The sequence below is a fragment of the Thamnophis elegans genome, chromosome Z (assembly GCF_009769535.1).
Source record: "Thamnophis elegans isolate rThaEle1 chromosome Z, rThaEle1.pri, whole genome shotgun sequence".
Taxonomy (NCBI): domain Eukaryota; kingdom Metazoa; phylum Chordata; class Lepidosauria; order Squamata; family Colubridae; genus Thamnophis; species Thamnophis elegans.
Window position 1 is genome coordinate 113,686,109 of NC_045558.1, and position 72,089 is coordinate 113,758,197.

At 37.7% G+C, this 72,089-nt stretch overlaps 2 protein-coding genes across 2 annotated transcripts; both read left to right on the forward strand.

The window, feature by feature from the left end:
* Positions 1-7,901: 7,901 nt before the first annotated feature.
* LOC116521531 (vomeronasal type-2 receptor 26-like) lies at positions 7,902-20,383 on the forward strand. The gene is made up of 6 exons (XM_032236192.1): positions 7,902-8,143; positions 10,478-10,769; positions 12,444-13,268; positions 13,750-13,977; positions 18,116-18,242; positions 19,482-20,383. The coding sequence occupies exons 1-6, from the start codon at positions 7,902-7,904 to the stop codon at positions 20,381-20,383; spliced, it is 2,616 nt and encodes an 871-aa protein (XP_032092083.1).
* A 7,785-nt stretch (positions 20,384-28,168) lies between these two features.
* LOC116521532 (vomeronasal type-2 receptor 26-like) lies at positions 28,169-36,526 on the forward strand. Its single transcript, XM_032236193.1, has 5 exons — positions 28,169-28,405; positions 29,867-30,694; positions 31,828-31,872; positions 34,200-34,326; positions 35,628-36,526. Exons 1-5 carry the CDS (start codon positions 28,169-28,171, stop codon positions 36,524-36,526), a joined length of 2,136 nt encoding a protein of 711 aa, XP_032092084.1.
* The last annotated feature ends 35,563 nt before the right edge of the window (positions 36,527-72,089 follow it).

Here is a 72,089-nt window from a genome sequence, read left to right on the forward strand (position 1 = left end):
TATGGGACTTGCATGTGATTGAGTGAATGATCCCACTTTTTATTATCCCATTATTACTGTATTTTATATGTTTTTAATTACTACGTGGGGACTGCTTGGGCGAACAAATGAGTGTGTTTGATTCGGAGGGCCTGTCGAGGAATGCAGAAGCCATAGGGGTGGTTGAGGGAACCACGGACACAGGAGTGGGCCGAAGCATTACGGTCGTAACAGGGAGGGGCAGATATGGTGGGGGTTTTAGGGCTAGCCATTACCGGGGAAGGAGGGCTCGCTACGTCACAGAGATCCCTCCTTCCGGCCCTATGAGTCCCACTCCAAGGCCAGATGGCGCGAGTAATCAGGACCCTGGTTGTCGCTAAATGCCAGGTCTGTAGTTCATAAAGCTCCTCTCGTCCGGGACTTAATTTTAGATGAGAGGGCAGACCTGGCATGTATTACTGAAACCTGGCTGGGCCCGGAGGGAGGAGTCCCCCTCGTAGAGATGTGCCCAGAAGGCTTTCAGGTGCTCCATCAGCCGATAGCTCAGGGAAGGGGTGGAGGTGTGGCTATTGTTATCCGAGAGTCTCTAGTACCTCATAGGATCCCTGCTCCGGAGCTTGTCGGGTGTGAGTCCCTGCTGGTGAAGTTGGACCTCAAGGGTCAAGTGGGCTTGCTGTTAACATACCTGCCTCCCAACAGCGTTGCAGCAGCCCTCCCCTCGCTCCTCGAGTCGGTAGCCGAGCTGGCAATTGAGTTCCCCAGGCTTATCGTTCTGGGGGATTTCAATTTGCCTTCACTTGGTGAACACTCTGATGGAGCGCAGGAGTTCATGGCTTCCATGACAGCCATGGGCTTGACCCAAGTAATTCAGGGCCCAACCCACTCAGCGGGTCACATGCTCGACCTCGTATTTCTCTTGGAGCAGTGGACTTGTGATCTTGGTCTGAGGGGCAGTAAGATCATACCCCTGCCCACTGAGGCTTGACTTTCGGAGACCAAACCCCCACTGTAGGGAGGAGGAACTGACCAGGTGGTTCCGCCCCAGGCGACTTATGGATCCCTTGAGGTTCCAGACAGAGCTTGGGGTTATTCCTGATACTCTCGCCCACAGTCCGGTGGAGACTCTGGTTGCTGCCTGGAACTCAGCAGCGACAGAGTCTCTTAACCGGATTGCGCCACTACGGCCGCTCCGAGGCAGTGGATCCAGGAGGCCTCCTTGGTTCACCGAGGAACTCCGGGAGAGGAAGCGCCGGAAGAGACGCCTAGAGCACTTATGGAGATCCAACAAATCCGAATCGAGCCGAGCACTTTTAACATCTTGCATCAAGGAATACATCAGGGCAATTAGGACGGCGAAAAGAACTTATATTGCCACCTTGATTGCCTCCGCTGAGTCGCGCCCAGCCGCCCTGTTTAGGATAACCCGTTCCCTCCTAAATAGGAGGGATACGGGGGACCCCCTGCAGGGTAGGGCTGAGGATTACGTCCAGTTTTTAGCGGACAAAGTTGCGGTCGGACTTGGACTCCGATTATGCAGATCCAGCCGAGGCACAAGGGGATAATCTGGTAGACCATCGCTGGGTTGAGTTTCAGGATGTTGCCCCTGAGGATGTGGACAAGGCCATGAGAGCTGTGAGTGCCTCCACATGTGTACTGGACCCGTGCCCCTCCTGGCTGGTTGCTAACAGCAGGGAGGTGACACGGGGCTGGATCCAGGTGGTTGTTACCGCCTCCCTTCGGGAGGGGGTCTTCCCCCCCGCACTTAAAGCGGCGGTGGTGAGACCCCTCCTGAAGAAACCATCCTTGGATCCAGCCGTTCTTAACAATTATCGTCCAGTCTCCAACCTCCCCTTTGTGGGGAAGGTTGTTGAGAAGGTGGTGGCCTTTCAGCTCCAGCGGTCCTTGGAGGAAGCTAGTTATCTTGACCCATTCCAGTCCGGCTTCAGGCCTGGCTACAGCACAGAAACCGCTTTGGTCGCATTGACCGATGACCTCTGGAGAGCCAGGGACAGAGGCTACGCCTCCATCCTGGTTCTCCTTGACCTCTTAGCGGCTTTCGATACCATCGACCATGGTATCCTTCTGCGACGACTGCGGGAGGTGGGGGTGGGAGGCACTGTTTTGCGGTGGTTTTCCTCTTACCTCTCGGACAGGTCGCAGTCAGTGTTAGAGAGAGGGCAGAGATCGACCCCTAGGCCCCTAACATATGGGGTGCCGCAGGGTTCGGTCTCATCCCCCCTACTTTTCAACATCTACATGAAACTGCTGGGCGAGATCATTCGGCGGCACGGGATAAAATACCACCAGTATGCGGACGATACTCAGTTGTATCTGTCCGCCCCGTGCCAACTCAATGAAGCGGTGGACGTGATGAACCAGGGCCTTGAAGCTGTAAGGGACTGGATGAGGGCTAACAAACTCGTGCTCAACCCAGAGAAGACCGAGTGGCTGTTGTGTTTCCCTCCCACTAATTCGGCAAGTATTCCATCTCTCAGGCTGGGGGGTCAAACACTATGCCCCTCAGACAGGGTCCGCAACTTGGGAGTCCTCCTGGACCCACAGCTGACTTTTGAACACCATTTGTCAGCTGTGACCAGGGGGGCATTTGCCCAGGTTCGCCTGGTGCACCAGTTGCGCCCCTACCTGAACCGGGAGGCTCTCACAACAGTCACTCGTGCCCTTGTGACCTCTAGGCTGGAGTACTGCAATGTGCTCTACATGGGGCTGCCCTTGAAGAGTATTCGGCGACTTTAGCTAGTGCAGAATGCGGCCGCGCGAGCGATTGTGGGTGCACCTCATTTCACCCTCATAACACCTATCCTCCGCGAGCTGCACTGGCTACCTGTCGATCTCCGGGTACGCTTCAAGGTGCTACTTGTCACCCATAAAGCCCTTCATGGTAGTGGATCTGGGTACTTGAGAGACTGCCTACTGCCAATCACCTCCACTCGACCAATTAGATCCCATCGATTAGGCCTCCTCCGAGTCCATCTGCCGGTTGAATGTCGACTGGCAACCACACGGAGGAGAGCCTTCTCGTGGCATCTCCGACCCTATGGAACGATCTCCCCATGGAGATTCGTACCCTCACCACCCTCCAGACCTTCCTCACAGCCCTCAAAATCTGCTATCCCGTCAGGCCTGGGGCTAAAGACTGTAACCCGCCCGAATGTATGAATTGCTGTGTTTAATGATGTATTGTCTTATGTATTGTCTTACATGTTAAAAGTTTGTCTTCCCCCCCCTCTTGAGTTGTAAGCCGCCCTGAGTCCCCCCCAGGGAAAAGGGCGGCATATAAATAAACTTCTACAATCTACAATCTACAATCTAAACCTAACCCTGAACCTAACCCTGAATCTAACCCTGAACCTAACCCTAAACCTAATCCTTACCTTAAATTAAATCAGCTTTCTGTCGACGCGCTGTTGTAAAGCGCCCTTCTGTCTCTGCGCTGTTGTCACCACGCTGTTGTCGCCTTGTTGATGATGTCACGGTTTTAGCGACGTGGTTTAGTAGGGCGTGGTTTTGTCGTTCGCCCTTTTGTCAGGTCACGTAGCATTGTTACATGCTTTATATATTGCCAACCCAACCGTTAGATTATATTCCTAACAGAAATGTGTTCTGATTTTCAGTTGTAAAGTTATTTAATTAAAAATATTCTTTAAAAGAACTATAGAAAGTTTTGTTTGTTATGGAATTACCTATGTGTGCTAGTTTGCTAATTTTAATTCTGGAAATTCCTTTTATTTTTATCATCCATCTTGAAGATGTAGTAAAGAATGTTGTTTTAATTGATTGTTAGTGCAAAGATGGCAACTTTTTAAATTATGTGTGCATATGTTTACTAGGTAGTTATATTTGGCTTATCTAATCTTATAGAACACCAGAAGCAGAATGTAAGAATCATTACAACTATCTGGTAGTTTTCTAGCAAGGTTAGCTACAAAAAGCTCTCCAAAGCTAGGAAACTCATATAGGACACAAGAAAAGATGCTCAAAGTTTTCTCAGTACACTCCAGCTTAACTTCTTCATCTGAGTACATGTAAACACCTGAGCACTGGAGATACTATGTATATGGTGAGCCAACTCTCAGCCATACTCAGATTAATCAAAAACTCAGGGAGGCTTTCAAACCTCTTTCAAACCTCCCAATTAATCCTGGTATTTGGAAACAATCAATTAAATAAATGCTGTTAGAATATTTGGGCAAAGCAATCTTAATTTAATCAGATGAATCTTTAAGTTAAAAAAAAGAAACATTTATGTTGATAGAGAATAAGTGTTAAAGCACCTTGGAAGATTTCAGTGTCCAAATCCATATGAAAGGCCAATCTTGCCAAATCTAATGGTGCTGCCATAATCTATTATTGGAAGTTAAAACCCACCCCTCTCCTAGAGAAATGAAACATTTTAGGAAATATTAAAAAGGCAGACTATTTCTCCAAAAAAGAGAAATAGATACTCAAGAGAGGCAGAAACTCCACCACCCCCACCTTTGTGGATGAGCTATTAAGGACTGAGTCAGTCTATTCTACATAACAAAGATCTACCCCCTTCAGACAGCCTACAGATTTGCCCCTGCACTGCCCCTTGGAAGTCTGATCACCAATCAGAATGCATTTCCTACACAGGAATGGAAAGCTCTGGGGTGGGGCCCAGAGATGGCATAAAACCATCTTTGTCTTTTTTTTCTCTTCTTCATCCAAGGCATGTGATCGTCTTTTTCCCCAGGACCTCAAACCATGTAGTCCTGTCCACCATTAAAACCTTCTTTCCAAGCAATTTCCATGAATCCAGTGTCTTTTTCCACACTTGGAGCTGAACCCAGATGGACATTTCCTCCAAACATTTGGCACCCCAGATGGGACTTCAAGCTAACCTAACCAATGGATATGGCCCAGGTAAGCCTCCCTTGCTGGCACAGACTCCATTGAGTCTGTGGGTGGATTTTTCCTGGACCTTCGCCGTTTGGAATTAGGTTTAAAAGGGGTTTAGTGTTTTGAGCTCAAAGGCTGCTTGGAATGAAGTTGAGTACCTCTAAATTTTAATTCTCTAAATTTTAAAACATGGAAACCATGGGAAATATTTGTATGCACATATGTGTCTGTGTGAGGGAGGGGGGGAGGTTTCACCCTTGGGCAATAGCTGAATCACATTTCTCTGTTTGGCCTCTAGCCGCACCCCTGCCTGTTGCTAGCTCCTCCGAGCTGTTACCAACAGAACAGGGAAAGCAAGGGAGGGCCATCAGAGTTTGGGACTCCTGTATATAAGAGAAAAAGCCAAGTGCTTGTGATTGAAGGGTGGGATGAAAATATTTCCCACCCTACCAGATGTTTCTGCAAATGCACAGAAGTAAAAAGATAGTAAAAAGAAAAAAGAAACTCACCACTGGTACATTCATGCATAAGTCTATATAAATAAAAATGTAATGGTTATTTGTTCAAAATCGCAAATCCCCAAAAGTTCTTCACCGATTGCTTTGAAATTTTGAGACAACATTGTATTCGAATACGTGAATGTTTTTATATATGTATATTATATACATGTCACACCTGTGACAGGTAAAAACATCATTTTTTGTAAAAATCATGCTTTTTTGATAACCAGCGCCAACTTGTGGACATAAAAGCAACACACTAAATATTTTACGATTCCATTTCAATGTTTCCCATTGCATTTTTGTATTGATTTTTCATAGATTTCCCTTAATTTAATTATTTCATGTGACATTGTGTTGGAATTCAACTGTGTCATTTACCATATTTTTCCTTCGTTTTTCAGTTCTGGTTTTTGCTTTTTTAATGTTTTACAATTTTATATTTTTTTTTGTTATAACTTTCTTTCTTTTTCAGTGCAATTGTTCTGCTATACTTCATCCAAATAATGCCTCGCAGAAAATCAAACTTAGGTTGTCGTACTCGCGGAGCGGAACCAGTGCGATGAGTAATTGCAAATCAAACTGAGGAAGAACGGGCATCAGTGAACAAAAGAAACAGACAAAGAATGGCTCAAACATGTGCCGAGGAATCAGCCGTATAATGAAACATTTTGAACCAATTGGTGTTTCGCATTCCCAAATACATGCCAAAAACAGTTGAAGTAAAAAAAAAAAACCTGAAAATATGTACTAAGACATAACAGTACCATGCAATAAAATTGTGAAAGGGTTACCCGCTTAGTTAAATATCTGAAGAATAAAATCCTGGAATGCAGTTATAAGATTTCATTTGCTAGATGAATAACTAATCCATATTTAATGGTTTTTAAAATAATTTTATTTTCGCAAATAATTTAATGCTTCATTTTGGAAAATGCAAGTTGTCTTTATTATGCTATAGGATGTTATTGATCAGGATAGGTATCCTTAGATCTAAATAATTTACTATGATTAAATACAAAGCCAGGAGATGTCAGCAGATGGACTAGATGAGGACTAGAGCTTCACAAACATATTCTAAGTTTGTATTGTTGCTGGTCTGATCTTTTCCCTTTGAACTCAGCTATCTGGAACATTCGGTTACTCTAGAACTTTTGTTTCTTCTCTATCCAATCAAAATCTGAGATTCTAGGGAAGATTTTGTACAACTAAGTCTTCTTTATTAGAAATAACCCATGATATTCCAGCTGGGGTCTGACCTTACACAGGTCTATTGTCAGACCTGGAAACCATCTTTTACATTTGGGCCTTCAGGCCTGCCACATTTTCTACTGTGGGAAAATGGGAAGAGGGATTATACAGAGTATGGGTGATATATAGTCAAAATAACATTCTTTTGTCAGAGAGTCAAGGACACCTTGCCCTGCAGCTGCGATGAGGTGACTGGGAGGCATCTACAGTTTGGGATGGTACCTGATTGGATCATGTGATGGACTTGTGGGTGCTGGGCAGGAACTTTCTTTTGGATAGGAAAAATCTGAAAACTTTCAGATTCGGGTTTTCCCAGATGTGCCAATATGACATCTCTAATAAAATGGAACTTTGAGGAAACTCAAGCCCCAGAGTCTTCTTTTGCTGCAGGTTACTGGGAACCCTGACACCTTTTTCATCCATAATATCATGTTTTGAACATTTCAAACCATCGAGTAGTTCATTTGAAAGTTTAACTACTAGAATCCTTACAAAGTATGACTGGAATCGACATGGTCCAGAGAAGAAATGTTCTGGAATTTTCAAAAGCTTCCATTACTAAGTAGGAAAAAAAGTACATCATTCTGTTGTTGGAAATGCATTAAACATTATGCTTCATTAAGATACATCTTTTTGCAATGTCCAAAGGCTGTTGTTTCTGGCCAGAAGTAATTGCATATATTAATTTCATTGTGATGCTACCAATATAAATCACTATGTGAAAGTAGCCTATAACTATGAAGCTATAATTGACTATATAGTATAAAAGTGTGGGATGTTTTGCAAATTATGGCTAGCAGGAAGAGCTGAACTTAACCAACACTCTTAATATGACAATTTGACTGTTTAAATTAATTATCAATTGAAATATTGGATGTTCGTGTATTATATAACTATATCTTTCCAAATGCAGATTCTCATTTCACTGTTGAATCTGCCTTACTTCAACGTAACAAACATCTATTCAAATTCCAATGTTCAAAAACTTTGGAGCCAAATGTAATAAACCTGTTGCTGAGTAGAAGTTTTGTAGAAACCTCATTAACTGATTAGCAGTTATTTCCTCCTGTATTTATCACAGGGAATGATTATGATTAATTCAGTTCTTGCCAAATCCCTGTAGAGCTCTAACATTTAGACTACTGAAAAAATTTCTATATATAACCCTTGCATTATTCTGAGTTATAAATATTATTATATACCTGTCAAGTAGAGCTCTACCTTAACAAAATACTTTCTCTTAGAAGTAATTTGCTCTTTCAGGCAATTAACTATATTCAGGAATTATCAGTAATGCCTATCCATGCAAATGTTGGAATATTTGCAAAAAAGATGATGATTTTAGTGCTTCTGCCTCATACAATATGCAAAGCACATGCAGAGAGCTGCACTGTAGTTGAACCAATTCCTATTCTACACAAATATTATCAGTCAGGTAATTTCATCATTGGTGGCATTATTCCTCAAATCCTTAGGCCATATAATCCAATAGACTTCAGTGACCATCCCCATCATGCAATGATTGATGAGCTAATGTAAGTAAATATATCCTATTTAAGGTCACAGTCTAATCTAGACCTAATAGAATTATTATAAATCTTATATTTACTTATAGTGAAACATTCGGCATCCTTTCCTCTTCATTCCATAGGTGCTTGGCATAAAATTAAAAGGTTATTATAACAATCCTGAACTATGGTTCAAATTTAGTGTAAAAACATAATATCAGATTACTATCAGTAATCAACTTTAAAAATTTAAACGAGGAATACTAGAATCTTTTCATGTCCTGGAATTGAAAATTTAACACAATAATAATTACTCCGGTATAATATATTGATATGACTTTATGAAGTCATTATCTCTTCTATGTGTAAACATTTTGTTAACTTTCTTATTTTGTTCGTGTTGCACACTTGTCTCTGTTGTATAGAAGGACATTGTCTTCTTCCTTTACAGCTAACTTATATAAGACTAAATTCATTGTATAAAAAGCAAAAGTTTTATAATTATTTATGTGTGTTGTAAATTGGATCCATACTTTTTGGCAGGGTCCTTCTTCAAGGTTTCCAGTAATTCTCTGTAATTATAATTGTTTGTTGTGAAATATGGATTTGATTTTTTTTTACTTTTAAACTACCACTGTCCATTTATTTTATTTTTACTTGTTAGTTGCAAGGAGGATTTTTAGAATTGAACTCTTGATTGGTATTAAGTGTATTGATTTACAACCAATTAAAAGTTGGGCAGAAATGGACATTCTTATTGTCTAGAGATGATTTTAGTATTCACACTTATATGTACAATATTTGATTAAATTGCTTTACTTATTAAATTTTTTACCAATGAAAAGCTGCTCTTTTCGGATTATAAAATGTAGTTAATGCAATAGAAAATGTTATGTGATATTCTTTGAATACTGCTAAGAATGTCATATAAAGTCTAGTTATCATTGCCTTTGTTTTTGAGTCAGCAGGCAAAGTTTAGTTTGAATTCTTAGCTGTGTCAAATTAACTCTATCAATGACTTCTTGTCAAAGAGGCATATATTATCCTTGAAGTTATTTTCAATATTTAGAATTAATCAAGAACTGTCCATACTTCACACGTCAGATAACCAATATCATTCTTATACAATGCAATGCAATGAATTCATATTTAATTTGAAATAGTGGTTTACTGTTCTATGCTACTTGCTCAAAAATTCTCTTTATTACCTGTCTGTCAAAAGTGTTAAAATTTCTCTTGCATTTTTTGACAATAATATATATATATATATATATATATATATATATATATATATATATATATATATATATATATATATATATATATATATATATATAATATTTATCAGCACAAATAAATTATATATTTATCAGCACAAATAAAAAAATATATATTTGGAGGCATTTTTCTTGTACATTATTTATGGTATGTATACTTCTATTGTTAATTAACTTTGTTAATATTTGTACAACACTAAATTCTGAATATGTATATTTTTGAGGTTGCCATTACTGTTTTAGCCTTATTAAAATTATGTTTATTCATTTGATTCATACTAATAATTGTATAAAAAGTTAAGTTTTAAGGATTCTGCTATATAATACAAAAATGTTAAAATCATTTTTAATATATTAGAATTTCTAAATGCCGACTTTCTTTTTCTTTCTTTTTTTTAGCTTTCTTTTTGCCATTCTATTAACTACTCGGGGATAAATTTGTTTAGATTAAAATAGTTGTATCTTGCAGTGGAAAGCCAGCATTCATCTTTCTCCCCCCCCTCCCGAATTTTCTATTTGTAAATTAATCTATTTATTTTAAAATGTTTTTAGAGCAATCATCCTTAGGGTGCTCTCAATAGGAGAAGGTAAACGTTTCCAAGTAAGTAAGTAATTTATCATGTTGGTTATAAACATTGCTATATCACATCTTGCCTGCATATCTTATTAGGAAAAAACCCCAATAATTGATTTAGTGTAAGAAAAGATTCACCCTTCATCATAACAGTTATTACTATTTTGCTTTATTTTCTGGGAACTGTAGAAGACAGCAGTTTGAACAAAGAGAATTTGTTTCTAAGTTGAATTACTCCTTACCATTTATTCTCTTCTCTGATAATCACTGTCTTTGCCTTTTTTTCTAGTATTTTAAGAATAGCTTATTCTTGTGGGGCTTTGGTTTTTGCCAATGTCCTTTCTCTATATCCTTTGTTCATCCATTCACAGATACAACACTTATGCTAAGTCTGCATTTTATTGAAGGGTGCACTCTGAAAACCATAACTCCTGACCAGAGCAAACCCAACCCAATCCAATCCATTATGTAGAATTTCCATGTGATTTGATATATCTCTGTTATTTGCAGTGTACTGACTAAAAATTATCAACATACTCTGGCTTTAATATTTGCTGTAAAGGAGATAAATGAACACCCACAGATCTTGCCTAATTTTACATTAGGTTTCAACATTTATGATAGCTATTATGAAGCAAAATGGACCTATCACAGTGCAATGGAACTTCTCTCCACACAGAAACGATTTATTCCCAACTACAGGTGTGACAACCAGAATAATCTGATAGTTATCATTGAAGGGCTTGATATTGATGTATCACTTCCTATAGCAAATATTCTGAGTATCTACAAGGTTCCACAGGTTGGTTGAATGCTTGTTATGATTTCTTTAATTTTTCCAGCTTCTATCATTTGAATTTAAAAAGTGTGTACTTGAGATAAATAGGGAATTTAATTACTTTTTAAAATAATATAAAAATAATTGAATCAGTTCCTTCTCCAGACCGTAGAGGAGACACATTCTTAGCTGTATGAATACCTTTCTAGGAGTCAGGCAGTCCGATGAGGTTCTGATAAATTGAGTTCTTGTTTATAATATTTTATTTACCTGCCATAATTCAAATGTAAGATGCTTTTGCTTCAATTGTTTAACAGGGTTTCTCCAAGAGAAATTATATAATGTTATGGTCTTTTATTCAACTCTTCTAGCAGTGCCACTTTTCTTCAGTGAGCTTAAAAAGGAGATTTATTTTCAGATCAAATTTTCAGTTTTTCAATGTCTATAACATGTATATGCCACATATACAAATATATTTTTAAAAACCACTTTACTTTTTAAATGTGACCAGGCTTTTTTTTTTTTTTGAACTGGAGAAATATTGTTTGGAAAAATATAAATAAAATAAAATATATGTTTAATATATCTTATTTTCAATGTAAATATTACAGCGTCATCTCTGACAGTGACGACAGTGTAATATTTACACTGATTGTAAATATTCTCCTTCTGATTGTTTAAACTTTCCAAATGACCAACTTTTTCCCTCCTTCATTTGAGTTCTTTGATTAGGACTATATATGAAAGTATATTTTTCAGAAGGATAATAGCTACTTCCTTGGAAATCAAACTATACAAGTTTTGTCACAAATACTACAGGTTGGCTTTAGATTTATGAATTTTTAGTAAAATACAGTTTGCATAATATAATGATCATGAAAGCTACATTATGAATAAGTAGGCTACTAATCTGAATCCACCTATTTTCCAGTATATATTTCCTCAGATATCAGAGTATTAAATTATCTCAGCAGTTAATCAAAAATAAAACAAACTCAAATTCCTATGTGAATAAATACCTTACTCTTCAAATACATTTATGTTATTCATGATGGATAATAAACTATTTAAATATCTTAATACATAGGGAAACTTTTTCATAATCCAAATATAGGCAGCAAGAGGTTTCTTCATCCCAACTAATTTGCTTTCACTTGAAGAAACATTAAATCAATGTTTTTCAACTTTAACAAGTGTGTGGGCTTAAACCCCCAGAATTCCTCAGCATTCTTGTTCTATGTAATATTTATTATTTCCATTGTTCATAATGTGCAAACATTACTCCTCTTCAGATTTTCTGGTTGAATACAAATTCAAAGAAATCAATTATTGTTACTGTTGAATATATGTTTTTTTCTTTTTTGTATTTCTGTTTTGTATTTTATTTCTATTGATAAAACATTATATATACAATGTTTTATACATACATACATATACATACATGCATGCATGCATACATATACATACATATAATACACCCCCACACACCCAAGAAATTACAGAAGAATACTACCCTATACCAGTATTAACACCCATTGGGAGATTGCCTGAAGAGAGCTAGCTTGCAATTTAAATTAAATCTGTTACTAAAATCCTAAAATTAGCAAATATATATTCTAACCCATCTCTGTCCCTCCATCTTTCTCTCTCTCTTTCTCTTTATTTTATCCCTGCTCATCTTCATGTAAAATTTTATAGTTCACATATGGGTCCACTGCAGTGATGAATAATCAAAAAGAATCACTCCCTTTCTTTCGGATGATTCCAAATGAAATTTTGCAGTATAAGGGTATTCTTCAGTTACTTCTGCATTTCAAATGGATATGGGTTGGAATCTTGGCAATAAATGATGACAATGGAGATAGGTTTGTACAGAGAATTCTTGCAGGATTTCCCATGAATGGTATCTGTTTTGCCTTCATAAAGAGAATCAACATTCCTTTCCTTGATGATTATATTAGTTCAATTAGTGAAATGATTGAAATTATTGATAAAATTAAGAGGAGTGAAGCCAATGTGTTGGTTCTCTATGGAGAAACTCGAACAATGATATATTGGAGATGGATGTTTCGACTATTTGAGGTAAAAGGTAAGGTATGGATTATGTCAGCCCAGACTGATCTCTTCTCTTTATCTTATCAAAGAGAATGGGACATTGATGTCATAAATGGAGCACTATCTTTCACTGTTAAATCATGCAATCTTCCAGATTTCCAATATTTTTTTCAAAGCAGAAAACCTTCCAACTCAAAAGGAGACAATTTTCTCCTAGCATTTTGGGAACAAGCATTTTCCTGTAAATTTTCAAATTCCCATGCAACGGGGGGCATCTGCATGGGAGAAGAGAAGCTTGAGGATCTTCCTGATGCAGTTTCTGAAATGTTCATGATGGGACCTAGTTACGGCATCTACAATGCTGTCTATGCTATGGCTCATGCACTTCACGTGCTACAGAAATCCAAATCCAGATATGGATCCATGGCAGTTGTACAAAGATGGAACCTTCAAAATCAGCCATGGCAGGTGACTGCTAATAAATGAAATTAAATGTGATATACCTATAAATGCAATAGTAGAATTCTAGCAATGCAGAAGCCACATGTGGTCTCTATGTTAGATTGCAGGCCTGCAAACATTTACCTGGGACTTGTAGACCTATTGGAAAAAATCATGAATTGATATACCATTTTTAATGCCATTTATTTTTCTACTGAAATATGTACCATTTAATAGATTGCCAGCTTTTATTTTTATGTATATAAATATATGCATATTCAAATAATGTCATCCCCATATTTTAGCATTCTGAAAAGGATACATTTTATGAAATAATTTTTAGTTGTAAATTTACACATAATATCACATTCATCTCAATGACTAAAACGGAGTATTTATCTGTGTGGACCTATGCATGCACCACACTGGAGATTGAGTTTGATAATCAAAAAGCGTATTTTATTCTATGATTCAATAAATAATACAGCTGATCTTCCTTTTCTTTAAGTTTCATCAATTGCTCAGGGGTTTTTCATTCAACAACAGCGGTGGAAACAAAATTTCATTTGATCATAATGGAGAATTAATAGTTGGATTCGACATTATGAATTGGGTCACATTTTCAAATCAAACTTTTCTTAAAGTGAAGGTTGGAAAAATGAATCCTATCTCCACATCAGAACAAGAGTTCAGCATTAATAATTCTGCAATCACTTGGCATGACATTTTCAACCAGGTAAGTAATGATAATATCCAATTTAACATTGAAATGAGGTGCGGGAATTACTGCTTTGTATCCTGTTATAATATTAGAATATAAACTTAAAAATACATAATCTAAAAGTAATATTCTAATATTATATGGCCACTTAAAATTTCACAACTATCAAATTTTAAAATGCTTTTAAAAGAATGTCATCACCTCTTTTTTAAAAAAATTGCATTTAAACTTTGGACAGTCTTTTGTCCTTGAGTACATGGTAATAATTGAATTTAAAAAGTACAGTATATCTCAAGGACAAAAGCAGATTTTTAGTGTTCTGGTAATAATCTAACAGTAGGTTATCTCCAAAATAAATTATATAATTTTTTCCTGAATTGGATTGACTCCTGTTCAAACCATCAACAATTCAACTTATAATTCTCCAAACCAAAGATAGGAAATCTGTAACTCTCCTGATATTGCAGAACTATATCCACTTAGTAGAAACAGCCAGCATAAGTTAATGAGAATGATATTTAAATTGTAATTTGGAAACATATGCGTGGTCATGGACAGTCCATTATATTTTCACTCTTTTTACCTAATATCCAAAAGCATTTGTCTTTCTTTTCTACTATATTATGCCTGACTTGTGTTAGATCTGAACAAGTGCTACTGTTATTCGGGTTGATGTTATATGTCATCACAGAATACAGAGGGTTAGTTCTGGAATAAAAAGAACAAACAAAGGAAAACAATACATTATACATTTAGGATGAAGAAACAGAATTGCTGTAACATCTGGGATTATAACAGTGGTGGGTTTCTGTGGTTCGCACCGGCTTGGGAAAACCAGATGGTGAAATTTACTGATCTGGTGAGAGGAGGTTCAACTGGTGGACTCGGAAGTAACTTCTGGAATGACTGCCCCGGCCCTGTAGCTCACTCATTCACCCCTGCTCATCAGGAAGCAGCTCCATTGCTCACTCCCCCCACCTGTCTGCACTATCCTAGTTCAATTCAGTGTCAAGTCCCATACCTGTTAGTGGAGGTGGTGAATGGAGAAGCATGGAGAGGTCCAGTGGCACAAGTTTTCTCCTGGATTCCTCTCTGTCCTGCCTCCTCCGATCTCCCAAAGTTCTTTCTCCAGTGTAATAGCTTTGTCCTGGATTCCCCTCTGTCTTGCCTCCTCTGATCTCCCAAAGTTCTTTCCCCAGCGTGTGATAGCTTTCTACTGAATTCCCCTCTGTTCTGCCTTTTCAGATCTCCCAAAGTTCTTTCCACAACATGTGATAGCTTTCTACTGGATTCCTCTCTGTCCTGCCTTCTCCTATCTCCCTAATTTCGGCCCTTAATCCTCCAGTTGTCTATTTTTGGAAGGTTTACCCTTCTCCCCCCCCTTCATAGGAGTCCCAAAAATTTTTGCCACATGGCTTGGGGGTGTGGTCATGTGACTGAATGTGCATGAGTGATGTCAAGTTGTCCATACCCACCCGGACACATGACTGCCAAGCCATGCCCACAAAATAGGCCACACCCACAGAATAGGTTCTAAAAAAAATTGAAACCCGCTACTGGATTATAATGATTAGGAAATAATGATATAACATCACTATTTTTCATTTTTTCCTCTCCCTCACTTTGGTTTTCTCAACCATCCTTATGACTAAATATATTTCATAATCCTATTCTAAATACTTCTGTATGAAATTAGGAATAGAAATCTTTCCTGAAGCAATCTCCTCTTCCAGAATTCATCCTATAATAGTTAATGATCTAGAAATAAGGATGGAATAGGAATTCCATCTACCCATGGGAAAAAGGGAATCTGAAAGATGGTTTTTAGAGATTAGAATAAAACACTTTATTTGGCCAAATGTGATTAGACAAATAAATTATTTGTCTCTGGTGCAGAAGTTCTCACTGCACATGCAAAGCACAACCATCACCATCAACACCACCACCATCACCATCCCAATAAAAATGCGTAATAAAGTAGATAATAAGAAGTATAACAATAATACTATAGCCATATTATGTGGGTAAATATACTGTACACACACAGTACTTTGAGAATTAGATGTCTTTGTTCTGACATACATTGCCCTACAGCTCTTCCCAAGAGAAGGAGTTGAAACAGTTTATGTCCAAGATGTCAGGGTCTGTAGATATTTTTTCAGCCCTCCTTTTGACCAGTGCAATATAATGGTCTTCTATGGAAAGTAGGCGGGTTGCAAATTAGCAATAGCAGTTAAACTTATAGTGCTGTACATACCTATCTAAATGATTTTCAGAGTCAACATATTGCCCTCAACAATCTGGGCCCTCATTTTTCCAAGCTTGGAAATATAGAAGGCTAAGTCAACCTTGAGCAGATCAGAATCAAACCCCTGGCCGTGAGCAGTAAATTAGCCTGCAATAAAGCATTCTAACTACTGCACCACCAGGACTCAGTTGGTGTTAATTTTTTCTGCAGTCCTAACTATCTATTGGAGTCTAACTTGTCCTGTTTTGTTGTTGTACCAAACCAGACAGTTATAGACGTTCATATGACTGTCTGAATAATCCCTCTGAAAAATTGTATCAACAGCTTCTGGGGCAGTCTGATCTTCCTGAATTGATGCAGGAAGAACATTCTTTTTTGTGCCATTTTATTAATTGTTCTAATGTTAGGTGTCCCTTTCAAATCCTGGGAGATTACAGAACAAAAAACCTGAAGGGCTCTACTCTGATATTGTGCTGTCAAATATAGTAAGAGCAGTGACGTGCAATAAGCTTCATGGCCGATGAGGCAAGCGTGAAAGCCCCGCCGAAGCCTGGGCGGTGGCAGGGCTTTAAAGTGGCGGCAGGGCTTTAATGTCCCGGCGCTGTCCGCCATAGAGCGGGACCCAGTCCCCCTGTTGGACACAGCAGTGAAAACGTCCTTGCCACTGCCGCGCTCCACCGCCTCGCCCCCCTCCTCCAACCTCACCACTTTGAAGAAAGAAACACAGACGCACACACAGACACACAAATTCCTCACAATAAAAAATTACAAATTAAATTGCAATAATTTTGAATCCCCCTCTCCCTCCGTCTGATCCACATACCTTTTCCAGCTGTGGATTTCAACTCTCCTCTTGTCCGCCCGCCATGATGAAAATGTAAAAAATTAAATAAAATAGCAACTTACTTAGGGAAGGCATGATTTGCTGCTCCCAGATCAGGAGGCGGGAGAATCACGTGCCTCCTTTGCATAAGGAATTTTTTGCCTTTTAACCCTTGCTTAACTCTGAGTAAGGGTTAAAAGGCAAAAAATTCCTTATGCAAAGGAGGCCCATAGTTCTCTCGCCTCCCCCTACAGTTAGCACTAAGCAGACTCAGAGTCACTGTGACTCTGGAGTCTGACAGCAACTACCTTAGCCTTAGCCTTAATGAGCCGAGGTGGCGCAGTGGTTAGAGTGCAGTACTGCAGGCCACTTCAGCTGACTGCTAGCTGCAGTTTGGCTGTTCAAATCTCACCGGCTCAGGGTTGACTCAGCCTTCCATCCTTCTGAGGTGGGTAAAATGAGGACCTGGATTGTTGTTGGGGGCAATATGCTGACTCTGTAAACCGCTTAGAGAGGGCTGAAAGCCCTATGAAGTGGTATATAAGTCTAACTGCTATTGCTATTTTTAATTATTTTAAAAATTCTTTTCTTTTCCTCATGACACTGGTGAGGCCCCGCCTCCCCTGCCTCCCCTGACTGCACGTCCCTGAGTAAGAAGTGGTAGAATAAAAGGAATCTTCCTAAAAGCCACACTCAGGACCAATTGTTTAAGAGATGAGATCACATTAGAAGACTCAATTGGCTGGTTTAGATCTTCACTTCCTATTTTTATGTACTGTACTGGTTGACACATTAGACTATATCTGGAAAATTCACATTGAAGTCCACCCTTGAAGTTTAATAGGTAATTTGGGCCAGTCATGATCTCTTAGTCCAATACATCCCAGACATTTACTGTAAGAAAAATTGAGATAATCAATATCTTAAAACCCTGGAGGAAAATGCAGACATAAATCTACCAAGTTATTTCACTATTCTATATAAATTGTTTTATATAATTATTAGTAGATGATCTGCAAAAACACTTCTATTCACCTCTATCATTGGAATATAGTCAATATAGTGGTATTTCATTTCTATAGACATTGCCTCTCTCAGTTTGCAATCACAATTGTCAAATGGGCTATAGACGAAAAAGTATTGAAGGAAAGCCATTTTGCTGCTATCATTGCAATCGATGTCCTGAAGGGAAAATTTCCAACAGGAAAGGTATGGCACATATTGTTATGCTGAATGCAGATAAAATAATGTTTATAGTATCCTAGTTTCTGCTTCACAGAATGTTATATGGGTTAATTTAGGTATTTTTTACTCTACTGCAAACATTGCCATACATAACTTATTCAATAGTAATGCCCTGTATCCACATTGTATGTTAGAAAATGTTATGAATAGTAATTTCTAACCTATCCTTCCAAATACAGAAAGAGCATTGTTACACACAAAAAGAACTATTTAACAAAAGTTACTGTGAGAGAAGCATAAGGCATTGGCAGTAATTTGCTATATCCAGAGATCAAATACCAAATTTATTTCAGGTCACTTTCAGGTTTCTAATTAGAAAAAGAAGATAGCAAAGGTTCAAATGCAGTCAAGAAATAATAATTATTGTCAGGCAGACAAAATTTAAAATGCAAGGATAACTCATCACATAGATTCATGCAAAACAACATTCTGTACTTCCAACAATGGGCTATTCTTAATGAATTAGCAAGGCAAAAACTTTTATGCATGTATAAATATACCAGGCATGAACTTAAAAAATCTGGATGAATAATAATAGCAGCATCAAGATTTAGAGAACACTCATTCTAAATTTGGAATTTGATTTAGGGAAGGAAGGAAGGGAGGGAGGAAGGAAGGATGGGTTTTCTTTGGAAAACCATCCTCACAGGAAAACGTGAAAAAAGCCTCTGTCTCTTCTGATGATATATTTAAAAAGTTAAAAAGCAGAAAATGGAAGAATTCTAGGCTGCATTATATAGCAAATTAAATAAATCCAAGCAAACCTGCTTCCATCATCTGTACAGCAGGGCTTTACATAGCTTTTTCAAAATCTAAAAAATATTAATCTTAATGGACATCAAACTTCCAAAGCAAGAAATTAACACTGGGGGATATTACTTGATCTTTACCCAACAGAGGGGAGCAAGGGGGAAGGAAATTTGAAGACATGTGATTTATTAAGTAGTTGGAAAATATTATATCCTCTAATTTATACAATATGATTAGTTTGTTTAGATTATTGTACACTGCTGAGAGTAATTTGCCCTGACAGGATAAGTGTAGAAATTACACACACACACACACAGAGAGAGAGAGAGAGAGAGAGAGAGAGAGAGAGAGAGAGAGAGAGAGAGAGAGAAGGGGGGGCAGAGACAGAGAGAGACAGAGACACACACAGAGAGGGAGAGAAACGAACAAACAAACATATTTTGTCTTTTTTAGATATGGATGACTGCTTTAAATGCAAAGAAGACCAATATGCAAACAAAGATCAGTACTTATGTCTTCCTAAAGTCAGTACTTATCTATCTTATGGAGACCCTTTGGGAATGAGTTTAGTTTTATCTATTACTGCTTTTGCTGTCCTCACAGCTCTGGTGCTTGGAATCTTTATGAAGCATCACAATACTCCTATTGTCAAAGCCAACAACCGAGATCTCACTTATATTCTCCTCATCTCTCTCCTTCTTTGCTTCCTTTGTTGTTTGTTGTTTATTGGCCAACCCACAAAAATAACATGTCCCCTACGACAAATGAGTTTTGGAATCATCTTCTCAGTAGCAGTTTCTTGCATGTTAGCAAAAACCATCATAGTGGTTCTGGCTTTCATGGCCACCAAGCCAGGAAGCACCATGAGAAAATGGATGAAGAAAAGTCTAGGGAGTTCCATTGTACTTTCCTGCTCCTTGATTCAAACATGTATTTGTGCTGTATGGCTTGTAACCTCCCCTCCCTTCTCAGATGTTGACATGCATTCAGAAGTTGAATATATAATACTGGAATGCAATGAAGGCTCTTTGATAATGTTTTATTGTGTCCTAGGCTATATGGGTTTCCTAGCTGTTGTAAGTTTCACTATAGCTTTCTTTGCCAGAAACTTACCAGGTGCTTTCAATGAAGCCAAATTCATCACGTTCAGCATGTTGGTATTTTGTAGTGTATGGTTATCCTTTATTCCAGCTTATTTAAGTTCCAAGGGGAAATACACAGTAGCTGTGGAGATTTTCTCAATCTTAGCTTCTACTGTTGGGTTGTTGGGTTGTATTTTTTTCCCTAAATGCTTCATAATTTTATTAAAACCCCAATTAAATAACAAAGATCAGTTAATAAGAAGAATAACATAATTTATATGTATTTGTATTTTTTACAACTTTGATTTGTATTAGGGATATATGGATTAATTCTAATCTAGTTTCTAGTTGGTCAATTCAAACTTGGTAAGTATTTAATTATTTATTAAATTGACTTGGCACTTCTGTTTGAGCTCCTTAATTGCATGTTATACAGATGACACTACCTGACAGGGAAAAATGTGAAGGATCTGCAAGTATTAAAAATCAGATGACACAGTAAAATAATGGGACTAAAATTAAGCATGATGCTAATGGAACTATTGGTCTTAGAATTGACAGTGAAAATATGAAAAACGATGGGTAACTTCCTTCTTTTAGATCAGCTTTTAATAGTAAAGAAGCAAACAATCAAGAAATATTCTACAGACTAGTACTTGGTACAGCAGCCATAAAGACTTGGAAAAGATATTCAAGTACTGTAATATATCTATATCTACAAATATCAGAATTATATAAGCTATGGTATTATCTGGAAGTAAAAGTTGGGATTTAAAGAAACAGAATAGAAATGTATTGATGTCTGGGAACTTTGATGTTGGAGGAGATTCCTGAGAATATTAAGGATACCCAAGAATACAATTTAATGATCCATTTAATGATGATCCACCTAGATTTAGATTTAGATTTAGATTTTATTGACATTTGTAGGCCGCCCTTTTCCCTGAGGGGACTCAGGGCGGCTCACATAAAATCAGGGAAGGGGAAATGCAGACAATAACAAAGACACATATAATAAAACAGTAACCAACATGCATTCATCATTCGGGAGGGGCAACTATCTTCATCCCCAGGCCTGACGGGCTAGCCAGTTCTTCAAGGCTGTGCGGAAGGCCTGGACGGTGGTGAGGGTACGAATCTCCACGGGGAGTTCGTTCCAAAGGGTCGGGGCGACTACTGAGAAGGTAGTAGTCTTTGGAACGAACTCACTTGAGGCACAAATTATACTACTTCAAATACATTATGCAAAGAGCCACATTGTTGGAATAGAAAGATTGAAGAGAAAAAAAGAGAACAGCCAGCAGCAAGGTGAATGGTATTAGGTAAGCTCTCCATTGGGAGAGCGAGTGCGTTCAGAGAAGCGTTGTGGGACTTGTGCTGGAGAACACAAACCAGCATACAGAGACACTGCAGTTTAAATAGTCTTTTACTTTCATGGAAATAGAGGTACCAGAGTCCATCAAACAGTCCAAATCATACACGGATAAGTCAGTCATCAATGTCTTTCAGTTAATGGATAATCCAAATAACATAGTCCATAATCATACAAACAGTCTGGTACTCAAAGTTTGAGTAGCTCACGGCACTTTCTAACAGCCAGCTTCCAAAACACTCATATCAGATCAGCCCAGCATCTAACAAACAGAGAGCTAACAGTCATTCTGGCTCCCTCTTATGGCCAATTGAGGAAAAAGCAACCAATCACATTGTATAGTATGATTTAAAGAAACAGGTATAGCATTCTTACATGGTTTACATGATTTATATATTGCCAACCCAACTGTTAGATTATATTCATAACAACGGTAATGATTGTACCATTTTGAGACTTGAAAGAATAGGTTAGGGATAGATCAACATGGAGAAAATCTATATGGTTGCTAGGAGTAAAAATGAATTAATCAATCAATATTCTAGAAAAATATATTTAGATTTAAATATTTGGCAATATTTTACCATCCTAAACAAGAGAAAATGAACATTTTTCCACACTGCAATGAAATAAAATAATGCTACCTGTTGTGGTGAAAGGATAGTTTATCCACATTTGTTCCTTTTCAAATTATTTCATCAGAATTGTTCAGTACAGGGATAAAGGAAATAAAAAAGTAGGACTTTAAAAAGTGATCTTCTGGATTTTCAAAGAGCCCTTATTTTCACCCTTTTAAATAATGTTTAATTGTTCTGATAATATTATTTATAGTTAATGTTAATCACATATGTTTGCCTTGTTTCAATGTGTTTAAGTGGTGGAAATTTAAGTGTGAGTTGCCCTCAGACATTTAGAAACCATTCTGCTCAGAAACCTAAAAATAAATGTTGAGGGTTATTTAGGCATTATCTCTAGATCCTATTCAGAATTGTTTTTAATTAGATCATAATCTCATGGAGGCAAGATAAAAGAAACAAAAGTACGTTCCCAGTTTAAAAGAAGACTATGGACTTTGGAACTCAAAGACTATGGGAATCTGAGTTTATAGTTTCTCTTTAAGATCCTGTTTGTAAAACGGTTGATGATATATTGGTGGAAAGCCAGAGCTCCTTCTTGGCCTCAAAGGTAAGGGACATTAATGTTCCTGGGGCTCAGGTTGGGGAGCCAGAGTTTTGCCACAACTCTGGCCAGGATGAAGTGCCCCCCCCAGTCCCACCAATGAGAACAAGCTATTGCAACCTCTCCTTCCTGGCCACTTCCCAGCCAGTGCACCTCTTACTCCTCAGTGACATCTCCTTGTGTGAGGAGCTGTGCTCTCCTCTGGCAGTCCTGGGGCAGTTCACCTCCTCAATAGCGGCTCTTCTTCCTTTTCTTCCTGGCTGCTCCAGCCAGGAAGTTGCAGCATGAGAACTGCCTATGCCCCCTCACCCCTCACAGCAGCAGGAGCAATGCTGCCCCATGTGCCCAAGCTGACCAGGGGCTTTGGACTAGTGGTGGGTTCCTACTGGATTGCACCGGTTCACTAGAACCGGTTCGTCAAATCTACCGAACCGGTTAGAAGAGGTTCCACTGGTGGAACCGGAAGTAAGTTCCGGAATTCCTGCCCCGGCCCTGTGGCTCGTTTGCTTGCTCCCACCCATCCAGAAGCCACTCCATTGCTCACTCCTCCTGCCCATCCCCACTATCCTAGCCCCACTCACTGCTCACTGATTGGCTGGCTCACCAATCGCCCCACCCGCCTCAAAGAACGCTATCTAAACCCACTTACCTTTTTTTCCTGCTTGGCTCTCTATTGTTGCCTGCCAACTCCGAGGAGGAAAGTAAGCTGAAACTAAGTGTGGGGAAGGGGGGGCAGCGGCAGGCCATCTGGAGTGGCCTGCTGCAGCCCTGAACTATAAGCAAGTCTAGTGATCTTTTGTGGCCTTGCAAGGATCCCGGGCTCACTTATAGCACAGGGCCTCAGGGCTGCCAGAAAGCATGGGTGTGGGGGTAGGGGCAGGAGCTTATGAGGCCTGGCCGGCATCTTTGACAAGTTTGGGGACCTCAAAAGGCCTTTGCAAGGTCCCTAGACTTGTCTAAGATGCCTGGCCACAAGAAAGCAAGAGTGCGGGGCAGGGGCAGGGGCAGGAGCTTATGTGGCATGGCAGGTCTCCTAGGACCTCCTAGGTGCCAGCCACACCACGCAAACTACCGTCTATCTCCCCATGCTCAGAAAAGCAACTCCAGTGGTTTTGGTGGCAGCAGGCGTCCTAGAACTTGCATGCTAGCAAAGGACTTAGCTGCGCTTCCTTTTCTGAGCACAGGGAGACAGATGGTATTTTGCGCTGGCTGTGCCATGTCCCCAACGCTCCCATGCCGTGTTCTGCTGGAGTGAGATGGCAGCGGCAGCAGCAACAGCAGCAGGAGGAAGCCGGAACTTGTCGAGCCACCACGGCAACAGGTCCCTGGAGGAGCTGAGAGCCTTGAGAGAGGGTGAGTGCAAGCAAGTTCCACCTGAGGGAAGGCGAGAAGGTGCAGGGAGGGAGCTCAGGCGGCTTTCACAAGTTTGCTGCAGGGACTCTCCACTCTTGTTGATTTTGGAGGGGGAGGGAAAGAGGCGGAGAAGGCGCCTCAGCTGGGACTCGGTCTGGCCCAGTCTCGCGGGTTGCCCTAAGGTTTGGCAGCGGTATCTCTATAATAACACCGCAGCTGCGGGGTTCTTTGAACAGGAAGCTACACGCTGGCAGCAACAGCTCCCAAGCAGCTGCCTGGTCCCTCTTGTTGCTCGCGTCTCTCTGCACTGTTTGGCTTCCTCTTTTGTAGCCTATCGTTTTAACCACATCCATATCAGATCTCTGAAATGTCACCATTATCTTAATTTCAGTGACTTTTCTAAATAAATTATGATGTCATTACAAATTGCTTACTTATGAGCCAGGTATGCCTTATGCTGGAAATATTTTAAATGACAGATATTCAAATTGCATGTAACAAAATTTAAAAGGAATTGGAGATGGATTGGGTCCAGTCTTCTGGTTCTTTTAAAAAAAGATTTTGGAGGAAAACTCTGTTGTCCTACAATGCTCTACAAACTCTTTGTCTTTTGCATTTCTGATGTAAGTTCTATTTGGTGTCAGTACTACGTTTTTAAGATCTCTGTCAAATACATGATAAGTAGTCGAAGCCTTCTTGACTTTAATTGTCAATTTATTCATTCCTGCACATTCTAATATTTATTCATTTTCATATCTTTGTTTTTTCCACTGTTGTGCAAACACAATTCCAACATCTGTTAACATGTGTAAAATTAAATATATATTTATTCCCTTTGAAATACAAGTAGTAAGTAGTAAGCTCCATACCTTCTATACGTAAGTAGCTCTTTTATTATTTTGTGTACTTATTTTAATCTTATTTAAATAGTAAGTGCACAAAATAATAAATTTCCTTTTTTATATCTTCTTTTTGTAGATCATCCATTGGGGCAAAGAATTCAGTGACATCATCTTGGCCACTCCCATCTGGTCACATGACTGGCAAGCCACTCCCACCTGGTTACATGACTGGTAAGCCACTCCCACCCAGTCACATGGCCAGCAAGCCACTCCCACTCAGTCACATGGCAGGCAAGCCATTCCTACCCAGTCACATGCCCAGCAAGTCACTCCCACCTGGTCACATGGCTGTCAAGCCACTCCCACAAAGCAGGCCACACCCACAGAATAGGTTCCAAAGATTTTTTAAACTCACCACTGCTTTGGACCATGGACACAAGTTGGTGCCACAGGCTGGAGGACTGGCCCATGCAAGAAGCTCACTTGAGTGGGGAGCGAGGGAAGCCCTGGCCTGCCCATCCTGGCTGGCATGCACACACCAGAAACTGGAAGATCATCTTCCCAGTGTGCATGCGTGCTGGCCACCTGGTCTGTTCAGCTGCTCTTTCAGTTTTCCCACTCCTGCATGCATGAAGACCAGCTGGCCAGCATGGCGGAACCCAGAAGAGCAACTGGCAATGACTCATGTTCCCAGAAATATGGCTTTCTGTGCCATTTCTGGCACACATGCCATAGGTTCATCATCATGGTCCTAGGATATTACTGCAGCTGTTAAGACAACTGAAAAGGCGAAAAGCACCTTATTATAAAGATGTAAAGAGATGTTATAATTATTCCCTTACATTGTCTCAAACTTTCTTTTTGCTAAAAATTTAAAATGTAGAATGCAACATGAATTTGTTCATCTTAACCCCATATAACTTCTGCTTATCTCCAAACCATTTCCTTCAAAACATAACTTATTGATTCATTCTACCTTACTACATCAGCAATAATTTGAAGATTGCCATTTCCTCTTTCCGTTATAATTATATATATTAAAAAATATTATTACATTTGCTACTTAGCAAATTCCTGATTGACAAATTATTATTCTTTAAAGAATGAAAATAGTGCTGACAATAGTCTAGAGTTTAGAGGCAGCTAATTATTATAATTTATTTTTAGAACAATTTGTATTCTAAGATTCAGAACTGAACAGAACAGAAGTCATTGTAAGAACAGAGAGATTCAGTTCAACATAGTCAAATTGGAGAGCATTACATGGAAATGAGAGACTTTATCAAACTGGGGTTATTATTTTTTATGACACTATTGAATCTTTTCCTGCATCAATTGCCATATATAGCTTGCAAAGCAGAGATAAGAAAATGCAGAATACAAGATCCTATCCCAATTAATCATAAATATTTCCAACCAGGTGACCTAATCATTGGTGAAATTACTTCTTTTGTCTTCATAACTAGAGATGTAGGAAGCTTTGTGGATGATCCCCATCATTCTCTTCTTGGTGAATCTCTGTAAGATATTATTTTATTTATATTATCTATATCAGTCTAGTTAAAATAATTTACTACTTCTATGAATCATTATCTAGAGTGATTTAAACACTGAATGTTATTTTAGCCTATACATTATTTTCTTAAATTTTCTAAAGGAAATCCACAATTAGAACCTATGATCCTAATTTTTTTAAAAAATCAACCTCATGGCTGTTTCATTCCTCCTGAGTCCCCAGTCTCCTTCGGATAAGAATTGCAGCATCAGTAAATTTTAATATTTATTTTAAATATTTACTGTTTTATTTTGGTATTTTAGTTGTTTGTAAGCATCTCCTCTTGGTGAGATGGGTGGAAATATACAAATAATAAATAAATATTTTATCTCAGAAAATGAGACATGCAGTTTTCTTCCAGGAATAATATTGTTATGAACAGAAATGGTTTTTGTTGTTTGGGGAGGAGCAGACAGGAGACAGGCTGTCAGTATTCTTTTATTGATGAAATTCATTCTACCTTTCCTAGATCTTATTTTTTTCCAATTTCTTCATTGCAACAGGTTCTTAAAATTAAGCTTATTAAGGTTATAAATGTCACACCACTACCATCAATTAATTTTTAAGTGAAGAAATACTCTCTAAATTTTGATTAAATTGTAATAGAATGTCTAATACACAGACAGTTTTAAATAGTTTCTTAACATGATAGAAAAAGCTACATTTATTTATTTAGCACACAGTATACAATATCAAGAGGGATGCAGTGGCTCAGTGGCTAAGACACTGAGCTTGTTGATCAGAAAGGTGAACTGTTCGGTGGTTTGAATACCTAGTGCCATGTAATGGAGTGAGCTCCGGTTACTTTTCCCACCTTCCGCCAACCTAGCAGTTTGAAAGCATGTAAAAATGCAAGTGGAAAAATAGGAACCACCTTTGGTGGGAAGGTAACAGCATTCCATGCCTCTTCAGGGTTCAATCATGCTGGCCACATGACCATGGAGCAGTGACTTTGAAATGGAGATGAGCACTGCCCCCTAGAGTTGGGAACAACTAGCACATATGTGCAAGGGGAACCTTTACCTTTATATAATGTCAGGAAATCTACAAATCCTAGAAACACCGCAGTCCTAACAGGTTCTAGTGCTAGTTCAAATGCTAGTTCACTGTGGCGCCAAACTATCTTTAACACCAGCTAACTAGAAACACTTGGGTTTAGCTACAATTTATACATTATTGAACTATGCAAAACATTTGTGGTCCCTTAAAAGTCAATGTTCCTCGTCCTTCAAAAAGATATATGAAGTCCTCTTCTTGTTGAAGTAAGATTAAATTCTAATTCTATGCTACTTTTGCCTTTAAAAAAAATCATTTACATTAAAATGAAACCACCTCACATGTAAGAAAAAGTGATTAATGAAATTTTACTTCCCATTTATACAATGCTATGTTACATGCTTGTTAATGATTCTGGTCAGTTTCACATAATTAGAATTGATTACAATTATCAAAAGGGTAGAAAAAACTGCCATTATTTCTTTGAAAAACAATTCCACAATATTAAATATCAAATAATATAATATAAATCAATTAATATGAAAAAAAAATAACTGTTACCCTCTAAACCATCATTTTGATGACGTTTAACCATTAATTTGTTAACGAAAGATTATTAGTTTGTAATATTTTTGTAAGAATTTATTTTTACTGGTCTTTTTAGAAGGATAATTTCATTTGATACAACTTGATTCTATTTTTTTGGCAGAGTCCTGACTAAGCATTATCAATATATATTGACAATGATATTTACTATGAAGATGATCAATGAAGACCTCCAGCTCCTACCTAATATCACTTTGGGCTTCAGAATCTATGATAGCTATGCTGGGGCACAGACATATCATACCACGTTGGAACTTTTCTCTGGTCAGAAGCAATTCATTCCCAATTACAAGTGTGGCCTCCTGAACAAACTCATATCAGTTATTGGAACTATTGATCCTGGAATCACTTTTGATATGGTAGATATTTTAGATTTTTACAAAGTTCCACAGGTAAGATGGATAGCTTTGTCTTCCCAAATATAGGAGATTGCAAGACCTCAAGATATAATTGACTTTCATACACATATTATGTATAAAGAAAGGTATTTAATATATCATAAAATAAAAACAAAATCAACCTCAGAATTTGATGTAACTATTATTGAGTTTCAAAGGTTATTCATTAATGTTAATTAAACATTAACTATTATACAGAAACTTTAAATTTTCATAATCTTTTATTGCTTGCTAATGCTATGAGAAAAATAATAATGTTTCTGCATTTTTAAATTTTTCATTATTATATTTATATTCTGCCTTTCATTTAGGTGATCAAGGAGATATAGGTAGTGTTTTTGCCTTTTCAGGTGGTCCTCACTTACTGGTTAAAATTGGGATCTACAACTTTGTCACTAAGCACCATAATTGTTAATTGATAGATCATTTGATCATACTAGACTTATAAGCTCACCTTTGCTTCTGTCATTAACCAAATCATCATGATTGTGTAGCAAGACATCATTTTACCATGACTTGTGATTTCATTTCTGTGTCCTTTTTTAAATTTTGCTTGTTGGAAGCCATTTGTGAAGTCTGTGAAATGGGATTTTGTGATGGTCATACAGTAAATGTGCACCACAGGATACTGTAAAATGATAAATGTAAGGATTGGTCAAACGTTGTTTTTAAACCATGTAAGAATAGCAACTGGAAAAAATTAAAAATTATTGTAAAGTAAGTGAGTTTAGTCTTTTAATGCAGACTTCAATATATGTATATAAAACATAATTGTTGTGAAACTTTGTAGTTCTTCTTATTTAAGATTGTATCATTTATTTATTATTTAATTATTATTATACTTTACTTCATTTTTATAGGTAATGTGCTGCCCAGAATCCTGGGCCAAAGTAAAAGTACTCTAAGTATGTCAGTCAGTCAGTCAGTCAGTCCATATATAAATATTAAACCAAAGCACAAGTTCACATGTTAGGCTTTTCATAGAAGCAAATTCAGGGAATTGCAAAAAAGATAATCATAGAATTGAAGGTTTTGAAGGGAACACAATCTTCATCTAGTCCAGCGTTTCCCAACATGGGGCCCATGCCCCACAGGGGGGAGGGCAATTTGATTTTTAATGGGGGCAATTTGAACCTTGCTTAAATGAAGTTAATGGCCTTTTAGACTTTCTCCGCGTGAGTAGAGTTTACTTTTTGAGTAAAGTAAGAATTATATGTCACAGGGGTGGCATCAGGATTTTAGAGATTTTTAGGTGGGGCATGGCCAAAACAAGGTTGGGAACCACTGATCTAGTCCAATCATTGTCTTATAAATATCTTGAGTATAGAAATCATTTGAAAACGTATGTTGAGATATTTCAGAACTATTTATTTAGAGAGGATACACATTTTCCTTTGCCATCCTGTTTTCTTTTCTCTGTTTTTCTATTTACACAATCAGTTCTTATTTCCATAGTTCCCAACTGGTTCTGCTCCAAATGAAAGCCCTTTCTACTACCATTTAGTTCCAAGTGAAGAGGTTCATTATATTGGGATTATTCAAATACTTTTGCACTTCAAGTGGACCTGGGTTGGAGTACTTGTAAAATACCTTAGAAGAACATTAGAACATCTAATCTTTTCAATGTTTTCTCTTAAAGGCATCTGCATTGCCTTCCTAGAACAATTCAAATCAATTTATTTCAATACTTTTTTTGATAATTTGAAATGGCTTGTTGAAACATTTCAACTTCTTGCTAACAGCAAAGCCAAAGTTATCATAATCAGTGATAATTATCTTTTAAATTTAAGATGGTTGTTACGTCTACCTGAAATGGAAATAGTTTCTGTAAAGCCAAAAGGCAAGGTATGGATTGTGGCTTCCCAAGTGGGTCTTGCATCATTCTTTTATCAGAAAAGCTGGGATATCCAAGTTCTCCACGGTGCTCTGACCATTGCAGCTTACTCAAATGAAGTTGCAGGATTCCAACATTTTCTTCAGACAAGAAACCATTTCACTTCAAAAGAAGATGGTTTTATCAAAAATGTGTGGGAGCAAGCATTTGGCTGTGTTTTTCCAAATCCATCTGGGAATGAGGAAATGGATAGTTTGTGTACAGGGAAGGAAAAACTGGAGAACCTTCCTGGAGCTTTTTTCGAAATGAGGATGACCAGTCATAGTTACAGTATATACAATGCAGTGTATGCTGTGGCACATGCTTTACATGCCATGAAGCTGGCACAACAACAGAACAGAAAGCTAAGTAGTAGAAAACTCAATCTTCAGGATGCCCAGCCATGGCAGGTAATTTGGAAATGGGAATTGAATGCCATTGATTCTCCAACATCTCACACCTGATTACAAAGGGAAGTGAGCTGTAGATGGAAACTTTGTAATGATTTGCAGGTTTCTTCCTTATTTCTCTCCTTTTGTGGAATTGGTAAATTCAATGTAAACACTCAGAAGTATTTCAGTCAATATGGGTATGTGCCCAAAACAAGGAATACAATAGAATGCTTTTAATCATGTAAGGCCTGGTTAACTAAAAGTTTCTATTTGGTTTTTCAAAATAAATATGCTTCTGAGGCCACATGTGCAGGTTGGCGGGGGATGATTGAATTGGTTTGGACACATGTGCGTGCATGATAGTGCCCGCAAACACAATTTTGGAACGCCATAAGAAAAAGGTTCGCCATTATTGTTATAGAGTATAAGAGAGTGATTTTTTATCAGGAATCATAGATAATCATTATTGAGGTAAATAACAGCACATCAAAGTCAGGACAGTGTGCCACCTATTGAAATGGTTCAAGTAAAAAGAATGATAAAGTACCACATAGTTATACTGTATATATTAAGTATGCTTTGCATTTTTTCCCCATATTCAGCTTCATTTCTTCTTGAAAAGAGTGTCATTTAACAACAGTGTTGGAGATGAAATTTCCTTTGACAAGAATAGAGAACTGTATACAGGACTGGATGTGGAGAACTGGGTCACATTTCCCAACCAGTCCTTCCATCGAGTGAAAGTTGGGAAGCTAGATCCCAGGGCTGCTGAAGACCAAATGTTCACCATTCACGAGGAAGCCATCAGATGGCCCAGCACTTTCAACCAAGTAGGTTATGAGAGTAGACAATTTTGTCTAAATGATTAGAATGAATAGCTCAATATCATTTATCACAGAAATAATATCAAATATTATGAGGAATTCATGCATTGATTCATCCATTTCTATGGTTGCCCAACTAAATAATGACTCTGGGTGGCTTACAATTCAAAATTGTATGTATTAAAACTGTAACTGGTACACCAAGAAAAGCACTAAAATTATTCAAATGAAATATGAATAGGAACAAGATATTTGGCCTGTTAGCAATATAGGCAGGGAATAAGGTCCTTGGACTATTCAGCACCCCAGGTTTGGGAACATAATTAGGTTTTTAGGGCCTTAAGAAAAGCTAACGCCATTGATGCAGAAATTGTCAGGAGAGTAAGAACTCAAAATGTCTGTAAAGCAGGAATAATTGATTACTTAATTAGTACAGATTTTCTAATTATATGTTATGGTCAAGCTTAAAAATGTTAGGAAGATATATAAAGTATTAAACAAAACATTATTTAAAAGGATGATTGCCAGTGTGATGGAATACTTAAGCCACAAAACTAGTCCTGACTTAAGCATGAAGCAACTAGGTTACTTTGATCTGGTAACTTCTCTAAGCATTAAGGAGAATTTTTCCCCAAAAATATTTAGAAAAAAACTTCAGAAACTAGTCTAGAACAGTTCTTGGAAATAAGACTGAAGGCAAATACACAGAAGGAATGGTAGTGTATACAGTATATAGTTTTTAAAATCACTACATTTTATTTCTAAAAAGATTATTTAGTACAATAATGGATGTAGTACAATAATATATATTGGAAATCTGGATTTATTTTTATTTATCTAAAGCATTGTACAAATGATAAGAACATTTAAACATTAAAGGAAACTGATCTTATGAAATTTTGACTGAATCTAGTTTTTGAAGTAGATTCATAAATCAAAGTGAACTTTATTTATTTTCTAATAGCTAATCAGCTCTGATAACTGCAAAATACTTCACATAATTAAATGTTTTGAGTAATGCTCCTAGGTTTATTGTATTATATATTGTATTTCATTGGTGAAGAGTATATCTATTTACATTGTATGATATTGTTAAAATAACTGATAAGCAGAAATATTTAGAAAAATAATAATTCACAGCTTTTGTATTTGGGGAAAATAATATGCTTTGTCAGCAAAAAAGACGTCTCTTTTTCTTTTTTTCTCTCTAAAAGCCTACCTCAGCTCTGGCTCTTAATAAACTTTAGAACAATAAAACACATGACTAACTTTTTATAAAAAGGATGCCAAAATGAATAGACCTAGGTCAGTTTTAGATCATGATTTGCAAAATGTTTTTAAATGGGTAATTGTTTTACATGGGTTTTGTACATCACTTTCTGAGTGAGGCAGCTATAACAAATGCACTTGGGTAAGTAATGAAATAAGAAAGAAAATATCTAGTATCTGACAGTATTTATTTTGTATTTTAATAATATTGAATCAACTATATTGTTTTGCTTATATGTGTGTGGGGAAATACAAATTAACCTATTGAAAAAATACTTAAAAATGAATGTCAAAATAATTGAATACCAGTAGAGGTTTGTTAATCCTTTGGATCAAGCAATTAGATATTAATTAATAATTCTGAAGCTACTGTGTTTCCCCAAAAATACGACAGGGTCTTATTTTCTTTTTACTCACAAAATATGGCCTTGCGCTTATTATAGGGGAGGGATTATTGTTTTGGAGTTGCCGGGTGGCTGCTCCCTTGCAAACTGGCTCCCAAAGAGCAGGGCACAGCCTCAGGGGCGAAGCAGCCATGAGGTGACCAAGCTCATAAGTAACCGCCCGGCAACCTCCCTCTCTAGCTGGGCAGAGTGCCATTCACTGACTAGGGGTATCACTAAGGCGCCAAGACACATGACTCTCTGCTCACTCCCCAGCTCTCATGGATTGGCACATTAGGGATACCCGCTGGGTCAGTGCATGGAGCTCTGCCCAGCTGGAGAAGGGGGTTGCATTAGAACCTGTTCTGCCTCCAGCAGGCATGCCTCTGAGCCTCAACATGTCTGGGCCCAGCTGTCCCTGCAGCTACCACCACTGCCGCCGTGCTCTGAGGATAACGTCTTCTCCAGTTCCAAACTCCAAAACTTGGCTGCTGAGTCTTCCAGCAGCGGCCGCTCTAGTAGTGCACTCTATGGTTGTGGGCTTGCTGCTGGAAGACTCTCTGTCTGGAAGACATTATGCTCAGAGCACGGCGGTGGTGGTTGACATGTTGAGGCTAGAAGGCATGCCTGTTGGAGGCAGAACAGGCACTTACGCAATCCCCTTCTCCAGCCGAGCAGAGCTCCATGCACTGACCTATCGGGTATGCCTAATGTGCCAAGCCGCGGGAGTTGGAGAGCGGGCAGAGCGTCACATGGCTTGGCGCCTTAGTGATACCCCCTAGGTCAGTGAATGGCACTCTGGCCAGCTGGAGAGGGGGGAATGGTCTGGGTATATATTTCCTGGTTTAGAAGAAAGGAGGTTATCTATGTAATGGGTAGAACTGAAAAAGGAATTGAAATTTGAGTAGCTGATGAGGTTGATGAAAAAAACCCAAATACTTACCATAAGCCTTCTTTGTTTGTAAAATATTGATCAATTATAATTTTCCATTATTTTTTTAAATGTTACTGAACATTAACTTTTTCCTTCTTTCATTTATTGGGCAGACCTTACCTGTTTCAATTTGTACTGAGAGTTGCATCCCTGGTTATTTCAAGAGAAAACAAGAGGAAAAACCATTTTGCTGCTATGATTGCCTTCCATGTCCCAAAGAGAAAATGTCAAGACAGAAGGGTAAAAGACATTAAGAACTAAGTTGACAAACTAATTTAATTATATGATGACTCCCTTGTTTACACCAACCAATTTTGAATGTAGGTTGTGGCCTGATATCAGCTTCAGTGTACAATCACAATTGGGATCAGATTTTCTTTTGCAAGTCAATTCATCACATGATCGAACCCAATTTTATGACCATTTTCATAATGATTGTAATTCAAGTCATATGATCATAAGTATGACTTCAGTTTGACCAAAGATGTTTACCAGAAAAATCTGCAAATTTGCAGATTATGTGACCATAGGATTCTGCAAGAAATCATAAATGTGAGCTTATTGCCAATCACCTAAATTGTGAACATATGACCTTAGGGGGTAAGAGATAGTCATACATTTGAATTTAGGTCATTGCTCACATTTTTAAAGACTAACATTAATTCAAACTGTTGTTAAGTTTTCATTTAGTATCATTCAGTGAACACAAGTGGAGTCAGAAACTTAATCATTAACTGAAGCAGCTGCCAAGTGAAACTGCAACTGTGTTTATGATATTATTTCAGCTTTCCTTTCTCTCTGGTGACCTGCAAAGATTTTAAAGAGATGAATTGGTCACAACGCTCCCTTTTCATTAATGTAACTGTTAGTAGTTACTAAACGAGCATTATATGTAGCCTTCTTCCCCACTGCTCTGTTTTTTAGAATACTCTCCCAATACTGGAATAATTAGCAAGAGAAGAATTGATCTTTTTATTTACATTCGATGGAGAGGAAGGTTTTGAAAGAGAAAGGCACACGATGGGAAGCAGTCTTTGAAAATAAAACAGTAATATTCTTTGCATAGCACATTGGTTTCAGTGAACCAGGAACCACTTAGGAGACAAATAAATGAAAGTGATTAATCTTCTCATGATAGAATGAACCAGCTAAATTTATAGATATGAGCATTATTTTTTATTTTATAAAATAGAAGTTTAAAAATTAAAGAATATTAGACCTTAATTATCTGATACAGAGATAATTTTATTACATTAATTTCATTCATATTATTGTCAATAATATCTGCTAGAACAAATTGTTGAAAAATAATATGAAGCACATGTAATAAATAAGCAACTTGAATTGAAGTCTTGAGTATGTAATATTCTCTTACATAGCATAGAATTTTCATGTTCTTTTGTGTTCACTTAGGTGCCAAATACAAAAGCCACATAGATAATATCAGGAATAGAATTGCTTCTAGAAAAAGTGAAGTAATGATACTAATAATAATATTACAGGACAAAGTTAACACAAATTTATATATATTTAAATTCTAGACATGGATGACTGTCTGAAATGCCCAGAAGATCAATATCCAAATAAGGATCAAGATTCCTGTATTCCCAAGAAAATATCTTTCTTGTCATATAAAGAACCAATGGGACTTGGTTTAGCCATTTTGGCACTTTTCTTTTCTCTCTGCACAATTGTGGTGCTGGCAACATTTTTGAAACACCACAGTACACCTATTGTCAAGGCCAATAATCAAAATCTCACCTATATTCTACTCATTTCTCTCCTCCTTTGCTTCCTTTGCTCACTGCAATTCCTTGTTAAACCAGGCAATATTATATGTCTCCTCCGACAAATTAGCTTTGGCATCATCTTCTCAGTGGCTGTGTCTTCTGTGCTGGCAAAAACCATCACTGTAGTTATGGCTTTTATGGCCACCAAGCCAGGATCCAGGATGAGAAACTGGGTGGGAAGAAAACTGGCACTTTCCATTGTTCTTTCTGGTTCCATGATTCAAATAGGAATCTGTATTGTGTGGTTGCTCATATTTCCCCCTTATCCCAATGTTGACACCTATTCAAAAATAGAGGAAATCATATTGCAATGCAATGAAGGCTCAACTACCATGTTCTACTGTGTCCTGGGCTACATGGGCTTTCTCGCAGCTGCCAGTTTCACAGTAGCATTTTTTGCTAGGAATCTCCCCAGCAGTTTCAATGAGGCCAAATGTCTCACATTCAGCATGCTGATCTTCTGCAGTGTGTGGCTCTCCTTTGTTCCATCCTACCTGAGCACCAAAGGCAAATACATGGTGGCTGTGGAGGTTTTCTCCATTTTGGCCTCCAGTGCTGGGTTGCTAGGCTGTATATATCTCCCCAAATGTTACATAATCCTTATAAGACCGGAATTAAATAACAGGGAACAACTAATAAAGAGAAAATAGTAATAATATACAAACCCAAATAATCCTATTACCATTATTCTTTTCTTTTAATATCTCTACTTTTACTGTTTGTCACAAAATAAGATCCAGTCTTAGTTTCTTTTGGTCCCCAAAATAAGCACCAGATCTTATTTTTGGAGGATATCTTACCCTTTACCTTAGGATTGAGTCCCCTTAGGGAAAAGGGCGGCATACAAATAAAGGCAAAAGTAAAAGTAAAGTAAAGGACCACCACAGCCAGGTCTCCCATCTCCCAATATATGTTGCACTGCTGCCCAACTTCTTCGGCAGATCACTTGGGTCAAGACATGCTGCTGCACCGGTCACAGCAGGAGACTGTGTAGCATGTTATGCTATTGTGCACATGAGCAGCAGCACCATTGTGATGCACCATGTGGCATCCACATGTGAGTGGCTGAAAGTGGCTGCAGAATAGGTCAGGCAGCATGTGAGAGGTGACAGGATGCGGAAGGCATGACTGTGGCAGTCCTAAGGTAAGCAAGTGTGACGCGTGTGGGGCAGCTCCACCCATGCCCTAACTTGGTTTTTACTCATGTGCTTGCCCACATCGTACAACCAGATGGTTGGCAGGGTTTAGTTTTGGGTAGGGCTTATATTAGGCATATGCATGAAAATAGGGCTAGGGCTTATTTTGGGGATAGTTTGTATTTTTGGGAAAACATGGTAAGTTCCCATACTTCAAATAATTGACTCACAGGAGGGGTGAAATTATTAAGAATTGTTCTCAGTATATGAGAAAAGCTTTGTCAAATTAGTACTTCTTTTATTAAAATTAAGAATCTTAGAAATGAAGAGGATATTCTTTTTTTAAAGAATGCAGCTCATTTTCCATTAAAAAAAATGAATTGGATTCAAGTTGTTTCAAGAATCAGGATTCAACTTCAGAAAAAAAAGATTGTGGAGGCATGATAACGCCTGTACATGGATTATGTTTGAGAATGTTGTTGTTCCAGCCTGAGCTAAACAGACAGAACAGTTGAAAAAATATATTTATAGAATAAACATGAAATCTCCTTTTTTCTATTATTTCTCTTGTATTACTTCCTCTAAATTATCTTCATCATTGATATTTACAGTCTAGGGATTATTTTATGAAGTATGTGTTAAGCAGAAAATTCTTGCAACTATTCTAGCTTAAATTTAGTAAGTCTTCATTAATCAGCCACTATTCTGTTATTTTGAAGAGGATTGTGATTTAAGATAATAAATAAATAAATAAATAAAACAGAAATATATCATAACTTGTAATGTAATATTCTTTATATTTTGCTACCTGAAGTAGAAAAATATTGACAATGATAAATTCTTTATAGAATATTAACTCTGTCAGGTCGTTATCAGAGAAATTTATTAAGATTATTCTTTGAAAGATTGCCCATGCTCCTCTTTTAAATGCAAATGACAGAGATAGCAGAACATTTCAGATTGGCCAAAAAGTACTTGAATTATACTGATCCCATGAAGTAGACCATTGTATTGCATAATCATTCCATAGGGACACAGAACCAACCCTTGAAGAACAGGAAATTTTTTGTGTGTTGGTTGGCTTCAATATTATTGCAGTCGATACATTGATCAGCATATGTTCATTATTATTTATTACATTTTTTACCACCCATTTCACTTCAGGTAATCCTAGATCAACCAGAGATGACTACTTTCAACTTAAACTATCTTTATGTAACAGTAAACTTTTGGCATAATGCATCTGCTTCTATAAAACCATGTTTTTATAAAATAGATCTATACATTATCATATTTTCTTAATAATATTGAGCAGTTCCCACAATATTTGTAAATTGCAAATTTATGTCGAGAAACAGGTCTCAGAAAGATATTTAAGTCAGAATTTGTCAAGTTCCTGAAAAATGAATTTCTGTAGATTGGGCTATATGTTTCTATTTATAGGAGGGGAAAAGAGCAATATAAAAAAATATTAGTAGAAATAAATTAAATGTAATGTACATCAGTATAATAACCTGTTTAAAGTTGCCCATATTATATAACTTCAAGTTTTTAAATATTACAATTAAATAAAAAATAAAGACAAGAAAAATGCATAATATTGCCAACATGAATAAGAGCTAGGAAGCAATTTTAAGATGATTACAATAATTAACAAGGACTATGCCAGATATTGGAGAACAAAGATGATCAGACAATAAGTGGGCTACTGGAACAAGTCAAATTGGTATTTAATTTCATTTTATGAAGTGCAATGACAATAAAGTGAAGATAATGATGATGAAATTTGATGAACATAAATATTTTGTTCATGTACCCCAACATGATTTTTTTTCCTGGACACAATATTTTACATTTTTTTCAGCTCATGAACTATATGATTTTCAGGATAGGTACTACAAACTCGTCTTGTGATGATTTGGGACCAAGTCTTCTCAGTCATTTTTCTTGATTTATACATGAAATATGAAAAATCTTCAAAAAGAGCCAGAGTTCTATTTTTTAAACTTAGTAATATTTAATTATTCTATATAAGTTTTAATTTTTATTAACATTAATGTTACCACATTTTTCAGACCATAAGACACACTGGACTATATGACACCCCTAAATTTAAAAGAGGAAATCAGGAAAAAGTAGCTTTTGCCCTCCACACATTGTGTTTTTGCTCTCCCTGTTTCCACCAAAAACTGGGCTGCGCAGAGCACTGCAAAGTGCTTCTGGGGTTTGGGGGCTGGGGAGGGCAAAAATGTGACATATAGAGGGCTTGGGAGCCCCAAAATGCCTATATTCAGTCTATAAGATGCACCTAAATTTTCACCCATTTTTAGGGGTGGGGGAAAATGCATTTTATACCCCAAAAATATGGTAATTTGATGTTTTATTTGTGGAATATGTGGTTGAAATTTAGCTATAGGATGACATTTAGGAAGCCTTTTGTTCATAAACACAAGAATATATTTCAAGTTCTTAAATACCACCACTTGGTATGGTTAGAAACGGTGTCTTAATGAAATACTAATCTGATAGAGACAAGAATTAAAACACAAGAACATCTCTTCAATTGAAAAGAAGAGAAACAGAAAGTGAAGGACTAAGGAGATCTAAATTTATAGTTCCTGTTTTAAGACCTTCTTTGTATGAACATTGATATTACTTTGCATTTTCCATCATGATAATAGAGAGGTGCATCATAAAGGAACAGAGATTTTTTTCTTAAGATCTCACTGCAACTATCAAGGCAATTGCAAAGAAAAAAAGTGAATTTTGTTGTAAAGTGTCTAAAAGAGGTGGGGTTTTTCATGTTCTCGTATTCTCTGAATTTCTTTGGGGTAGTGGTGGCTGGCTTGGTTTCTGAATGCAGCATGAATATATCCATCTTTGCCATTACTATCTTCAAAACCTTTTCTGGCATCATACTGTGACTTGTTGGCTCATTTCCACCTTAATTACTTCATTAATAATTTGAAGGTTGTGATTTTCTTTTCCTCTTATAATTGTCAAAGAAGACTGTTATTAACTTTACTGTTCCTCAAAGCCCTGACTGACAAATTATTGTACTTGGAAAAATTAACACTGAGTGCTCACTGACAAATAAATAATTAAAAATGTAAGGTAAAATGATCAGAAATTCCCCCCCGCCGAGCCATTTACATTCTAAGATTATGTTATGTGAGGAACAGAGAGAGTTCAACCTCATCCTCTTTTGAGTGTTCTTAAGAATTTTGCAGCAATGAGACAAACTTTGTCAAACAGATTAATATTTATTATGATGATACCAAATCTTTTCCTACTGGTATTGCCACATATGACTTGCAAGACACAACCAATAAAATGCAATAAAATCCAAGATCCCGTCCCAATTGATCACAAATTTTTCCAGCCAGGTGACTTCCTCATTGGTGGTATGACTTCTTTTGTTTTCATAACTAGAGATTTCAGAGGTTTTGCGGAAGATCCCCATCATTCTCTTGTGGGTGAATCCCTGTAAGATATTATTTTCTTTTTACAGCTATTAATCTAGATTACATTATATAGTATATGCATGATGTATTTTGCTACAATAATTAAAAATAAGAATTAATGTTTAATGATATTTTTTTTAGTTTATAGATTATTTTATTGCATTTGAAGGGGAAAACAAGAAAAACCTATATTTCTTAAATCAAGTTTTTAAGAATTCAACTAATATTCCAAATTTTATGGGTATTAAATTCAGAAAAAAAGGAATTCCAGCCATCACTTCTTGGGTTGAAAATTATAGCATCATATTATAAAACTAACTTTGTTAAATTTCAAATTGCACTGAACTACTGGAATGCAGTTTGGTCATAGGAACAAAATATTTTATTTCAGTAAATGTGACATTTTTATAGGAATAATATAGTCTAATATAGTTTTATATAGAATAATATTTTAGTTTTATCATTTATAGAATGATAGAGTTTTCTGGGGAATACAGTAGTCCAGATGCAAACATCTTTGCTAACAATGTTCTTTTATCGGTAAAATCCTCATTCCGCCTTTTTAAAATCACTTTATTTTTCATTCCCCATTTTGTCCATTACATTGAAGATTACCATGGCTATAAGTATCACATTATCATCACCTATTTTTACAGATATTGTTAGGGAAGGAAAGCTATTTGATTTTTAGTTTAATTGTAGTAGAAGTTCTAATATTCCAAAAGTTTTTAATTATGCTTTAAAGTCACTTAAATCAAAATAAAAGCACCCCAGTATAAAAAAATAGTGATTTTGCTTGCCAGCTGTATGAACCTAATGTCCATGCTACGTGCTTGGTAATGATGTTGGTCAGGTGCACAAAAGAATTATTTTGAAATAGCAAAGACAGGGGAAAAGTAAACTATTCCCTTTAAAAATAATTCCACAATATTTACACCTGGGTTGAGGTATAAAAATAAAAACATAAAACAATGAGTATTATCTTCTAAATGATTGGATAGAACTTAACCTTTATTTGGTTAACATGAAAGAGAGATTATATTTTTCATGGGGTTAGTTTCATTGTCCTTTATAGATGCAGAATACAGTATCTAATTCCTGTTGCAGAGTCCTGACTAAATACTATCAGCATATCTTAACTATGGTATTTGCTGTGAAGAAGATCAATGAAGACGTCCAACTCTTACCTAATATCACCTTAGGCTTCAGAATCTATGATAAGAGTGCTGAGTATCATGCCAAAATGGAACTTTTATCTAGCCAGAACAGATTTGTTCCCAATTACAAGTGTGGCACCCTGAACAAACTCATATCAGTTGCTGGGACTGTTGATCCAGGAATCGGTAGTGATATGGCAGATATATTAGAGGCTTACAAAATTCCACAGGTAAGATAGATGGCTTTGTCTTTCCAGATGTACAAAATTGCAAAACCTAAAAATATAATTAACTTTTGTTTATATTTCTCCTTTGATCATATTTAAGGAAGTACCTTTAATATAGCATAAAGTTAAAAAAAAATCAGTTTCAGGATTTAGTGTTAACTCTTAAACATCATCTGTTGTTAATATGCTGAGAAAAAAATCCTATTTAATGTTTCTGCTTTTAATTTATTTCTATTTAATTTTATTAATATATTCTCCTATTCATTCAGGTGCTTAAAGAGGGCTTTCTCCTTTTACATGTAGTGCTCACTTATCAATTACAAATGGAACTGGAAATCCTAACACTAAGCACCAAGATCAGTAATTGAAACACCTTATGGCTACGCCTCTCTTACAACTTCACTTCTGCTTTTGTTGTTAAGCAAATTGTCATGGTTGTTAAGTGAGACATCATCTTATGCAGATTTCACTTCTGCATGGTGCATTACTTCTGCTTGTTGGAAGCAAAGTGAAATGAGGGTCATAAGACCTTGGCATGCAGCAATGGTTCTAAAAGTGCACAAATTGTGAAGCACCCAAATGACAATCATACTGTATGACAATTATGTTGCTGCACTATTCAGAAGTATAAACGCTGTTTGCAAAGTTGTTTTATTTTTTTAGCGATTATGACCTCTGATTCTATGTTCTATGACAGGGTGCTGGAAAGAACTCCTCTTTCAGTGATACGTTTTGCTAAGCATGAGGGACAAGGGTCTAACAAGCAAGTACTTGCGTTGACATTCCTAAGGACCCTGTCCATTTCCTTAGGTCTGTTGGGATATAACTGCTATAGGATATGTCTGATCCTTGGGCTTCTCTAATGGATGCTTGGAATCCAACTAATAGTGAATGTGGGCAATTTTCTCCAGTATGTGTTCCACAAACACTTCTGTGTATCTGCAGATGTTTGTCTGAGCCATCCTTCCTGAGGAAGGACCTGGTGACATTGAACAGGGCTGCTGAGTGACACTGTGAAGTCACAATAATTTCTGGTATTTTGCTGTTCTTAGCACCACAAGGCAGGCTTTAATATAGCTTTGACTTGCTTTCTTCCCCTGCTTCCATGCCCAACTTTGCCATTTTCAGCACCCTCAGCTCATCCATGAACCACAGAGGGTATTATGGTGATTGGCCAGGAAAGGATGTACAGGTGTGATATTGTCCAGGATCTCAGCTGCTTTCTGATTTCAGGCTCCAGAGAACCAAGTAGCAGTGTCCCCAGGATTTGGAGGTCATTATCTTTATGGAAGGAAAATGAGGGGCAGGAATCGGATTATCATAGAATTGTAGATCTGGAATGTAACACTATGGTCTCTTTAACATACTGTCCATAGAAATTAAGTGAAAACATATGCTGATATATTTTTAAACTATTAATTTAGCATTAGCAATAGCGGTTAAGCTTATCTACTGCGTCACAATGCTTTACAGTCCTCTCTAAGCAGTTTACAGGTCAGCATATTTTCCCCAACAATCTGGTTCCTCATTCTACTGAACTCAGAAGGATGGAAGGCTGAGTCAATCTTGATCTGGTGAGAATTGAACTGCCGAACTACTGGCAATCAATAGTCAGCAGAATGAGCCTGCAATTCTGCATTCTAACCACTTTAACACCATAACACTTTATTTAGAGATGACATACATTTTATTTTGAGATTGTGTATTTCATCTTACTGTTTTTTCTACACACACACACATACACAAACACACATTTATATTTAAATTTGTATTTATACTTTCATAGTTTCCAACTGACTGTTTCCAATATGAAAGCCATTTCTACTACCCCATGGTTCCAGGTGAACAACTTTACTACAGAGGGATTATTAAACTATTTTTGTACTTCAGGTGGACATGGGTTGGAATACTTGGAGCAAAATTTGACCAGTTAATCATTTCAGAATTTCCTCTCCATGGTATCTGCATTGCCTTCTTAGAAAAATTCAGACCAGTTTACATAGACAATTTTTTTGATAATCTGAAATGGCTTGTTGAAATGTTTCACCTTCTTGTTAAAAGCAAAGCCAATGCTATAATATTCAATGAGAATAACCTTTTAAATGTAAGATGGTTGTTACGTCTACCTGAAATGGAAATAGTTTCTGTAAAGCCAAAAGGTAAAGTGTGGATCGTGGCTTCCCAAATGGGTCTTGCATCATTCTTTTACCAAAAAAGCTGGGATATCCAAGTCCTACATGGTGCTCTGACCTTTGCAGCTCACTCAAGTGAAATAACAGGATTCCAACATTTTCTCCAGACAAGAAACCATTTCTCCTCAAAAGGGGATGGTTTTGTCAAAAATGTCTGGGAACAAGCATTTGGTTGTGCGTTCCCAAATCCCTCTGAGAATGAGGAAACAGAGGGTCTCTGTACAGGGAAGGAGAAACTGGAGAGCCTTCCTGGGGCTTTCTTTGAGATGAAAATGACCAGTCATAGTTACAGTATATACAACGCAGTGTATGCTGTGGCACATGCATTTCATGCCATGATGTGTGGTCAACAACACAGGCGAAAGCTAAAAGGCAGAAAACTCAATCTTCAGGATCTTCAGCCATGGCAGGTAATTTAATGAATAATCAATTATCTTGGAAATGGGATTTAAATTCCACTGACTCTCCAGCTTCTCATAACCTCCAGACCATAAAGAGCAGATAGACTTACTAATAAATCAATAACAACTTCCATGTTTATTTGTTATCTCTTTCTCTCTCTTTGTTATCTCTTTTGAAGTATAACCTCGATGAATTTTCCTCGTACTTTCCAGCTCACTTGCTCTCTAGCTCTTATCCATAGATAGTTGGTATATATGTTTTACCTACTCTCCTTCCTCCCTGTATCATCCACCAACATATACAGGAACTATTTCCTATAACAAGCTTTATTCTTTTCAAGGTGATAAGAGTTTCTTATTTAAGTTAAGTCTCCCTTTTAAGAAATATAGGTCCAAAATAATGAATATATTGCAAAAACTGTAATCTGTGTAGAAACTAGAAGTACAAATTTCTTTAAAAAAAAAAACAATTTTTATTTGTTTTTGAACAAGGACAAACAAACATAAAAAAACCCATCTTTCATTACAAATTGTAGAAAGTGTGTCAGTTGGTTACAGTATTTCCATGCATCTCTTCCATAGTCAGCACCTCCTCCCAGAGTTGTGATGGCATGATGTGCGATCTTGGTAATCTGAGATTGCAGTCGAATTTCTGCCGCTGGATGGTCCATTTGGACCTAAACTGTCCTGCAGAAAAGGTGATTGAGAATGGCACCTCCTGCTGATCTCAGGGACACTGCAAAGTCCCTGAAAGATCCAGGAATAGCCCTTTTTTCCGGTGACAGAAACACAGCTAATGAAGCTGCTGAAGTTGGGACAGCTCCAGAACAGGAAGAAAGAGGAAAGAGAAAGTGTGTCAAATTGGTGAGGAAATTTTATTATTAGAGGAAGAGACTACCCAAGAAAAAAAATTAAGTTAAGTTAAGATTGAAGTCAGAAGACTGAAGGCAGCGAGATTGATCTGCATTGAATTTAGTGTGTTATCTAGTTTCTAATTTTTTTTCATGGATGGAACTTTTGCAGGAGCTCCCTATTTTTTAAACTGAATGGATTAATTCTTTCTTCTTTTTTTTCACTTTTGCTTATACCTATGGTTTAAAATTTTCCTTCTTTTTTTTATAATGCTTGATTTGATTGAGTGGATTGTTTTTGATCTCCATTTAAGGGTTTTTATATATTCTCTATCTCATTTAAATGAATCTATTTTTGCCTCCTTTCACTTCTTCTTCTAATAATCCCACATATTCCCCAAAGATTCAATAACCTGAATTTAAAGCTGATTTTCAATTTAGAAGAAATACAGTATATGAATAACACACTTTATCTTTCATTCTCCATCATGGCATCTAATATCTTCCTTTATTTATGCATGAATTAAATACATCAATGGCAGACATTTTAGTATTACTGAAATATAACTTTTACATTTTGAAAAGTTAGTTCAAGCTGTTCCTATTCCTTTCTTCAGATGATTAATTTTGAAATATTTTACATATTAAAATTATCTGGTGGTCAATTTCTCTTTAATAATAAAATACAAGCTTCATAAGGTTCTTGTAAATATAAGCAATGATTGATTATATTTATTTGTTAAATTATATTTAACAAATATATTTATATTTCCAAATAAGTTATATTTTGCATATTAATATTTGTATGGGATTTTTTAGCGGAGCGTGGCTGGATTATTTTTAATTTTTGAAAGTTAAAATATAAGAAAGTGATTTTTAATAGGAAGTATAGATGATCATTCTTGACATGAACAGTAGCACATTAGTGTAGGGACAATCTGATATATTTTGAAATGGTAAAAATACTGATATGACATCACATAGTCTTATATATTAACCTTGCTTTCTTATTGTATATTTGTTTCATGTTCAGCTTCATTTCTTTTTGAAAAGAGTCTCATTTAACAACAGTGTTGGTGATGAAATTTCCTTTGATGAGAATAAAGAATTGATTACACAACTGGATTTGGAGAACTGGGTCATTTTCCCCAACCAGTCTTTGCATCGAGTGAAAGTTGGGAAGCTGGATCCCTGGGCTGCTGAAGACCAAAAGTTCACCATTCATGAAGAAGATATCACCTGGCCAAGCATTTTTAACCAGGTAAGTCATGCATTTAGTTAATTTGTTTAAATGATTTGGATGTTATCTGAAGAGTAGCTTAATATCATTTAACATACAATAATATAAAATACTGGGAGGAATTGTCAACAAAGCGGAAGAATTCAAACTTTTTGAAAATCAGGGATACATATTCAATTACTTAAATTAGTATTATTTTTTCAAGCATATGTTGCTGTCAAACTTAAAAAGACATGGAAGATGTACAAAGTACACTAAATATTGTAAAGTTGAGAGACAGTTCAGTGTAGTGCTCAAGCCACAAAGCTATGGTCATGTCTTAAGCAAGAAGCCAATTGGATGACTTTGGACCAATCACTGTTGCTGAGTCGTAAGAAGTGGGTAATGGCCACTTCAAAATATTCAAAATAAGACATCGGGGGCTAGTCTAAGTCATTGTTGAAAATAAGAATTCAGAATTCAGTCTCGCTTCATACCAGGACACTCTACTAAAACAGGATTGGTTACTGTTAGATAATTTTGCAAGGGCTGAAGATGGAGGTGCTTCAACCATTCTGTAGCTTCTTGACCCCTGGCTATCAATACCATCAACCATGGTATCACTCAGAGATTGGGAGTGGAAGGCACTGTGATATTGTAGTTCTCCTCCATGGCCCTTTCTAATCAGTGTTGGTAGGAGAGGAGAAGTCAAACCCTAGGTCCCTTCAGTGTGGTTTGCTTCAGGACTTGAATTGTATTATCAGTAATATACCCAATTATATATCTCCAAACCTAGCTAGAGCAGTGATGTGGTGGCACTGCTGGCTAAGGATTTCGGTGGGGAAGAACTGCCAGGAACTCAATCCTGGCATCCCGGTCCAGATGATTCTTCATGTTTGACCCTGGACAGGAGGGAAGTATCTGCTGCACTGCCTTCCAGTTTCTTTCCAGGTGGAATTCATGGTCCTGATTATCCCATTTAAAGCCCTATATGATAGAAGGTCAAACTATCTGTAAGACTGCCTTTGCCTAAAGATGTCTACCTCTCCTACCAGATCAGATAGGTTGGGCATGCTCTTAGCCCCTTCCCTTCTAATGACTTTTATTGTTTTATCAATATATAAAATGCAAATGCAAATAAAAATAGAAAAATAAAGGAGGAAAAAGAGTTCCTTCCCATAAATGTTGTTATTGGCTGGAAGATAGGACCCATGCCTTTTCCATGGCAGCCCTTGCCCTATGGAATGCTCTGCCCCCTGAATGTTGACAGGTCTCCACCCTTTTATCCTCCCGTAAACCTTTGAATACCTGGATTTCTCCCCAAGCACAGGAATAAGACTAGCACTTTAGAACTTTGCTTTAGCACAAGGTTTTTCGTATTTTTAATGTTTTAATTGGTTTGGTTTTATACTTTTAATTTAAATTTATGAGTCTTTTGGTTTTTGATTTGGAACTAGATAGAGCTGTCTCCTGAAGACCAGCTCTTCCTGTAATAATTTTTTCTCATCCATGATTTCATCTTCCATGAAAGAGCAGTGCACCAAAACTTTGGACTTTTTTCTGCTTTTATTCATTCATTTAGTATTTGTCATTTTAGAATAAACAAGCTAACTGTATGATTAGTAGAACTAAAATAATTACTCAATGTTGATTAATTTTCATCATGGTTGATAAAAACACCCCACAAAATATTAGATTAGATTTCTTTATTTGTACAATAGTGATCAATTGTGATTTTTCAACTTTTTCCCCAAATACTGCAAGACTAATATTTTTCCTCTTTTATTTATTGGACAGACATTACCTATTTCAGTGTGTACTGAGAGCTGCCACCCTGGTTATTTCAGGAAAAAACAGGAGGCAAAGCCATTTTGCTGCTATGATTGCCTTCAGTGTTCCAAAGAGAAAATGTCAAGTCAGAAAGGTAAGAGACATTGTTAATCCATTTGATGGTTCTGTAGGACAATCTATGAAGATATAAGTTCCTTTTCTCTGCAGATTTTAAAAGTATTAAATGTGAGGACTGATTACAATGTCATAACTGCAAACAATTGTTAACAAGACAGTCATTAAATGAGGATTACATTTAGTGTTTTTCCTGCACTCCCCCACTCTTTGGAATACTCATCCTAGAGCTTGGATAATTAGCAAGAAGTAAATTGATATTTGTATTTATATTCGCTAGAGATGAAGTGATTGAAGGAGAATTGCAGGGATGAAATGGGGAAGACATTTTGAGAAGAAGATAGTAGTGTTGGCTGTTTGACTAGCACAGTGATGACAATGACCACCGAATCACACAAGAGACAAATAATAAGCCTTTAATATGAAATTAGTTAGGTCTTCTCAATGTCTGGCAGTTAAGTATGCCAGAATGAGGGTTCCAATAAACTAATTCAGGCAATCACTCTATTCTGTGATGGGAGAAAGAAAAAATGGGTCAGGCATAAGATAATATGTATCAAAGGATATAATGGCAAACCCAAAACTCAAAAAGAAATGCTGTAAAGGTTGCAAATGTGGACTTTTGTTGCAAAGATACTTTTTTCATCATCATTACTCTGAATCATTGCAAATAAATAGAGACAATGACAGAAATAATGAAATGAAGTCATGAGTAAGTAACATTCCTTTCCTTATTCTGTGTTCTCTTAGGTACCAAATATAAGAGTACAAAGTCTAGGAAGTCAATCAAATCCTGCTTAAAGAAAAAAATATTGTAAATGATATCAAGAATAGCATAACTGTATCACATATATAAATTTATCTATTTAAATTCTAGACATGGATGACTGTCTGAAATGCCCAGAAGACCAATATCCAAATAAGAACCAAACTTCATGTATTCCAAAGAAAATATGTTTCTTGTCCTTTGAAGAACCAATGGGAATAGGTTTAGCTATTATGGTACTTTTCTTTTCTCTTTGCACAATTGTGGTGTTCACAACATTTTTGAAGTATCACCATACTCCCATCGTCAAAGCTAATAACCAAAATCTTACCTACATTCTACTCATCTCCCTCCTCCTCTGCTTCCTTTGCTCACTGCAATTCCTTGTTGTACCAGGCAATATTATATGTCTCCTCCGACAAATTAGCTTTGGCATCATCTTCTCAGTGGCTGTATCTTCTGTGCTGGCAAAAACCATCACTGTGGTTTTGGCTTTCATGGCCACTAAGCCAGGATCCAGAATGAGGAATTGGGTGGGAAGAAGAGTGGCATTATCCATTGTCCTCTCTGGTTCCCTACTTCAAGCAGGCATCTGTACAGTGTGGCTCTTCACATTCCCCCCTTTTCCTGACATGGACACCCATTCAGAAATGGAGCAAATTATACTAATGTGTAATGAAGGCTCATCTACCATGTTCTATTGTGTCCTGGGCTACATGGGTTTTCTGGCAGCTGCCAGTTTCACAGTAGCTTTTTTCTCTAGGAATCTCCCCAGCAGTTTCAATGAAGCCAAATGCCTCACGTTTAGCATGCTGATCTTCTGCTCTGTGTGGCTCTCTTTTGTCCCATCCTATCTGAGCACTAAAGGCAAATACATGGTGGCTGTGGAGATTTTCTCTATTTTGGCGTCTAGTGCTGGATTGTTGATTTGCATATATTTCCCCAAATGCTATATAATTATTTTTAAACCAGAACTAAATAGCAGGGAACAATTAATAAAAAGAAAATATTAATAATATTGTCATTTCCATTCACACATGCACACACTTCAAGGCCTCATGTCTTTATTGAGGCTTTGTCTATCCCAATTAGTATTCCCCAGGATTTTTCCCACACAGGAATCAAAAGAAAGTCAATGAGTCAATTTTCCAGTCTGGTAATATGAAACAAATCCATAAAGTCCCCAGTCAAGTTCAAACTGGGTTGCTGCCGGTTCAGCCTGGATAGGGCAAACCGATAATAGCAGTGGCAGGAGGCTCTGCCCACCCTCCCAGATACTTCTGCACATGCACATAAGCTTCTGTGCATGCACAGAACTGTTGTACACATGCACAAGTGTGTGCAGAAGCATGCCCAAACTGGTAGTAAAAATATTGACAACCCATCTCTGGTTCAAAGTCAAAACAAGTCCATGGTCAGAGTTCAATTAATAATGCCAAGTTTCCAGAAGCAAAATCTCAAATCTGAAAAGCAGAGTCCAAATCTAGCAGTAGTGTTAAGTTTTAAATCCATATCAAGAATCATGAAGGCTGAAAAAATGCACAGCAAGAAGCAGAACACTGTTTCCAGTGTTGTTTTGTTCCACATATTGAGCTAAATAGCTGCTGGCTAGTGTAAGTCAGAAGGAGAGTTTGAGGCTGTCAACTTACAAGTAGCTTTGTACCTGCCTTCTCTCAATCCTGCACATTCATAGATCAAGTGTAGGAAGAAATTCATTCATTTATTTATTTTAACTTTGGAAAATTTATAAGTCACCTAGTCATTCATGGTGACTCAAGGTACCTTACAGGTAATAAAAATACAATATTAATGAAATTAAAAAACAAAATAACAAAAAATAATAACCCCCAACCCCATATCCCAGTGACAACACACACTCATATCAGCCATTTAATGGGCTCCATTCCACTCTGCACTCCAGAGGTCCCCTGGTAGAATCATGTCTTCAGAGCCTTCCTAAAGAGTGTTAGAATGGGAGCCAGTATAATTTCTAGAAGACTGCTGTTCCAAGGGAGGAAGCCACCATGGAGAAGACCTTTCCCAGGAGATGCACCTCCTTAGGGGACAGGACTTGAAACAGTTCTTGCCTCTTTGCTCTAGTGGGTCGGATGGATGTGATGGCAAGAGTCAAGTACACTCAATGGGAAAATCAGCAAGAATTCAGAAGTAGCTCCTGATACCACTGCTTTTTGTTTACTCTGTCATTCTATTTGTCTTTGAAATAAGGAAGCATCTCTGAAACAATAACTGAATCGGTTGCCTAACTTTAACTGTTTTTCTTGTCTACTATTCCTTCTTTTAAATTTCCATTATTTTCGTCCTTGATATTTATACACTATGGATTCTTTAATGATTTATGTATTAAACAGATAATTCTTGGAATAATTCTACAGTAAATTAAGTGTTGTAAGTCTTCATCAATCAACTATAACTCTTTTGAAGAGGGTTGTGATTTGATATAAGAGTAAACTAATAAATCATAACTAGCAAGGCAGCACTATCAAAGTGCTGTTGGTCTTTATAACCTGGTATGATTAAAATAGTAAAAGAGAAACAAAAATAAATTTTGTAGAGAATGTCAGTTGGTCTTATCTGAACTGCATTTCTCAAAATCCTGTGGGATGAGTCACTGATGGGTTACTCTCACATCCAATCTGCCCAGAGACTGAGGTTAAAGTTGAAGCCACTCCCCTCTACTTCCTCTGCATGGCTCCAATTTAATCAAAGGTTAATGTTCCAAAGAAGAACCTAGTAAGGAAGTGTATAGGAAAGACAACACCCAAACCCCTAGGACCCTGACTGACCAAAAAGCCACTAAATCTGCCTCAGGACCTTGCACACTAGCCAGTGCATGGGAGGGAAGTGACTCATTCCACAGGTCTTCGAGAAATGCAGTTCAGGTAAGACCAACTGACATTCTCCGAAGTAGGCTGTGGGAGGAATCACTGATGGGATATAACAAAGCTTGATGTCCATGGGAGGAAATCACTCGGCCTGAGCTCCTCAAGTGTCCAGCACTCCCTGCAGTGCTGTCCTGCCAAAAGAGACCTCAACCGAAGTGTAAGCATCCAGCCGGTAGAGCCTGATGAAAGGCAAGGGCAAAGCCCACATGGCTTCCCTACAAATATCCTCAATAGGCACCTGGGTAGACCAGGCCACAGATGTGGCCGCACTTCTGGTGGAGTGTGACGTGATGCCAGCTGGCACCAGAGGCCTGTGTGCCTCATATGCCCTAGTGATGGTTAACATAATCCACCTGCCAGTGGTAGCTGGTGACACCCTTGCCCTTAGGATAGAGGGCTGAAAGGAGACAAAGCTCACCTCCGACCTCTGGAAGGGAGAAGTGTGTTTCAGATAAATATAGAGTGCCCTTTTCACATCCAGGTGATGCCAGGACCATTCCCTCTCCCTGGAGGACACCAGACAGAAGTCTGGAAAAACCACCTCCTGAGCCCTATGGATAGGAGAGTTACTTTGGGCAAGAAGAAGGAGTCAAGCCTGAGAATGACCTTGTTGTCGTGAATGTGCACACATCTATCCTAGATGATAGAGCATTGAGCTCAGAAACATGCCTGGTAGAGGTAATTGCCACCAGGAAAACAATCTTAAGGATTAGGAACTGAAGGCTCACCATACTCAAAGGCTTGAAGGGAGCCTCGGTCAGTGTCTGAAACACTGTGGGAAAGTCCCATGTGGGAAACTGATGCACCACAGGGGGCCTAAGATGAGCTGCCCCCATAGGAAACTTCTTAATGACTGGATGCTGCACTAGGGAGCAAGAGATTGTGGACTGTGGCCAATGTCGCAACCTGCCTCCAGAGGGTATTGTGGGATAGGCCTTTCTCCAGGCCATTCTGAAGGAACTCCAGCACCTGTGGTGCCAAAGCTGATGCCAGATCCAACTGTGTGGACTGACATCAGGACACAAAGGAGGACCAAGTCACATTGTAAATGTGGGTGGTAGATTGCCTCTGGGACGCCTCAATGGTCTTGATCACTCTGGCTGAAAAATGGGCATTCTCAATTGCTCCCGCTCAAGTGCCTAGTGGTCAACTGAAGCTACTCAGGCTCCACCTCCCCTGTGGAATCCTCCAGTGGGGAAGGACTGACAGCCCCGCCAGGTCCAGGGTCGCCGGGCCGATAGGGTGCTACTAGAATTACTTCTGCCCTCTCTAGCACTAACTTCCTCAGAACCCTAGGAAGGAGAGGGAGAGGGGGAAAGGTGTAGAGAAGCTCATTGGCCATCTGCAATGCATGGAATCGACATCCACTGTCCCTTGAGCTGGGAACTATGAGATGAAGTTCTGGACCTGGGTGTTCAACAGGGTGGCGAAGAGGTCTACTGTTAGCCGACCGAACCTCCAACAAATCTGATGAAAAATGCTGGGATGCAGCTGCCACTCCCTGTGGTTTACCGTCTCCCTGCTGAGACAGTCTGCCTACTGGTTCTCCACTCTGGAAATGTGTTCTGCTCAAATCGACAGAAGATTTCACTCTGCCCAGTTTCCCAGCCACACTGCCTTGTCTCATAGCGCCAGCGTGTGGGTGCTCCCTTAGTTGTTGACATAGGCCTTGGCAGCAACATTGTCTGTCAGAACCAGGACATGTTGACTCTTGGCCATCATCTTGAAGTGGCAAAGTGCCAGATGTACAGTTCTGAGTTCCAGGAATACCTGAGGCAGCACGAGGATCTTGAAGAGGGCATCGCTTGTCCTGTCTCTCTGATGGGGAAGCAGCAACCACTGCAGCTCCCTGGCATGGAGTTGTGCCCATGGCACTATCAAGATGCATGAGATGAACTTGCCCAGGAGCCAAGAGGAAAGAACTACAGGAACATAATGCGCCTTGCAAATCTGTTTAATCAACCCCACAATACTGTCCCTGCACTCCTGAGAAAGGAACACCTCACACTCCACTGTGTTGATGACTGTCCATAAATTCTGAAGTCTAGTGGTGGGGCCAGATGACTCTTCTCAAAATTGATCGAGAACCCCAGGGTCCACAAGGTATTAATTGTGAGACCCAGATATCCTTCAGCTAGGACCACAGTCGCTGCCTGGACCAGAATATCATCAATGTAGTACTGCAAGCAAACCAGCATGGAATGGAGATGTCCCACTGCCACAGTCAAACCAAAAGAGAGAGCCCTGTATTGATAGTGGACCCCTCTATAAGAAAATCTGAGGAACTTGTGGTGCTCTGGGAAAATTATGATATGGAGGTATGCCTCCATGAGGTCAATGGATGCCAGGAAGTCCCCCTTTCTAATCCCCTCAAGGATGGACTTGAGGGATGCCATCTTAAGCTTGTGGTATACCAGCCTACAATTTAACATCTTTAAGTCTAGGATTGCTCTCCACCACCCCTCGGAATTTTGGGAACTACAAACAAGTTAGAATAGAAACCAACTCCTTCTCACACTCTGGCCACGTGCCCCTCCCAAAATGGCTACTCTCTAATAAATAGTGACAAATATTCAAGTCCAATCAAAGCGCCAAGCAAAAACAGTACTCATTTGGGCCGAGACTAAGATAAAACTGGAGCCATGCAGAGGAAGTAAAGGGGAATGACCTCAACTTTAATCTCAATCTCTGGGCAGATTGGACGTGAGAATAACCCATCAGTGACTCCTCCCACAGGCTACTTTGGAAAACATTTACTCTGTCATGACTTATGCAAAAAACATTTTTGTAAAAAAAATCTGATTCATTTTGTACCATGTTTAAATGTGAATATGTTTCATCTCTGCTACATGCAGAGATGAAACATATCCACATTTTTCCAGATTGACCAGAAAGTTCTTTACTATACTGATACCATGAATCAAAGCATCATACTGCATAGAATCCTGCCTCTGCTGTTACCTGGGGCTTTGCATGGGCACTGAACATTGGAAGTAGTTGATGGATTAAGTGAGAAGAGGCTACCCCTAATCTTCCTTTTTTTTTTGCTTCTTGCCTTTATATTTAACATTTTAACGCATTTTATATTTGGGAATTTAATTGAAAGCCACCCAGTGTTGCTTGTCAGAATGAGATTGGCAGCATATCAATTTAATAAATAAATAAACTTTACATATACAATAACTATAAAATCATTAGGGAAACCCAATAGATAATACAAACTCTATTTCCCACCAGGAGAGTCCAAAACAGTCTATGCTTATATGAGCATAATGATCTAGGGACTGGGTTTTTCAGGGTTTTTATAGACTGCTTAAGGCATTATAATCTTGTATGCTATAGATACCATCATTGGTGTTCTGACCCGCCAGTAGCCAGCAGAGATGGCAGCAGATTTAGACAGTAAGAGGTTGGGGGGGGGGAACATGGGTGAGTCCTGGAGTCTGAGGAAGGCTCTGATTAGGACTCTGTGTCGGAGGCAGAGAGGGGGCCCAAGTAGAGGTGGGTTGCTGCTGGTTTGGCTTGGATTGGCCAAACTGGCAGTAGTGGTGGTGGGAGGCTCCACCCAACCACCCAGATGCTTCTGCACATGCACAAAAGCATGCTCAGAAGCATTGCATGAGTGAGTGAGTGCACTCAAACTGGTAGTAAAAGAATTAGCATCCCACCTCTGGGCCAGAGCCGTATGCCACTTATTAACTGTCTTCAGAGTCAGACATCAGTGAGACAGACAAACAGCTTGAGCCTGTTCCCAGTGTGTGCATGTGAAGAGTTGCTAGATGAAGGGAATAGCTAAAGAACAGGGATTGATTTGGGAATATGGCCACAGGTGGATGATGAATGGCCCCTCCCAGGGGAAATAAAAGAAGAGAGGAAAGGGAGTGGAGTTTGCAGGAAACAATTAATTCACTTAATTGGTTCTTGACACCCCGAGATTCCTTGCCAAGTTTTGCAGCTCTGCAAGCCAGATAAGGTCTGTGATTGTAAATCCTCCCTCGAAAGACTTAACTGGATGTGAATGAATGGAATTCACAGTAAATTAATAATAGGGTTTTTTATTGGTACAAGGAGTTTGATTCATGCCCTTGGAAAGCCTAGGTCAGAACAATTGGGATATATATAGTAAATTGTAAAAAAATATATCATAAAGGATGTAGAACAACAAATGTATAAGACTTCTCTTTAATCACAGAAAGCAGAGATATGAGGAACATCATTAATCAATTCTGTTATAATTAAAATAATTAACTGGATTATATTTGTGAAAAGTAATTTTTGAATATCACATTTTTTTCTATTTATGCACAAGTTATTGCCACCATCCTTATGTATCTTGTGTCCATAAAGCAAGATTTAAGACAAACTTGATAACAGGAAATACTGAGCAATATGCAGATTTTGTTCATGTATCCCAAAGGGGATTTTTCCCAGCCAGAATATTTTATATTTTTTATGTTGGGAACCTAAAAAACTGCCAGAGTCATTTCAAGTGCAACCAGCTCATCTTAGGGTGATTTGGGACCAGTTATTTTCCCTAGTTTATAGAACAGAATATCTTAATTCTGATTTGACCAGAGATCTTCAAGAAAGACAAAGAATTCTTATTTTCACCTTTTAATAATATTTAATTGTTCTAGATAATTTTAATATTGATCAAAATAACCACTAATCTAAGTAGTTAGCTGTGTTTGTAAGAGTAGAAGTGGTGGAAATTAAAATGCAAGCTGTCCTGAGACACTTCAGAATGTTGCTTAGAAACTATGCTGAATTGTTCTCAAGTGTCACCAGTAGGTCCTGTTATTAGAACTGTAATCTTCCTCAATTTAAAAGAAATATAATTTTAAGGACTAAGAATGTCTTAATTTGCAATTCCTTCTTTAAGGTCCTATTAGTATAAATTTAAAAAGTTAAATTTAGAATAGAGGCAGAACGGTCTCTGGGGATCTTCTAGTCTAGCACCCTGGCCAAACAGGAGACCCTACACCATTTCAGGCAAGTGACTATCCAGCCTCTTTTTAAAATCTTCTAGTGATGAAGCAGCCACAATTTCTTAAAGCAAGCTGCTACATTTTAATTGTTCTCGCTATAAGGAAGTTTCTCTCTAATTCCAGGTTGTTTCTCTCCTTGATTAGTTTCCATCATTATTGTCCTGCACTCTGGTTCTTTGAAAAATAAGTTGATTCCCTCTACTTTGTGGTATCCCCTCAATACTGGAACAACACTATCATGTCACCACAGGTGGATTCCTATAAGTTTGGAGTGGTTTGCCAAATAGGTAGTAACTCGGCCAGATACGTGATCGTACCAGTTCTATCCTGGGTGCCACCATCTTTATTTTCTGTTCTGCACGTGCGCAGAACAATCTTCATTGAAAAAATGTATTTCCCCCCACTTTTTAAATCATGTGTGCATGCCAGTCCCACAGAGGTCCCAGAGATGGAGCATTTTTCCCCAAAACAGAAGCATTTTTGTCTTCCCATAGCCTCCAGAATTACTCTGCAGGCTTCAGCAGGTCTGGGGAAAAGGAAAAATGCCCCTTTTTTGTGGAAAGTGGCCCATTTTCTGCCCATTTTTTACAACAAATGGAGGCATTTTTGCCTTCACCCAGCTCTGTTGAAGTCCACAGAGTGTTCCTGGATGCTGGGGAGGACATTCTATGGAGATACCAAACTACCATCCGCCCCCCACCTCAAACATCCTGCAAGAGAAGAGCAGTCTGGACAACTGTGGGATCTGGCAGGGTGAGAGCTGTGAACCATAAACACAAAGCTTTTGCTGTATCCCAGCATAACAGATATAGTGCCCTTGCTGACCTTAATGGGGCTACTAAAGTGGCAGGTCAAGGTAGTTGTGATAATGATGACTCAAATAAGCAGGGGATCATGATCCAAAACAAAGAACTTACTTCAGAAAGGCAAAAGTGTGAATCAGGTATCACACATCAGTCACATAAGAAGAGCAAGATATCCAAAAAGAGAAGTCACCATCTGGTTGGTGATTCAATCGTAAGGGATGTAAATTCAGGAAAGGATATGGAGGTTTTGAAAGAGGTCAGGTGTCTGTCAGGTGCTACTGCCAGCAGAGACAAGAGGTGTATTCTTAAGATAGTCAAGAATGCAAGTAAGTACTATGTACTGTGTTGACTCTATTATACATCTTGGCACAAATGATCTGCCCCAAAAATATGTACTTTCTGTGTAAAATGATTTCCGGAGCTTGGGGTATGAATTTAGTATTTAGAATTTAGAATTTAGTATAAGTTGTAGACTTATCTTCTCAGAGGTTACAATAGTGTATAAGGAACAAAAAGGGAAGGGCCAGCATGTAGCAGAGTTTAATGTGTGGCTAAAGGAGTGGTGTAAAAGGGAAGGCTTTGGTTTTATTAGTCATGATGTCTGCAGCTGGTCCAATGAAAAATTGTACAAAAGAGATGGTTTGCACCCATCCAAGAAAAGGGCTGAGTTACTTGGAATTAAATTTACAGATTTTCTGGATAAACATTTAAACTGAACAGCAGGGACAGAGGATTAATTCATACAGAACATTTCTGTTCCCAGCAATCTAAAATTCATAGAGTTATCAGTGCATGTAACATAGATGTTTGTGTGGGTAAGGTTATCAGTCCTGCTGTCAAACAAAACCAAGCATTTAATAGTGTGTGCCATACCATGTGCATGAATCATACAAGTCGCAAGAAAATAGGGGCAGTCACGCATAACACAGGTTATGTAGAGGGGAAACACAAGGTCAATCAAAATGGACTCAAATGTCTATACACCAATGCACAGAGTATAAGGAATAAACAGGGTGAATTAGAAATTCAAGTAAATGAGGGCAGATATGATATTGTTGCCATTACAGAAACTTGGTGGGATGAAACCCACAATTGCAACATACAGCTAGAAGGATTTAAATTATTTAAAAGAAATAGACCAAATAAAAGAGAAGGTGGAGTTGTACTATATATAAGAAATAACTTTATCTCTACAGAAATAGAGCACAACAATGATGAGAACTATCTTGAATGCATTTGGGTCAATATTAAAGGGGGAGGGATGACATTGCCATAGGTCTATACTACAGGCCACCCAACCAAGGAAGAAGATGAACGTTTTGCTAGTAGGCTAACCAAGATATGTAGGAAGCACACTACAATAGTAATGGGGGATTTTAACTACCCTGACATCAACTGGGAAACAAACTCTGCACCAAGTGGAAGATCCAACAGGTTCCTAACAAACCTAGCAGACACCTTTGTCTCCAAAAAGGTAGAGAAGGGAACAAGGGGATCGGCCATATTGGACTTAATTCTCACTAACATAGAGGAAATGATAGAAGATGTTGAAGTTATAGTAACCTTGGGGGCAAATGATCATGCAAACACAAGTAGTAGAACAAAGTCAAACTAGAGTATTGGACTTTAAGAGAGCTAATTTCAATAAACTTTGAGAAAGCTTGGGAAGGATTCCATGGATGAGAATCCTCAAGGGGAAAAAAACTCAAGAAGCTTGGGAAACTTTGAAAAATGAGATTACAAAAGCCCAGTCTAGCACAATACCAATGAAGAAGAAAAATAACTCTCTGACAAATTGAAAGACAAAAAGGATAAATATAAAAAGTGGAAAGAGGGGGACATAACTAAGGCAGAATATCAGCAAATAGCCCAAGCCTGTAAAGATGAAGTGAGGAAAGCTAAGGCTCACAATGAATAAAAGCTTCTCACAAAAGTAAAAAAATAACAAAAAAGCTTCTTCCAACATGTTAAAAACAAGAAAAAGGTTAAGGAAACAATTGGTCCATTACTGGGAGAAAATGGCAAGAGGGCAACAAGCAACAGGGAGAAAGCAGAATTATTTAACTCATTTTTTTGCATCTATCTTTACACAAAGGGGGAAAAAACAGTCCAACCTATAAAAAACAGCACCATAAAAATCAGATTAGGAATACAAGTTGAAATAGGGAAGAAAATGATAAGTGAGCACCTGTCTATCCTAGATGAGTTCAAATCACCAGGACTTGATGGATTACACCCCAGGGTTCTGAAGAAACTGGCAGACGAAATCTCAGAACCACTGAACTATATCTTTCAGAGATCCTGGAGCACCAGGGAACTGCCAAAGGACTGGAAAAGAGCTTATGTGGTTCCCATCTTCAAAAAAGGAAAAAAAAAATAGATCCAGGAAACTACAGACCTATCAGCCTGACCTCAATACCAGGAAAGATTCTGGAAAAGTTAATCAAGCAACGAATTAGAGAACAACTAGAAGCAAACAAAGTAATAGCCAAAAGCCAACATGGGTTTGTCAAAAACAGATCATGCTAGACTAATCTTAGTGCATTCTTCAACAAAGTGACAAAATTAATGGACCAGAGGAATGCCGTCAATATAATTTACTTGGATTTCAGCAAGGCATTTGACAAAGTAGACCATAATCTACTACTAAACAAAGTAGAAAAATGTGGGTTAGACACCATCACCACCAGATGGATTCGTAACTGACTGACCAACCATACATAGCGTGTAGTCCTCAATGGAACTGCATCTACATGGAGGGAGGTATGCAGTGGAGTACCCCAAGGCTTTGTTTTAGGCCCAGTACTCTTCAACATCTTCATCAATGATCTGGATGAGGGGATAAATGGGGAACTCATCAAATTTGCAGATGACACCAGTATGGCAGGAATAGCCAACACTCCAGAAGATAGGCTTAAGATACAGAAGGATCTTGACAAACTTGAACATTGGGCACTATCTAATAAAATGAAATTCAATGGTGAAAAAAGTAAGGTTCTACATTTAGGCAAGAACAACAAATTGCACAGGTACAGTATAGGTGGTACCTTGCTCAATAGTAGTAATTGTGAGAGGGATCTTGGAGTCCTAGTGGACAACTATTTAAATATGAGCCAGCAGTGTGCAGCAGCTGCCAAAAATACCAACATAGTTCTAGGCTGCATAAAAAGAGGTAAAATCAAGATCACATGAAGTGTTAATACCACTTTAAAATACCACTTACCACTTAGTAAGGCCACATATTTGAATACTGCATCCAGTTTTGATCACCACAATGTAAAAAAGATGTGGAGGCTTTAGAAAGAGTGAAGGGGAGACATGACAGCAAGTTTCCAATATCTCAGGGGCTGCCACAAAGAAGAGGGAGGCAAGCTATTCTCCAAAGCACCTGAGAGCAGGACAAGAAGCAATGGGTAGAAACTAATCAAGGAGAGAAGCAGCCTAGAACTAAGGATAAATTTCCTGACTGTTAGAACCAGAGGTGGTATTCAACAGGTTCTGACCAGTTCTGAAGAACTGGTAGCGGAAACTTTGAGTAGTTTGGAGAACAGGTAAATACCACCTCTGACTGGCTCCATCCCCATCTATTATCTGTCTCCCAAGTCCCAGCTGATTGGGAGGAAATGGGAATTTTGCAGTAACCTTTCCCTGGAGAGGGGTGGGAATGGAGATTTTACAGTACCATTCCCACCAAGCCACGCCACTCCCAACAAGCCACACCCACAGAACCAATTGTAAAAAAAAATATGAATCCCACCACTGGTTAAAACAATTCATCAGTGGAATAACTTTCTTCCAGAAGTGGTGAACATTCCAACACTGGAAGTTTTTAAGAAGATATTGGATAACCATTTGTCTGAAGTGGTGTAGTTTCCTGCATAAGCAGAGGGTTGGACTAGAAGATCTCCAAGGTCCTTTCCAACTCTGTTATACTGTTATTTTGTTACATCTCTTCAATTTAAAAGAAGAAAAGAAGAACTATGGTCATCTCAATTTATGGTTCCTGTTTAAGATTTTCTTTGTATGAATATTGCAGTGGTGGGTTCTGGATCCTGTTCCAACCAGTACAGTTGGAACGGGCGCAGAGTCATCCACATGGATGCACGTAGCACACACATGCATCTTAGCACCTCTGCAACACTCCAGTTGCTCTGCAGAGTGGCTCGCAGGCGCTGTATGCGCCATGTGCATGCATTGAAGAGCGGAAGCCTTAAAAGACAGGTAAGGAACTTGGGCGGGCGGTTGGGTGGGTGGTTGAGTACCAGAATGGTATCAAGTGCTCCAGGCAGGCTATGGGAGGCCCATACCGGGATGTAGCGCCTGCAACCCACCACTGGAACATTGATATTATTTTGCATTTTCCATGATAGTAATAGACAAGTGCGTCATTAAGTAATTTTTTTTTCTAAGATATCACTGCAGTTGTCAATGCAATTGCAAAAAAAAAAAAGAGTTATGTCATGCACTTGTACTCGCTAAATACTGTGTTCAGTTTTGGTCACCACAATGTAAAAAAGATGTGGAGACTCTAGAAAGAATGCAGAAAAGAGCAACAAATGTGATTAGGGGACTGGAGGCTAAATCATCTGAGGAGCGGTTGCAGGAACTGGGTATTTCTTGTTTAATGAAAAAAATACCTAGTGGAGACATGATAGCAGTGTTCCAATATCTCAGGGGTTGCCACAAAGAAGAGGGAGTCAAACTATTCTCCAAAGCACCTAAGGGCAGAACAAGAAGCAATGGGTGGAAGCTAATTAAGGGGAGAAGCAACTTAGAACTGAGGAGAAATTTCCTGACAGTTAGAACAATTAATCAGTGGAACAGCTTGCCTCCAGAAGTTGTGAACATTCCAACATTGGAAGTCTTTAAAAAGATGTTGGATAGACATTTGTCTGAAATGGTATAGGGTTTCCTGCCTAGGCAGGGGGTTGGACTAGAAGACCTCCAAGGTCCCTTCCAACTCTGCTATTGTATAACTTGTAAAAAAACTTTTTTTTCTTACTGGGTAGTTTGCAGCCTTGTAGCCTTAGCTACAGTGAGGCTGGACCCCCCTCCCTAGTCAAAACTTTTCACTACCATTTCGGTGGGCATGGCTTGGTGAGAGGGTCATATGACTGAGTGTGCATGTGTGATGTCAAGTTGGCCACACCCACTAAGTCACATGGCCCCATCTACCCATGCCCACCAAACCAGTAGTAAAATTTTTTGAAACCCATCCCTGCATGTCACCCATAGTCCAGACTAGCCACACCCACACCTGCAATAATTCTTCATATGTTTTAGTCTCTATTTTTAATTTTTTTAAAATTACATATTATTATAATATTTTTTTCTCTTTTTAATTTTTCTACTTCTATGTTTTTAATTATTTCAAATTTTAGTTATAATCAAAATATTAGCAACATTTTGAATTTTCATTTTTGGTAAGGGGCAAGTATCTTATTAAGCCAAAGAAAACTTTTTTTACACTCCCACTGCACCTGTGAAGACAACTGCAATGGAAAAATGCACCTAGTTGCAAAGAGTTGCTATGTTTATGCCCTCATATTCTCTCTCAAATTTTTTTTAATAAATACTTTAGCCTGGTTTTAGTATGCAAAATGAATTCCTCCATCTTTTCTATAGTCAACACCCCAAAATATCAAAAAAAATCCTTCACTTTACAGTGGTTATTTACCCATTTTGCTCTTATTATTTGATTAAAGAATGGAAATTGAAATTTAAAGGGTGCCATTTACCTCTTCATTATAATTATCAAAAGAGTATTATTAACTTTGCTATTCCTCAAAGCCCCAATTGCCAGGTTAGTATTCTTGGAAGAATGAGTAATAAGTCCTGATGGACAATTAAATATTTAAATTGTGGGGACATATAAAATAATCAAATTATCTCTGAGTCATTTGCATCCTAAGATTCAGAACACAGTGGAAGTATTTTGAAGAACAGAGATTTGGCTCAAGATAGTCCGATTTGGGGACTCTTAAGCATTATATGGAAATGATTGAAACTTTGTCAAAATGGAACTAATATTAATTATGAAGTTATTGACATGTCTCCTACTGTTCCTGCCGCTTATGTTTTGCAAGACTCAACCAATAAAATGCAACATTCAAGATCCTATCCCAATAGATCACAAGTATTTTCAACCAGGTGATCTAATCATTGGTGGCATTACTTCTTTTCTCTTAATAACTAGAGATGTAGGAAGTTTTGAGGATGATCCCCATCATTCTGTTGTTGGTGAATCTCTGTAAGTCATCATTTTCTTCCAGTAGTCTATGTCAATCAATTTTTTAAAAATATTACATAAGTAGGTAATAAAATAGGGATCCCTCCCCTCCTTCCCCCAACTTTCTCCTTTGGGGTGGGAGTTACAGCAGCCTCTAAAATTGATTCTGCAGAGAATGTGAAATTTATTGAACCATAGGAATAATGATGCTCAAGATACAACATATTTAATCTCAGTAAATGTGACATGAAGTTTCCTTCCTGGAATAATTTTGTTACAAACTGAAAAGGTCTTTGTGGGGAAAGAGGTATGTGCTCTCAACTTTCTTTTATTGATAAAAATCCCAATTCTACCTTTCTTAGTCCTCTTAATTATTTTATTCCCAATTTTCCAATTACAAAATATTCTTACAACAAAGCTTATCAATTTCATAAACACATCAATTTTTACAGATATTTTGAGGGAAAAAGTCTTTGAATGTTGATCCCATTGTGGTAGATTTTTTGGGGTATTCAGAGAGTTTTGAGCTGCTTTGTTAGTGTGATAGGAAAAAAGATATAATTTATGCTTCCGTTCAGAAGCATTTGAGGTGCTATAAAAGCATTGTTGTTTGAGCTTCAACAAGATATATTTTTCTACAAATATCTTATAGAAGCCACACAATTTTTTTTAAAAAATATTCATCATTCTTGTAGTCCTTTAAATTAAAATTAAATCAAGTCTTGTATAAGAAAAAAATGATTAATTCAAATGCAGGTGCCAAGTGTGCAATGTTAAATTTTTGGTAACAATTCTAGTCAGCTTCATATACTTAGAATAGCTTAAGAAAAGTAAAGAGAAAAAAAAAATCCCCTGTGATTATTGCCCACAAAAGTAATTCCACAATATTTATGCAGATAATACATACATTGCTTAACATGAAGCAGTAACTATTACCTTCAAAATCATTATTTTGATGGGGTTTAATCTAATAATTGGTTAAGATGAAAGAACGATGATTTATAAGACACTTTTTGATGGACTTTAGCTTTACTGTCCTTTTTAGAGGCAATAATTCATTTAATACACCATTTAATTCCCTTTGCAGAGTCCTGACGAAGTACTACCAGCATATCTTGAGCATGATATTTGCTTTGAAGAATGTCAATGAAGACCTTCACATCTTACCTAATATCACTTTGGGCTTCAGAATCTATGACAGCTATGCTGGCGCCCAGACATATTATGCTACAATGGAACTTTTCTCTAGTCAGAATAATTTTTTTCCCAATTACAAATGTGGCATCTTGAACAAACTCATGTCAGTTGTTGGGGATCTTGATCCTGTCATTTCTTTTGAAATGGCAGATATTTTAAGCACTTACAAGGTTCCACAGGTAAGATGCATCAATGATAACATATGCACACTTTGCTTTCTATTTTCAGATACAGGTATTACATTGTTGGCAATCATATTCAAAACTTAGATGTTTAAAGAACTTTTCTACTTGTATATTTTCCCATATATGCTGAGAATTCTTTGAATCTTGGACAAAATATGGTAATAGTTCTATAAATAAAGAAGTAAATAAATATATAAACATATAAATGCCAAAGCAGGAATTCAGAAGGAAATTTTATGGAAGCCAATTCAAAGGACACTCACTGAGATAATCATACAATTGTAGATTTAGAAGGGAACACAAGGATCTTTTAATACAGCCATAGTATCATTAGTACCATGTGCAAAGAAACTTGACATATTTCAGGGCTTAAATTTAAAGTTTTATAAGCAAAGAGTGGACACTTTTCAGAACCATTTAAGTATTTGCCACAGAGAGATAGTGCATAGAGCCTAGAAACTGTTCACAAAGAAGGCAATTTAGCCAAATAAGACAACAACTAAGCAAACCAATCAAATGACTCTTGTTTAAATATAAATGGAGGAGATATTCATTAAAATCCAGGAAGAGAAAAGAAAGAGCAACAGAGAGTGAACAGATATGCCAATGGAGATCTCTCTATTTTTCAATCTCGAGATTAAAGCAATCCCTTGCTCAGATTACACTCAACATTTCCCAGGATCTATGTTCTTCTATATGCTCTAAAAAAGGCTTTCTATTTTTGCCTCCATTCACTTCCCCTTTGAATCATTCCACACATCCAAAAAGAATTTAATAATTTGAGTATATCATTTTAATTTGAAAAGAAATCAGTAGCACAAGCCTTAATCTTCCCTTTCCCATCATGGCATCTTATAGTAGTAATTAAAATTTTAAAAAGGCACTTTATTTTTTATTGATTTCATTATTTACTGAGTTAAAATGCATCATTTTGAAAAGTATATTTTATAGCTGTTTAAATGTTACATTAGGTAGCAAACTAATCTGATCTTCCCTGATCACAATGTCTCCAATAAGAGCAGAACCTATCTTCTTAAAGTTCTTGCAAAATTAATGCAAGCATAATGATCTTTACAAAAGACACATTTTCCCAATAAGTTATATTTTTGCATATTAAAATAGACATGATTTGCTTAGGTGGATTTTTCTTTTTATTGTTCAAAGTTGCAGAGTATAAGAGAGTGATTTTTTTAATCAGAAACCATAGATAATCATTTTTGAAATAAACACCAGCACATCAAAGTCAGGACAGATGGTTCAAGTAAAAAGAATGGTGAAGTATCATGTAGTTGTATATATTATGCATACTTGATTTTTGCATTTTTTTTTTCATGTTCAGCTTCATTTCTTTTTGAAAAGAGTGTCATTTAACAACAGCATTGGAGATGAAATTTCCTTTGACAAGAATAGAGAACTGATTATAGGACTGGATATGGAGAACTGGATTACATTCCCCAACCAGTCCTTCCATCGAGTGAAAGTTGGGAAGCTAGATCCCAGGGCTGCTGAAGATAAAATGCTCACGGTTCATGAGGAAGCCATCAGCTGGCACAGCACTTTCAACCAAGTAGGTGCTGAGAGTAGATGATTTTTGTCTATATGATTAGGATGAATATTTTAATATCATTTAACACAGAAATAATATCAAATACTATTAGGAATTCATGCATTCACTCACTCACTCACTCACTCACTCACTCACTCACTCACTCACTCACTCACTCAATCTCTATAGCCACTCATCTCAGTGAATGACAGTGGGTGTATTACAATTCCAAAAAAATATGTAAAAAAACTAAAACATTTTTAAAAATAAAAACAAGAATACCAAGAACACAAAAATTATCCAAATCAAATTAAATTTGCATAAGAGGACGATACCTGGCTAGTTAGCAATATAGCCAGAAAATGAGGAAATATTCAGCACTCTAGGCTCAGGAACATAACCAGGTTTTTAGGCCTCATGAAAGGCTAATAGGGTTGGAGCAGAAATTGTGAGCAGGGTATTAATTCAAAATGTCTGAAAAGCAGGGATATCTAACTAAATTAATAAAGATTTTCAAAGCATATGTTGCTGTCAAGTTTAAAAATATGAGGAATATAAATTATTTACACCAAATATTATTTTAATAGAAGAAGGACAGTTTCATGCAATACTTAAGCCACAAAGCTACTCCTGACATAAGCATAAAGCAACTGGTCTATACTATTACTGTGTTTCCCCCAAAATAAGACAAGATCTTATTTTCTTTTCACTCCCGAAATAAGCACTTAGCCTGATTTACAGGGAGATCTTATTATTTTTGACATGCAGGAGGTGGCGAGCATGGCCACCTCATGGCTGCTGCTGTGTTGCAATATTTTCAGGGAGGTCCTATTTTCAGGAGAGGGGTTATTTTAGCTCATGTGCTCAAAAGTCCAATTGGGCTTATTATCTGGGGAGATCTTATTTTCAGGGAAACAGGGCAGGTGCTGGCCCTCAGCTACAACCACTACTCTCCAAGCCCCTCATTGCAGCCATCCCACAGTGGGTTTTCCTCCTCCACTGGACTTCTGCTGGTGATTCTCCACTGCCAATTGCCCTCCGACCCTCCATCTCTATCTTGGCCCATTCCCCCAAGGTACATTTTTAAATGGGCAATTCTCTGCATGGGACAAATAGCTACCTCTACTGGCAAGCAATCAGGTGGTAGATGGCTGCAGATGGCAGTGACTTGGAGGCACTGGTAGGCAGTTGGGTGATTGCAGAAGCACTGGAGAAAGCTGCATGGGGGTGGGGGTGCACTTTTAATTTTTCTTCACCTCTTGATGGTGTTTCTCTCCTCATTCAACTTGCCCAAACTCTCAGTTTCCTCAATTGAAGAATAAGCGTGATCCAGGGACAAGATTTTATGCTCTAACACATTAATCATTGTGTGCAGAACAGGAAAAAGATTTTCCCACTTAGAAGAAAAGGAGGATGGAAAGGAAGAGGGGATCATGAAATGCTTTAAAACTGTTGTTTGAAGAAGACTTGGCTCCCTTCTTTCTCTCTTTCTGTCTTTTCTTCTTTTTATTCTGTTCTTCCTTCTCTTTCTTTTCCTTTCTCCTTTCTGTTTCCTTCTTTCCTCCCTCCTGCCTTCTGCCTCTTTTCATTTCTTTCCCCCCTCTCTTTCTTTTCCTTCTTCCTCCTTCCTTTTTATCTCCATCCCTCTGTCCCTCCGTTTTCATGTTTTCCTCTTTTTCCTTTCTTCCTTCCCTCCCTCAATGAATGAATGAATGAAAATTGATATAGCAAATACCAGGTAATCCTTGAATTACAACCAAAATTGGAACCAAGATGGTTATTCAGTGAGTCACTCCTGACTTCATCCCTTTTTTTTGCCAAAGCTGTGGTTGTTAAGTGAATCATGTGGTCCTCAAGCAAATCTGATTTCCCACATTGGCTGTGCTTATCAGAAGGTCATGGGAAGGTCATGTGGATCATGATTGCATGATCCTTGGATGCTGCAACTATCACAACCACGTGATGGTTGCCAAGAACTTGAATTTTGATCCAATGACCATAGGGATAGGTGAGATTAGTCAAAAGTGCCAGAAGTGGTTAGAAGTCACAGTTTTCAGTACTGTTGTGAATTGGAAGAGTCCCTAAACAAATGATTTTGAGATTTGCCCCATTTTACAACCTTTCTTGCTACAGTTGGTAAGTGAACCATTGGATCTGTTAAGTTAATAACACAATTGTTAAGTGAATCTGGCTTCCCCATTGTTTGTCATAAGTCACAGAGTGAGATCACAGAATCCTAGGGCACTGCAACTGTCATAAACTCATGTCATGGCTACAATCCTGAGATTGCCAGGTGGTCTCTCATCCAAGTAATCTGGGAACATCAGACAAGGCCAACCTGCTGCAGCCCCTCACAGGCAAGACAGAGGTTGAGTAATGAAAATCCTAGTCCCAATTGTGGTTGTAAATTGAGGACTGCCTGTGTTTGCAGACTTGTCACATAAATTAAATAAATATTTTTGCAATTATTTTTCTACTTTATAATCTATACAATCCAATTTAGGAAAACTTGAATTAATGAGTTCTCATAAAAATTTCATAAGGATCTTGCTAGATATCCACCTGTAGTGTAAGCTTTCCTTTTTCATTAATATATTCAGAAGCCAATTAATATTTATTTTGAAAAGACTTGAAAAGGGTAGTCTGCTTAATTAGAGAAATGGGTTTATGTAAATTGATTGTCTGACTAAAAATGTTATTTACATTTTAAATGATTTTGATACCCCTCCACCACTTAAAATATTAAGAAGTGCAAAAAATATGAGCTAATTATTAATTATTTTTAAAATTCTTTTGGACTTATCATTAAAGTTAATTATATTTCATGAATATAAAAAAAATCTCTAGCTATCATTAAGCTAGAGATTTTTTATATTCATGAAATATAATTTATATTACAATTAATATAATATATATTATAAATCATTTCAATACTAGTTAATTTCATTTATTTAATTTACATTTAAATTCATTAATGGGATTAAATACAGTTTAAAAGACATATTTTCCTTTCTAAAACCTTAAAACATATATATTTCATTTGTAACAAGGTTATCTATATAATTGCCGTTCAAATGTTTTATTTTCATTTTCATTTTCAATTCATACAGTCACTTATATACTGTGCATAACCAGGGCCATATAACATTTAACAATAACCACAGCCATCCTTGTCAAAAATACTCCCCAAAATACAAGCCCAATATACCACTTCAACCCTCCATACACCCTTTCTTTCACCCCCCTCCAACTTTCCTTTCTCCCCTCCAACATTCCCCTCTCCTACTTCCCCTCCCCCTCTATCACTCCTTTCTCCCAATACACTCCCTCCCTTCCACCTCCCCCTCCTTCCGATCCTCTCTCCCCCCCTCTCTACCCCTCTTTCTTCTTTCCCTCTGCTCCTCCCTTCGGTGTATTTCTACTATCTATCAATATATTCAGCTTCTTATTTTTACACTAGCATTAAAAATGCAACAGTATACAAGTGCAATCATGTTACTTTAAAATCTGGCACATACTATATTTCCCCCCTCCCCCCCCTCCCCCCTATGACCCCACCTCCCTTCCCCCCCCCGACTTCCCAGAGCCCGTACACGGTATGGCTTTTTATCAAACACAGTCTAAGATATCTCTGCGTTGAGCTCAGCTTCTTACCATTGCACAAACTTTAAGCAATTTACATTGTTCCTAATCTTAATTATTTGATTACCTGCGAGATTTCCCCAGAAGTTATTTATGAGTTTATCTTTTAACTGTACTCTTCTCTAACTAGGGGTATTATCTCTTTATCTAAGTATCTGTCTATATCTAAACCCTTAATTTTATCCCTTTTGTACCTCGTTCCCTCTATAACAATTTAAATACATTTAAAATTATTCTATTGATTTCCTCTTCCAATTCTTTTTGTTTTTGCCCTTGTTTATGTCTATGTATTTTGTTTATATTCATCAGTACTCCTCTCATATATGCTTTACTTACATCCCCTACAAATTCCATGAATATACCCTTATTTGTATTCAGAACAAAGTATTCAGATAGCAATTTTTTTAACAATCATTACTATACTTTACATATCTAAATAAACCCTAAACTCTCATTCGACCTCCAAGACCTTCTTGCCTGCACTACCCTTCCCAATTCCGTCCAGACTGAGTTATGGTCCAAAAAGACCCTCACCGCAATCTTTGTCTTCTTCACCCTAGAAAATAAATCATTAGTGGTTTGTATAAAGTCACTCCTTAAAAGAGATTGATGTCCATCAGAGAAAGGGGTGAAGTCACGCGCCTCTGCGTTTCGAAGTTGTCCATCAAGTCTTTTTCTATGAGTCGAGGTGGCGCAGTGGTTAAATGCAGCACTGCAGGCTACATGACTGCAGTTCAGCAGTTCGGCTGTTCAAATCCCACCAGGCTCAAGGTTGACTCAGCCTTCCATCCTTCCGAGGTGGGTAAAATGAGGACCCGGATTGTTGGGGGCGATATGCTGACTCTGTAAACTGCTTAGAGAGGGCTGAAAGCCCTATGAAGCGGTATATAAGTCTAACTATTGCTATTCCCTTCTAGAATTAAGTCTAATACGATATATCTTCCAAAGGGATGCGCTTCAATTAATTCAGCCTTAATGTCTTTTCTTAAGTATACAACTATACCATTTTTCTTTTCCGTAGCAGAGGTCACAAAATATTGACCAAGTTCGGGGTTGAACAAATATTTTTAATCAGTTAATTTGATATAAATTTCTTGCAGACAAATTATACCGTTCTTAAACTGTCTGAGATAGTGAAATATTTTCTTTCTCTTGTGTAAAGAGTTCAGACCATAACTCCTTGATCAATGACCGACGATTATTAAGGTTATTGCAATATGCCTTGTTTTCCCATTCGTCTGGTAGTCATACGGCTAGATCCTTGTTCCCTGGTCCCTTGCCCTTCCGGAAGAAGGAAATGGTGCTTTTTGTCTGGTAGTTGTGTGATTTGCTGTTTATCTTGTCCTTCTTGTGGTCTTTCTCCAGATCCAAATAATTCAGGGTGTCCCACCTTCAGAGT

Coding starts and splice junctions, on each gene's coding strand:
- LOC116521532 (XM_032236193.1), top strand. CDS start 28,169: ATGATCAATGAAGACCTCCAGCTCCTACCTAATATCACTTTGGGCTTC. Junction 31,873..34,199: donor ACGCCATTGATGCAGAAATT/GTCAGGAGAGTA, acceptor TTTATTGGGCAG/ACCTTACCTGTTTCAATTTG. Junction 34,327..35,627: donor GAAAATGTCAAGACAGAAGG/GTAAAAGACATT, acceptor TTTAAATTCTAG/ACATGGATGACTGTCTGAAA.
- LOC116521531 (XM_032236192.1), top strand. CDS start 7,902: ATGCCTATCCATGCAAATGTTGGAATATTTGCAAAAAAGATGATGATT. Junction 8,144..10,477: donor GCAATGATTGATGAGCTAAT/GTAAGTAAATAT, acceptor TGTTATTTGCAG/TGTACTGACTAAAAATTATC. Junction 10,770..12,443: donor GTATCTACAAGGTTCCACAG/GTTGGTTGAATG, acceptor AAAATTTTATAG/TTCACATATGGGTCCACTGC.